We start from the raw sequence: 60948 nt of genomic DNA, 5'->3' as shown, positions 1-60948 counted from the left end.
GAGCACCTCACACACCAGGATCCCTTGGCTAACTAACAGGGAGTCCCCCTTAGGCGCTTTCACACCGCAGTACTTTTCCCACAAAGGTTCATGAGAACTTAGTTCATCAGAACTCTTTAGTTCTCATGTACAGATCGCGTTCACACCGGAATAAGTCTCTGAGGGAGGATTAGGCAAATGAAGCCGCTGAAGTCACTTCTTCTTCTGCTTTGGGTTTACTGGCAGGCCGCAAACAACTTCACGGCATATACTGCCGCCCAAAGTCCCCGGCCGGAAGTCCCCGGAGTTAGGGACTGGCTTCAGTAGAAGCTGCTGGGACTCCCAGCAGCTTCTACTGAAGCCTTCCGAGTAAATCGCCAGAACGCCGACACCTCCTCATCTCTACCGCTGCCATGTTTTCTTTTGTGTTGCCATAAGTTAGTCTCTCTGCGTTTCTGCGCTGGGCTATTGCAAATGCTAATAATGCTAATGCGAGGATAATAAAATGGCGGCTTCACAAAACTTTTTGGGAGTTTTACGCCCAGCCAATCAGACATAAGAACCTTTTTCTCCCACGAAAGTCTGTGCTCTCTAGCAGGGACGGAAAACTGACGGAAAAGGGGGTAAAAAGGTTCTCATGAACTAATTTTAAGTGTGAACGCAGCTCTTTTTGGTGTGAACGCGACATTTCGGAACTATATCGGAACTAAAGTGGGAAAAATACTGCGGCGTGAACGCGCCTATTTGGCGCCTTCACACCGGAGTACTTTTCCCACAATAGTTCATCAGAACTCAGATATATTTGCGTTCACACCAAAAAGCCCCCTGAACTAGTTCATCAGAACCATTTGTACCCCCTTTTCAGTCCCTGCTAGAGAGCAGGGACTTTCGTGGGAGAAAAAGGTTCCTATGTCTGATTGGCTGGGCGGAATGCAAACCACGCCCCGTAAAACTCCCAAAAAGGTTTGTGAAGCCGCCATTTTATTATCCTCGCATTAGCATTATTAGCATTAGCATTAGCCCAGCGCACAAACGCAGAGAGACTAACTTATGGCAACACAAAAGAAAACATGGGAGCGGCGGAGATGAGGAGGTGTCGGCGTTCTGGCGATTTACTCGGAAGGCTTCAGTAGAAGCTGCTGGGAGTCCCCAACTCCGGGGACTTCCGGCCGGGGACTCCGGGTGGCAGTATACACCGTGAAGTGGTTTGCGGCCTGCGGCCTGCCAGTAAACCCAAAGCAGAAGAAGTGACGTCAACGGCTTCATTTGCCTAATCCACCCCCAGGAACTCATTGCGGTGTGAACTAGAGATGGCAAATCCGGATCATTTTACGGACTCAGGGTCTTCTGAGTCAGTCATTGAAGAGATCCGGATCATACGAGTCATTTGAGTCATATGAGTCAGCATGACCAAGACCGTAGAAATCCTATTGGTGAAACCGAAAAGTTGTTGCATTTCACGAGCATATTATTATTCCATATATTTTGAATATATATATATATATTTGTATATATATATATATATATAATATCTGCATGTATATTTTCTATTTCGACATGTATATTTTATATTTTATATTTTATTTTATTTTTATTTCTATTCTTGTATATTTTGTAGTTTTGTTTTATTGTAAAATGCCTTATGCTGCTGTAACGACAACAATTTCCCAATTTGGGATCAATAAAGTACTATCTATCTATCTATCTATTAAACTGACGTTATATTAACCTCCGCTACACAGTGTATTTTGCTTTAATAAAAAATGTTGATCACAAAAAAAAGGGTTATTTTGCGATTTGGCAAATCTGAGTCTGCTGTGGACTCGTGCATGAGGACGAGTCTGCTGGATCTCTGGATCTGCTGCTATATGGTTACGGCTCCGAGTCCGCACGAGTCTGCTCTGCTGTGTGTTGCACACACAGTGAGTCAGGATTTGCGAATCCGAGTCTGCTGTGGACTCGTGCATGACGGACGAGTCTGCTGGATCTCTGGATCTGCTGCTATATGGTTACGGCTCCGAGTCCGCACGAGTCTGATCCGCTGTGTGTTGCAGCGAGTCAGGATTTGCGAATCTGCGAATCTGCGAATCCGAGTCTGCTGTGTGGACTCGTGCATGACGACGAGTCTGCTGGATCTCTGGATCTGCTGCTATACGGTTACGGCTCCGAGTCCGCATGAGTCTGATCCGTTGTGTGTTGCAGCGAGTCAGGATTTGCGAATCTGCGAATCTGCGAGTCTGCTGTTGGAGCCGTCGGCTCCTCTGAGTCCCCACGAGTCTGCAGGAAGTTTCACTGATCCGCGTCCCCTCCCCTGAGCCAAACGATCACTTCTGGCAGCTATCCTGTGACTGTATACTTGCTAAAGGGTAGGTAGATGGACTTGGGGTACGTTGTAATGTGATTTTACATGTTATAAAGAGAGTAGCGAGTGACGCAATTTATAGTTTTAATTTGTACGTCACACCAAGTGTGGGACTCAAGGACTCGGGTTAATGGAGAGGGGAGACTCGTCATGACCAGCTCATTTCTAGGATCCGGGTTAATGATCCGGATGAATCAGGACTCGCCCATCTCTAGTGTGAACGCGATCTGCTTTAGTTCATCAGAACTAAAAGAGTTCTCATGAACTATTGTGGGAAAATAACTTGGTGTGAACGCCCCTATGGACTTGCATAGAGCTCCCTGAACGCTGGTAATAGACGAGTTGGGATCGCGTAGAAATGCTCTCCGCAGACCCATTCTCACGCGTTATAAACCTTTTTCTTACTCAATATCAAGCCACACTTATTGTTTTTACTTCGGCTGTGAGTGTTTGTGTGCGCTCAGGATGAGTTTCGCTGTGTCTCGCTGTATCGCCGACCCGGAAACCTGTCCGCTCCTCGCAGCAACGAGCCTCGCAACGTCCCGACCAATCAGAGCACACTGGGCTCACAGGGAGGGGGGGGGCAGGAGCTCCAACAAGCCGTTTAGGACAGAGAGTGAATACCTGGTGAATACACATACTATAGATGCTGTATGAGACACCAAAGTGATTTTGGAAAATTGCACAATTTAAATCTATTTAGTATACCTCAACAATGGAAATATGATCAGTATTAATGGCCATGTCATGGGACCTTTAACATCAACATGACCGATGTACTGTAAACTAACCTCAGAAGAAAACCAGAGTTATTACCCAGTCAGTGGCAGGCTTTAATTTGTTGTAACCTTTCTGATGACTGAGTTTGAAGTCAGCTGTTACTTTTTAAATATTGCATTAAGGTGCCTTAGAGATATATTTGTATTTATTTTAGCATACCAGGCTTATCCCTGTAAAATGGGTAATTATTAGACTTTCATCAGGGTAATCTACCAAATAGGTGAAACATTAAAGGGGCCCTATTATGCTCATTTTCAGGTTCATATTTGTATTTTGTGCCTTTTCTGTGACGTTGACCTGTCAAAAAGGTCTTTATTTTTCTCATACTGCCTGTATTGCAGCACCTTTTCAACCTCTGTCTGAAACCAGAGCCCAGTCTGCACTGATTGGTTAGCTGGCCGGCTCTGTTGTGATTTGTTAACCGCATAGAGTTGTCCCGCTCCTTTGCCTATATCAAACAATGTGTTGGAGCACTAGCCAAGTGAGTGTTACATACTACATAGTGATGTCAATATACAATCTCACATTTGATCAACTATACTCTCTTTGCCACGGATAAGCCAAAATACTTGAGTACAATGAGGTCAATAACATCTAAAAGGAAGCACGGTTTGTGATAAAGGCTTCCATAAAGAGGTTGATATGACTTGTATTTCAACAAGACATACCAAAACAGTTAAACTCCAGGATTGATTGTGAATCCCTCCACTCTTTTAGTCAATAGATAAATCAGATTCCCTCTCACCTAAGGTATTTCAAAACATAACTGGTGTTTTGTTGGGGCTTGTATCTTTGCATAAAACTTGTACACAGTACACGCTGATGTGCACATATTTACATTCCGCTGCATTTGATTTGTGGTAAATATGAAATTTGATATTTTGTTTCAAACAAAGGTTTATAAAAAGGAAAATTATAAATCTTTCAAAAAAAATAACCATGCTTTTCAATTGAAAATGTTTTTATTCTATTTTCCAAATCAGCTGTACTGATTTCATGCGATTTAACTATAAATCAACTGATATGCAGCACAGAAACATACTTGAACTAACAGTCTTAAAGTAACATATGACATCTTTGAAAACAGGTACATTTTTTGAAGAAAAAAGCAGATACAGAAAATATGTACACAAATACATACATGTATAAAAACAGATTTGGATGGAGCAGGAGTGCGTGTACAATTACACAATGCATGTTCCCGGTTTGATTCCTGGACAATACTCTCTTCCCCACCATTTCCTGTCATCTATCTCTATTTAAAAAAAAAAAGGCACAAAATGCCCAGAAATAATTAAAGAAAAATTACACTATGTGCTGCAATATATATTCTAAAAAAGTGCAAAGTATTCATAATACATTTGGCCTCTAACCCCAGATTGCATAACATCAGGAAGTTACATTTCTTTCATTCCTTTCGTGTGCAGTAAAAAATGTGGACAACATTTATGACATTTCAATAACTGGCTAAATTTAGTGAGCGAAGTAATGTTAGTTAACTTATAATACAAACTTTTTTTTCCCTCTTACAGTGATAGACTGCTGAAGACCACACGCTCAGCCACTGACACTCAGTCCTTGTTTATCACCGACTTTGCACTTAATATATTATTACCTTCATTTAAATATAGAAGCAGATAGCAGTGAGAGGCAGTGATCTGTTTAGGAGGAGATTAAAACTTTGTTGAAAGGACTGCGATATGATAGCAGTCGCCCTCAGAGTGGAGAGGTCAAAGGTTGGTGCTGGTGGAGTTCAGGATGTTGTGCTGGACCTTGGCGTCAGAGGCCTTTGACAGGTCTCGCTGTGGAGACAGAAAACAGCCGTTCAGTTTGAATCTTCCTCTGTAATGTGACGATACGAGGAAATTACAACACTTAAAAGCAGATATGCCATCAAACAAACAGCCGCTTGACATTTTAATTAATAATAAATGGCACACTGTGCATCCTGTTAGTGAAAAAGATGCATAACACAGACAGACTCAGATGGTTTTAAATTCTGACACAAAATGAGCTCTCCACTGCAGAAATCCACGCTACAAAAGGAGCCTATCATCAGGTTCTTCGCCTCAATCTATTGTTATTCCATTTAGGTGTCCATTTGTGTTGAATACCTAATGTTGGCTTTTACTTAAAGGGGACCTATCATGCAAAATGCACTTTTGTACGTCTTTTATACATGAATATGTGTCCCCGGTGTTCCAGGGAACTCACCAAGTGTCAGAAAACACAACCCTCTCTATTTTCCTCCATACCCAAATCTCTAAAAAAGGGGCTGCAACGGATCTGATAAAAACTGATCCAGATTTGAACACTTCAATGACGTCACAGAAGTGGTGCTACGGCTATTGGGCCAACTCTCCACCTATCAGGGGAATGTGGGGTTGGGCCACGGCCGGCCATTGCCGCTCGAAAGCGCTGGAGACGCTGTAGTACATATGCCAGGCCTGTAAGTGGCGCTGTAGTCTGCCACAAAAGCAGCGAAGAAGACTTCCCGCCCATAGTTACCATGGTTACCCTTCTGTTTATTCTCCGCTGTGGCTTTTGTTCTCCCTCCCCGAGGCAAGCGTTTGCTCCCGCTGCTTTAATTCAATGCAATCCCTCCCCGTCGAGGCAAGCACTGTAATTCTCTCCGGTTAGTCCACCAGCAGATGACAAACACCCACCTCTCCGCCTCTTCCAAGGAACGAGGGGACCGTGCGGCAGAGTTTCAGTTTCTTTCGCCGGTCAAGATGTCCGTTAAAGTTTAAATCTTCCGGACAAAATTAGAAAAGTGCCGGTCAAAGGTCTTCTTTGTTATTTATTGAGCTTTAAAACAAATGAATAACGACTCGATAGGCCTATAACAATATAATAAAACACGGAGGACGGAGATCTTTTTTTCTCCCCCTCTTGACTTGATCAGAGCACGGCTCCCCTCTCCTGCAGGGGGGCGTGGTCAGCTGCAGCTCACAAAATCAGCCCGTAGACAGCAAACAGCAAATAGAGCGAAATGAGGCATGGCTAAAATGCATGATCTGTTTGGTATTTTGAAAACAGAAACGTATAAATATACCTTATATAGGTATGGCCCTACAATATATCATTTAAATATAGCATGATAGGTCCACTTTAAGTTTAAATTGCTGCTTTAGTTAATGCAGTCGAAGAGCAAAAGTAAAAGTAACAAAATGCATTGCTATGGTATATGGAACAGGCCATGCTTCATTTTGTTGTTCAAAAGATCTTCTATAAGGCCAATACAGTACCTGATACTCTACATATGCCGGGGAGAGGGACAAGGGACTAACACTGTGCACAGGAGTGGGAGAGGGTCTGTGGAAACTAAGTTAATGTCAAGGGATTTTAGATAGATATTAGGCATATCCAATTGGTTCTCAATTGAGTGACTGGGAAACTCAACTCCACAGACTAGTGCGGTGTCCCAATTGGCATACTTCTGCACTTACATTTGCTATTTTGAGTGCACAAGTGCATCCCAATGCAACAATCAACAATGCATGGCATTATTACCGATTGAGTGTTACCGAACACTAAATCAGTTTACTCTTCATAACAATCAACTGATCCTAGTCCAGTGTTTGGGGCAAATGTATCCTACTCAACACTCACACACATTCACCATCCTGTCTCTCTGTTGCTTTTTCTGCATGACGTTAGCTAGCGCTTAAAACAAGAATGGCTCTGGATCAGTCAGTAAAAGTTGAGGCTCTGGAGAGGCTTTATTTCAGTCTGAAGTCACTGTCACTATCCAACAGAGGAACATGAGACAGATGGTTAATATAGGCAGCAGATATAGAAAGTGGTTTAGAAACACAGAAAGATATAGCAGCAGGGATCTGTCAGAGCTGTGAAGGCTGTGGGAGTGAAAGTGTTTGTGGGTAAAGGCTGACAGACCAACATTAGCCCTGTGTGAAAACGTTTTTAAGTGGGCAATTTACAATGAAACCACATCTGTTTCTACAATTTAACTCAGAATGACTAGTGAAAAAGGCCAGTGAAATAGGTCCAACCATGATAAGTTTCCAGCTTATCTGTGTTAAACCATCAGAGAAGCCCCTTAAATTGATCAATCTGTTACTTAAACTGGATTTCTTGGTTCGATATTCAGCGCTCACGATACCTGAAGAAATAAATCGTCCTTTCCAAAGCAGCATGTTTTTTTTTTACACAGGGCCTATTTTGGTCTAAATGCCTAAATCAGAACTGTGCATGCCGAAAGCCAAAGCAGCAAGTACATTAAAAAAGGTAGGGTAGGTAAGAATGGAGAAACCAGATTGAGTGCGCTAGAATTTGAAAGTACGCAGCCGAAAAAAAATCTGCCCGTCCTTCAGACTTCCTTACAGAGCCCCTCCTCCAACACACACGAACGCGCACATGACCAATGAGGGCACGAGATAAGTTTGTGCACAGATGGAAGGCTGACAGGCAGGTAGGCCATCCAGTTATTTTAGCCGGCTAAAATGATTGGTCGTGCTTTTTACAGTACTACGGCTTCTACAGATGATATTTTTTTTTATGTATTTATTGTCAAAGCATTTAATATATTCATTGCTATCGGGATGTTAAGAGCATTCCATGGAATATAACAAAAAGTGTTTCTGAAGTGAATTACCTACCCCACCTTTAAGGTAATTTCTCTTTAATTAAAGCCATGCAATCACGCCATAAGGAACGAGTCAGTCAGGATTACACACGGTTTTAGGATTCCAAACACACCTTAACTGAACAGGTTCAGAGTTGAAGTCCTTCTATAATTAAATGTACATCATTAACATTTTCCCCATCTTCTTAAAGAGGTGTTGTTGCAGAGAAATTAGGGAAAAAAGAGGCAGAGGAAATAGATTAGAGACAAAAGGGTAAATTACCACAAACTCTGAATATGTGCTGGCAACAGAGGCTATGCTGAAGTTAGGCTGTGGACTAGCAGGGGTCAGCAACACACCACTTAGAGGACTCCCCTTCAGCTGCGCCTCGTTCTCCTTGTTACAGCCCTGCAGGCGGGGGTTGGGGCGTTTACCAACGCCTGGCGTCCGCGCTAATGGAGTCTGGGGGACGCGCGGCAGGAGAGAATCACATCAGACAAGCAACTAACATCTTTAGAAAGGGAAACTTTACCAACAAAATGATTATTTGTAAATGGATCACTAACACTATGTTACCCTGAATCATTAAATAATATTTTGTTTTCCCAATAGGCAACAAAGATATAAAAAAACAGCCCCCCATTTCCTCGAATTCACCAAGACAATCGATTTCAGGATTTTTGTGGAGGCATACGGGAGCAACAACATTTTTGTACTTAAATTCTACGTGACAAAGAAGGAGTAAATGATATGCATTGATCCTTTTGTGGGTGAAGAATTGAAGGAAGTTGTATGAAGACGGACAACCCCAAGTTATCAGAATGATCTGTGAAATTAGAGTGAACTCAGCACAGGAAATAACATGCAGACATTTTAGGAAAGGTTTACATACAAATGCGAAGTAAAAGCAGAAAAGACAGCATAAGTCCTGTAAACCACAGAGCCCCTATGGGTATAAAAAGTAGATATAATAGTAAGTTAATGTAATGCTCTGACTCCATCGGACTTAATGGGCTCTCAATTCATTAACATAGTTCTTCTGTCACATGATGTGTGCAGTCGCTGTCTCAAAAGTGTTCTCTCTATTCTTGAAGTTTTATGTGCTTTATTTCTACTTCCTCTATCTTGAAAGGAAACCAACCTTGTTTGCTGAGAGAGGTGGGCGGGGCCCAGGTGAGCGACACACAGCACCATACACAGAGCGGCTGCTGCTGTTTGAGGTGATGCTAGAGATGCTGGACGTCGCGTTGAACTAAAAGAGGCAGAGGAAATGGGTTAGTGCTAAGAGAGTCTGACAACTCCAGACACTGACTTTGTAATAAAGCAAGTGTTTATAGACTAAATGTAATACTATCGCACCTTTCGTGTTTTAATGGGGGTAGTAGTGCCTAGGAGTCTGCGCTTGGTGGGGGTTCGTACGGCTGTTCCATACAGCATATCCTCCTCGGTCTGTTTGCTCTTCTTTAGGTGCTACAAACAGATTGTAAAGTTTCAACACATTTCCCAGTTAAATTACAATGATAATACAGAAAGGCAGATTGTTTACCCTCTCTTGTTTTTCCTTCTCCTTCTCTATTCGGTGCAGCTCCCACTGTTCCTCCACATACTGCAGGAACTTCTGTCCGTGTACTAAAAACTCACGGTCCTGTTCACTTTCCCATGTATCGATCTGGGCTTTTAATTTATTTTCCAGCTAGAAAAAATTAAAAAACAAATCAATGTTCAGTTATCGTCAAATTGTAAGAAAGTTACAAAATATGTTACGGTTTAGAAATGAACAGGCAGTCTTGATGTCTTACCTTGGGCAGGCTTTTATGCAGCTCAGACCTCTGTTTCTCCTCTTTCAGAAGATTCCCTCCTCGGTTAGTGAATCTGGTCGGATCTGTGGCTTTTTTCTGTGATTGAGAAAGACAATAATAACTCTATAACATGAAGCAATGTAACCAAAAAACACTAATAAATGCAGGGGTTTAATGATTGTGGGTGCGTTTGTCTGTTCAAACAATCTAAAATGGTTCTATTCTTAATGTTTTTTTTAATACATTTAAAACCATAGGCTTAAGCTATATATGAGTTAGACAAAATGTAAGTTAGTTATCGAGCTTAGAAGTTTGTTACAATTTTATAATAAATTGAGAAGCAGAACATTAATAAAGTCAAGTTTTCCCCTGGATCAACCAGTGTTTATGTATTTTCCTTTATTTGTGTGTGTTGCTTTTATGTTTATTTCTGTCTTTTTTTGGTACATAGTCTGTCACAGAATATATTAGGGCTGTGCGATTATGGCAAAAATCATAATCACGATTATTTTGGTCAATAATTGACATCACGATTATTAAATACGATTATTCATTGACTTTGAAAACGTCAATTTATTGAACTTTAAAACAAATTAAAATAATAATTTCAACAGTATCTGTTTAACTGTTGATTACCCTGAACATAATTAAACTGAAAAACCAATAAATAAAATGATACATTTATATTTACATAAATATCAAAATAATAAATACCAATAAAAAAGATCAACAAATATTTGGGAGCGCACTTCCACAAGCTACTAAACATATATAAATATGATAAATAAATTAGACTATAAAATAAATTAGATCAAATATGTTGCAGTGCACTGTCACAACCTAGCAAAGCAAAATAATCGTTTTTTTCGATTATGTTGTTTTTGTAATTGTGGCAGGCCAAAATCGTAATTGCGATTAAAAAACGATTAATTGCACAGCCCTAGAATATATCATACAGTAGTTAACTATTACAAAGTTATGAAGGTTGAATAGAAGAGATACTGCTGATTCTGGACCAATCTGATGGGACTAGGGGATTCAAAGAAATTCTTACTACTTCTGCATGTAAAAACTCATCATGTCTTTGCTCATTGATTCCAAATTGAATTTTTTTGGAGGAATAATAGCTGACAGTTATCTGTACAGCCAACCGGCCTCAGATGCTTTGAGAGTTGTGTTGTCACCCTGTCGCAGCGTACTCACCTCCAGATCGAGGAAGAGTCTCCAGCTGTCTTCCCACTGGTGGACCCCACCGAACAGCTCTTGGTGCTCCTCATAATGCTGCTTCAAGTGCTGGATCTCAGCATCATGCAGACTCAAAAGCTCTTCAGTAAAAGTCTCTAAAGAAATAATAGCAAATTAGAGTCTTAGATTATTTATTTTCTAAAACAAAAATACTGTATGGACAGATAAAATGTCTAACAAAAGAGCATACCGCTAAAATATGGAGCGAAATCCTGCCGCTGGTCAGTGCTGAAGAAACATTTTTCCCAAAACACAGCGATCTCGGAGCGGATGGCTTCGGTGACGTTGCAGATGTTTAGCAGTTTGAGCTCCTCCAGACGCTGCACCTCTGCTCGTAACTGAGAAAGGAAAATAAAGTGTTAAAAAGAAGCCAGACCGACCGAGCCTATCCCGGAATGAAGATAACAAAAAATAAACGAACTAGGCAGTCAAGCTTCTCACCGCTTCCAGGTTCCTCTTCCTGGACGAGACCATGTGATCATTGAAGGCCTCCCTCTCCTCCTGGGGAACCTGCAGTCTGTCCCACAGCCGCTGGATCCTCTCTCGGTTAGCCTCACACCTCGCCTCGTTCTCCACCTTACTTTCCTCCAGCTGCAGGGTCGACATGACACACCAAAATGACTGCTTGAACTGTCGCTATGCATCAGTTGATATAAGGTGGGCAACAAATCAAATCAATTCATACAGCCCGATATCATAAATTACACGTGGCCTCAGGGGGATTTACAGTTAGTACAATTCAGATCTCTGATTAAAACACAATCACATGACAACATAGACAATCCAGATGACAAAAGAGGATAATGTGAATGCATGTCAAATAAAGAAACCAGGAGGATGTTCATGACAAGCCTGAGCCAACCTTAACTGTAAGCTTTATTTAAAAAAGAAAGTCAGTTCTTGGAGAGGGTGTCTGCCTCCCGAAAACAAATTGGAACCTGGTTCCAGAGAACAAGAGCTGTATAGCTGAAGGCTCTGGCTCCCATTGTACTTACTGAGACATAAGGAACCACTAATAACCCTGCCTTCTGGAAACGCAATGCTCTGGTGGAGTTACAGAGTAGGAATCTGTTTTTTTTTGTACATTGCAATGCATTATAAAAGACATCTAGCATCAGCCAACAACACATCCGTCTAATAACAGGACAGATTATATAATTTGTTGAGGAAAGGACTCTCCTTTATCTTAAATGGGGCTTAAAACGTTATCAAATGCAATGCTAGGAAAAACATCTTACCTGACAGACAAGCAGTTTGAGTGAAGAGATGTTGTCTCTTGAAAGGCAAAAGGTGTCCTCGTCCTCGCAGACGACGTCCTTCTCGAAGCTGGTCTCGGGGGTGTGTTCCAACTCTGCCATGTGCAGGATGATCTGGCTTCTCAGGTCCGCAAACTCAGCATACCGCTTCGCCTGAAGAGCACAGTCTATTAGTATAGACACGTTTCTGTGGTGTTGCTGACCTTTAATTTGTTGTGTAAGCCTGATATGTAGTTTTATATTAAAAAAGCACCATCTTATATGTTAAATATAATCATTCAGAAGCATTGAGCATTAGGAGTGTATATACAATTGTCAATTGAGGACAGACTTTGGGGAAATCCAGCCTATGCTTTTTGTTTTGTTACTTGTAGGTTTCTGCAGTTTAATAGCTCTCAGTAGGGAATATTATGAAAGATCAGGTTGCAAAAGGAATTCTCCATATTTCCTAGTGACGTGACTAGAGAGAAAATGGAGTAGCTGGTATACAACTCCAGGAAGTGTGACACAGAATTTTCTTCTAATATAATAACAATAACGTTGTTTCATGTGAAAACAACAACCAACCCACATGACAACCTAACAGACATTTGAATAAAATAAAAAAAATCCACCTCAACTGTAGTAACTTTCTTGGACGTGAGATAATCAGCACTATTTTCCACCATGTATTTTGATTTTATACTACTACTTTTGAAATGGTTGCATAGAGGGAAGGAGGGTTTACATTTGAGTAAACTACTGAGAGCGTGCATTAAATAAATTGCCAAAATTAGGCTTTCATCTAAAATAACTAGACAGGGTGGGTGTAACAAAGCGAGCTCCCACCTTCTCTGTGTTCTGGCTGGCCACGTGCTGCCTGAAGCTCTCCAGTTGTTCCAGTGTGGGGACAGAGTCTGCAGAGAGGCCGTAGGACCCGGAGCACAGGATGTCACACAGGTCCTGCTCCTGCTCCAGCAGAGCATTCAGCTGCTGCATGCGCTGAGCCTTCTCCTTCAACAGAACGTCCACCTGTGTGCGGATGTTACTCTCCTGCTGCAGCATGCTGATGCCACTCTCCTTCTATCACACAGAAGATAACAACAAGAACACTTTATAGGGGATACTTAAGACATTCAAATCCGTTTTCGCATCAACCAACTCATAACTACTCTACTTATTATTAACAAAAACACAGCTAGTTAGCAGGTCAATCAATCTGAATTTACAGGAAAACCAATTATAGAAATATTTGCTCTGAATGCAGATGTGTTTTTAATCACAGTAGATGGTTCTTACCTCGAACACATTCAGCTGAAGCTCCAGGCAGAGTTTCTCCATGTCTGTCCTGCATGTTTGAATGCTGCTTACAAGTCTTTGTCTCAGAGATTCCTCTTCCTTGACCATATCATCTAGTAAGCCCTGCAGGACAAAGAACAGACAATAAATCATCATTATGAATACAGAGGTGTGAAGATATTGCAATAGTTGCAGTCCAGTAACCAATCATTTGATGTTGTTTTTTTTTGTCAATATGGGAAGATATACATATTTTAATTTATTTCCAATTCCATACATCTAGTTGAGTAAAACTGGTCCTTGGTGCAGACACATTTGTATAAAAATGCTTCTTTAATGGTCATAGTTTTAGTTCACACTAAAGTTACCTGCAAATATTCAACATTAAAAAAAAGATCACATAACTGTCTGTGGCATAACATATTTTCACAACAAGATTTTCTTTCACCAGTTTGTTTACTTGAAGCTTCATTGTGTTGCCTCAAGTAAAACATATTTCTGGAAATATTAACAAATCTGCTGTCTATAATTCACAAAAATGTAGATATTACAATTATATATTTATATATATAAAAAAAAATGTAAAAATGTCCCAATCCCCCAAGTACAAGTCTTGATCCCATTTTCTTTTCTTTTTTAATAATCATCAGGGTTTCCCCACACAGACTATACTTGGACGGGCCGCCCAGGTATATTAACGGCCGCCCTGGCCCAAGTATATTTCGCGACCCATTTAGTTTTTTGTTTTTTTTTCAATCATTTTTTTTTTTCCGTCCGCGATCACGACGCCATCTGCGATTGGTTTACTTGTGGACATGATCCCTCGCTCTACGCCTCCTGTACCCAGTCCCGGACTGGCCATCGGGAGGACCGGGGGGTTTCCCAATGGCCAGGCCTGTTAAGTGGCCTGCCTCACACAGGGTGACTGGCTGTCTACATGATGTGGCCTGCCGACATGGCCACTGTCATACAGATCATAAATCAAAGCCCTTGATTGTCATTCAAGCTCGGGATAACCTCAGCTCAGGTGAGGTTAAGGACTCTCTGAGTGTTTAGATAGTTAACTTAGTCTAAGTTCTCAGTGGGTCTCAAACGGTTTGGTCACCATTTATGTAAACACATATTTCCATTTGAGGGGGTAGTGATTAGTCAAATATGCATGAATAAAAAAATTAAAAAGTTAAGTAGGTGAAAAAAGGTAAGATAAACTTTTACAACTTGTTGAGAGCTAAAACTAGTCTTTGCTGCTGCCTCAAAGAGGAGCAGGGGGAGAGGAGGGAGAGGCTGGTTCAGGAGCCCAGACACACTCACAACTATAAATGAACCAAAAATAAATAAATAAACAAGTTTCAGTGTTTTTTCATATTGGAAATGGCATGTTATTGGTTATGGCCATGATTTTATGATTATTGAAATGTATACAGTTCTGTTTCATATAGGTGTTCCCATAGATCTAGTCTCTTTATTTGCCCCTCAAAGTGCACCAGATTGATGCATTTAACTCCAAAATTTAAAAAAGAATCTTACCGGGGGAGCATGCCCCCAGACCCTCCTAGAGGATTTGAGGTCCACCCCGACTTAAAATCACACGGATAGGTTCCTAAATACATTTACCATTTTGTTTAAAATAGTAACCCATGTCCATATGTTTATTTGTGGGTAGTAGATTTAAACTATAGGGCTATCACTATGGGCCCTGCCTGTACCTGTTCGCTCTGCCATGGCGTGAAGGGTCTGCTAACAAGCGACCAAACTGAAAAGTTAATGATAATGTTGTTGCACGTCACAAAGGCACGTCACCTCAACCCCCAAAACTGTTCTTTGGTACAGTTATTTCCTCTTGGAAAGATATATTCTGCATATTGTTTATATTTTTTCTGTTCTATATTATCTTTCCTTACTTTGCATTACTTGCTTTTTATTTTTCTCATAGCAAAACACCATGGCAAAGTGCATGGGAACACCTTGCAAGCCCCAAATGTAATCTCTTCTTTGCATACTAACGATAGGATTCCTCGAGTGTAGGATGGCTGGCTCTCTGCAGAAGCCCCCCACCCACTTATGTCGAAACCTGTTCATTATCTCTGATCTCGTTACATTCACATTAGCTGACATAATAAAGCAGGACGTTCACAGACATGCTGATGATGGCTCACCTTAATGTGGTTTTTGACAACATTAGTCCTCTGTAGTCTCTGGTGCTCTGGGATACCGATCTCCTCCCAAATCTCCTTCAGGTGGCACAGTGCTTTATTCAGACAGGACACAGACTCTGCTGCGAGCACCTCGCTACAGGGATGGCAGACAGACAGTGGAAAACATTGTCAACTCAGTTTTGAATACATAGTTAAATGGAACCCGTAGGGAAATTCAAACCGAAGAAAACAGAATTCAGGTTTCTGATCGAGCTAACAGACGTTGGAAATAGTTAAGCTAATGGTTAGCCACCTGCTGTAAATACGTTTAGGCAACTTTACGTTTAACACACTGACTCCATGGCGAAAAAAAGTGTTAAACCATACCTCTTCCTCATTGTTAAAATCCAATATGTTGTGTTCCAATATCGGTGAAGAGTTAAAAACAACTAATGTTAGCCGTAAATGTGTCCCAGAGACGAGCGTCGCCTCTCTGCCTGCTCTCAGCCCGGTCAGTTTGTACACAGTTCAAAATACGCGTTAAGCGGCGCCCTGCTCTCTGATTGGCTCCTTCTGTGGGAGCGCTTGTTGTGTTAAACTCATGCCGGCCCGCTGGCGATTCAGCCGTTACACTTGAGGCTGACCCGCCCATCGTAGAACAACTTGTGAATAAAACAAACACACCAGTATCATGGAGGGTGTGGTGTTTAGCAGAAGTTCGATTGACACTTCATACAATGGTAACGCTGTTCATTTTAGACTGAAAAATTCTCAGCACAGTGGCTCAAGATGTATTCACAACATAGAAGTCCAGCGTTCAGAACATTAAAGTAATAGTACTCAACCTGTAGTGAAATGTCCGTTTATTTTTGTATTTTATGTGATGTTTTTGGATTACCACTGCTGCATTAATGTATGTTGCATTTTACTCCTGTCGTTGGTTGTGCTCATTTTGAGTATTTTATATACTGTAGGGTAGTGTTATTTATAGCAATGCATCATACTCTTTAAGATAATAAGGTAAGATAAAAGTACATTTCCCTCTGAGATGTAGTGGAGTTGAAGTAAAAAGTTGCATAAAAGGGAAATACTCAAATAAAGAAGTACAAGTACCTCAAATGTGTACCTAAGTACTTGAGTAAATGTCCACCTCTGCCAAAGTGCACAAAAAATGAACAACCAACTAACATGTTAAAAACATTTATTCACTTTATACAATCTTTACAGTTCTTTCGCTGTCAGACACAGGCCAGAAGCAAACATTTTTCATCTGTAACGCCATTGTGCTGGAGGGAATGCATGACAGATGTCTGCAGGAATGTCTCTCAGTTTGTGTCCATCATGAAACGCTGACAGGCTTCATACATGGTTGTCCAACAAAGACTCAAGGATTCTTGAACTGTTCGTAATCGCAGTTGTTACTACAATAAATCTAAAACCTGGAAAAGAAAAACAACAGCAAGTTTATTAGTATAATGAAGACCTTCTTTCCGATCAAACAGAGAATTATTTACAATAAGAAATCCAGGTAGTTTCATGAAGATAATTCACTGCATGTGTTCACTTTCACGTCAATAATTCCTACTATTTGTTTGTGCCTGTTAACTGAATAAATACCTTTTATTCAGTTAACAGGCAAACATGTAAATAGAGCTTTTCTTTGCTTTATCAGAAAAATAGTTTCCTATAATGAAGTGTTTTTGCTCACTTCTGACATGATAAGTTAATGTGATTTATACAGCTGAATATCAGTTATCTTTACAATCCCCAGAACACAACACACAACAAAATGTCGCTCCAAAAAGCCCTCAGCCGACTAAATATATAAAAAGTCATAGCCCAATCATGCTCTACACGGTCTTCAAAGAATAGTAACTGAATGTCATTATCAATCATCCAAATTGTTTATTTATCCCGAGGGATATTGGGTTTTATAGTTGATTGATTTAAGAAAAAATAAAAATAAAACATACATTTAAGAAAAATATAGAAGAAAAAAAATATATACAAACAAATTAATTTAAAGAAATTATGTGCAATGATAAGACAAAAGTATTCGTAAGATTTGAATGCATAGTTGCAGTTTAATGTAAGTTTAATATTTCTTTATCGTAATGTTATTAAGAGAAACACAAGGGGTGTAAGGTTTCTGCTGGTAAAGCACCATCATGTTGATTTTGATCGCATTTTAAATATCTTAATTTTATTGTATCCTTGTATTACATATTCTTACTGTAACTTCTTACATTTGTATAATTATTTTCTCAATATGTCTTTCATTTTAAAATGGTTTTATTTCAAACCGTGACAAAACCCAATTTCCCCTGGGGTAAACAAAGTATTCTGATATGAATATCTTAAAAGTGCAAGAAAATCACAAATCACACCATCCAAGCAAATATCTTAAACATATTTAAAAATTCCCCAAATATAAAAAATGTGCAGCCTGATAAATCATCAGGAGCAGTTGAGAATACAATGAGGCTGGTACAACAGAAGAAGTGAAACTCCAAGCAACAGCTGCACAAACAGGAAGAATGAAGTCGAAAGGGAGGAAACCATCAGAAGATGACTGGCAGACAAATGTTTACCCCTCTCTCTGCCGAGGAACCGTAGGGCTGAGATCTCAGAGAAGGTGCAGCCTCCGAGGAACATGACCAGGACGATGCGCTGAGCGTCGCTCTTTGCTTTTGAATCGGCTCCGTTGTTGCCTGAGGAGACGAAACATTTAGCATTCATCAGTTTATTAAGACGTGGCTTTACTTGAAACAAGGTTACTCTGAGTAATCATTTCACAGAAAACAGTAGTTCAGTAATTAGATTTCTTTCTCACATTAACCTTACTTTAGGACCACAGCTTACTTGTTTTAACTGTATTGTAATAATGCAAGCTATGACCTCCTACTTCCTGATGTTTTGTCTTCAGTTTTCAAGTGCACATTTTTAATTGTGTAAGCCTTTAGTGAGAATTCTTATTTAATTATGAGGATTAATCGCTAATGATTTCTCTCTTATCATCCCACCACTTAGCCATTAGCTAGTCCCTGTCTAAAGTCCTTGTCATTCCATCGGTACAAGTAAAAAGCACATTTGTGTGCATATAAATGGGGGGAAAATTGCACAAAATCAAGTCTGGGAAATCAGGTTTCTCTAACCCTAGTTCCAAATAATGTGTTTGCAGTTCACAAAGTGTTTAAATAATCAGAGTATTGCAGAATATTGCCAGTATTCAACTTCAACATTACATTCATATCTCCTTGTGATCTAACCTGTAACAGCAAATTCATGCCCGTTCAGCAGCTTGGTGACTTCTTCAAGACCAGTCCAGCCGTCTCGATCCAACACCTATAACACGACCACACCAGGAATAATATTAAAAATAAGTTTCAACATGGCACTGATGATCTCTCATTGGTTTCCTCAAACAGTCAACAAGCCATGTGACATCATGCCTCCAGCCGTTTACTCGCCTGCTCCACCAGCTTGCAGCTCAGAGGGACGTAGGCCCCGCTGAAGATGTAGGCCATGTCTCTGGGGACACGCAGGTCATATTCTTCATCTGACTTTGGCACCTTTACACCAAATTGGAACATTTACTTAGTGACATAATAAAACCTGATGAAAATGCCGTTTGGAGCACGGTAAAGATGATCTTTTACCAGGTTGAGCTTTCGGCTCAGGGCTCTGAAATGGCTCTTCCTCGCAAGAGAAGAGAAGGCATCAGTCAACTTTCCTGAAAAAACAAAACAAACAATGAATAATACAAATGCAGATGAGGAGGATCAGGATAGATTATAGGAAGTTAAAAATAAGACGATAGAAATGTTGATGACTGGAATATTATATATAAAGTATTTGTATAGGAAATAATCAATTTCTCCATAAAGCTTCAGGAGAAGACTTTGAGGAAGCTTGAACAAAGTGGAAGCATTCTATTTTCCAGAGATGGCCTTCTTCAGCTTAAATATGAGAGATTTCATATATAAGATATTTTTATACAAATAGAAAACACTCCTTGTCTTTATTGTTTCATGTTGTGTTTTTTTCCCTATTTTTGTATATTTTGTTTGTGCTCCTGCCATGTGTAATAAGACTGGAAAAAACAAAAGATGGATTACTGTATTGATTGAACTGCTGATGATGTGCAAACTGTAATATAAAAGTACCACAAAACAAAAACAAGATGAAGCCTGTCTCACCTCCAGTTTTGTCGTTGACCAGTTTGCCCACTTTGCTCTCCATGACGGTCATCGTCTCCCCGGGCTGCTGCTCCACCAGCAGCCCCAACTGCCTCAGGTTGGCAAATGTGAGCAGGTGGTCCACTCCATAGCTCTGCAGGGGCCAATCAGAGAACAGCTTTCATATTAACAACAATGGCTCCATAAATTAGGACAGGTTTTAAGAGGAATGCTTTATCCATTGTCAACCAACACCATAAAAAGACTCAAACCAATTTGATACTGAGGATGTAAATCTTTGTTTCCTAAAATGTACAGTGTAGTTTGAAGCAAAGATATTAACACAGGAGAAAACAGCTTATTTATTGGGGACTTCTGTCGATTGTTGCTCTAATGACAATTTCTACAATACTAACCCCTATTTATTCATACCCAATGTGCTCAGTAGCAGGGAATTACACACAGACATAGCAGAAAGTAGTATGCGTAAGTATATAAGTATAGTATTAGATTAGATTGATTGACCCCAGGGGGAAATTCATTTTCACAGCACTGTACACAGTATACATGAAATATATAAACAACAAACAATAACACAGACAACAACAGATGGTGAAACACATGGCAGTTACACTTAGCGAGGCCTGTTATTTAAGGCAGAAATGGCTGCCGGAACCAATCTTTTTCCAAAGCGAGCCCTTTTATGTCTCAGTGCGCATGCCCCCGGATGGCAGTGGGGCGAGGTACTGATTGAGTGGATGTGTGATGTCCGGTTCTATTGTGGATGCGATGCGTGAGATGGCCCTGTTGTTAAGTATTGTGAGGTTTGGTGTAAGAAGTCCGATTATCCTGGCAGCAGTGTTGGTGACGTCTGTCAGTTTTGTCCGGTTGGTGACAGTGAGCATATTGAAAAAGCAGGCGGAGGAGTACATGAGGATGGGTTGGATAATGCTTTGGTACAGTATTAGGAGAAGAGGGGGGGATAATGGATAACCTTTTGAAGATGTCAGTGGTGTGCTGGTTGAAATTAAGTTTATTGTCCAGTGTTACTCCAAGGTATTTAAAGCTGTCGACTGGTAGTATGTCTAATGCCAGTTCATTTGTGGCTTTCAAAAACATCAAATGTTTGATTGTAGGACACAGACAGCATTTTCTTAATAAGAAGACAATGTTGAATCTCACCTGTAGATACTGTGTTTTTAGTGAGCGGAAGTCTTTTGGCAGAAGTCCTGTGATAAAACACGGTTTTAATACAACATTAGAATAATATGAATCAGTTTTTGAATTAATATTTACATAAAGACCACTCACCATTTTCCGTGATGGACAGAAGACAAAGCAGCCTCAGACTTTCTATCATAGAAACCTTTGAAAAATATAAAGAGGTAAGATTCCAGCATTTCATTTTTTATATTTCACCTGTTCATATCAGACTGTGTTTAAGCAGGCGCACCTGTCTGTTGATGTGCTCCTCTATGAAAGAAATGCTTTCCCGGATTTCAAATCCTTCAAGTAAAGCTGGAACAGAAAGCGAGTCAGAAGTGAACCCTTTGAAATCATTAATATAAGATTTGGACACTTTAGTATTCTTACAGTGTTCTGTCTTCAGCAGCTCCTGAAAGTCCTGCTTAGTTTTCTTCTTCATTATGGACTCACTGGCACCGATGTCTGAAAGAGAATGTCAGTAATTATTATTGGATGTATACAGCACATGCCAGTTGATTTGATTTACTGCTGTAACACTCACGTAGGCTAAGCAGCCGATGTTCCTGTTTTAACCCTTTAAGCTCATCTGACACAAACGTCTTCATCTGCTTTATGTCCATCCCCCGTCGCTTCTGTAGAATCATCACAGTGTTAGCTCTGTCACTCACCGGCCAAGTTATAATGAGGGTTATCAACAATAACTCACATCATATGCCGTCTGGAGATTCCTGGCTTTCTGACTGAGAAAGCCAAAAACGTTTGAGAAATGCTCGTTTCTGATTTCGTTGAAAACCTATGAACCAAGCAAGAGTTACAACAGATGATTAACTTAAAGTCATGACAATGGAAGATCTCTAATGTCAGCAGCTTCCTACCTTATCCTGAGAGTTCAGCATGACTTTCATACTTTTGTCAGAGGAGGTAACCTCAGGTCCAAACTCCACACATCCTGCAGAACAGACACTGTGATGAGACATGTCCAAATAAATCTGCAACCAGAGCAGAATCATACAAATACCTACCACATTTGATTCTAAAAATATCGTCCACGAGTCCTTCATACACAACTTGTGAGCACAGAGGAGTGACAAAGTCCACGTCTGCAAAAATAAAGACAGAGTTATGGAGGACAGAAAGCACATCTCTGCATGTCATCCACTGAGAGGACACATGCATCCTCACCTCTGTCGATGAGAAACACTTTTCCTATTTCAGCCTTTTGAGCTCTCTGTTCTCCCTCTGCCACCTGCTCCCTCCACGACTCGTACGCCATCTGTTAATAATGGACAGAATTAGGGGCAGTTCACAGCAGAAACTTTATTTGGGAAAACTAACTATATTTTTGGGGTTTTCCCTTTCCTGTAGGGAGTTATGTAGTTTTTTTTTCCATTAGACTCCTTTGTTAACTTCCGTAAAACAGTGACATTTATTACATTATTATTACATGTGACATGTTTGACGCTTTTATCCAAAGCGACTCACATACATTCAATACTATGGGCAATCCACTCAGGATACATTTGATTTGGTCAAGGACACAGCTGAATGCTGACTGCAGCGGGATTTGAACCAGTTCCCTCATATTCCGAAGATCAGCGCACCAACACACTGAGCCACAACCTCCAACATCACAACGTAACACTTGTGCTTCTATTGGCTAGCGCTCCAACACATTGTACGTGATGAATAAGGGGCAGGACATCTCTACCTATCACAACGGAGCCGGCAAGCTAACCAATCAGAGCAGACTGGACTCTGGTTTCAGACAGAGGGTGAAAAGAGGTGCTGCAGCACAGGCAGTATGAGAACAATAAAGACCTTTTTGAACATTGAAACATGTAAACATGCTGCAGTAGAGACACAAAATACAAATATAAACCTGAAAATGAGCATAATAGAGCCCCTTTAAATATTATCTGATAGTTTTTGGTCGTTGATAATACCGCACCTTGGAACATCGTCCAATCCCATAGATCTTTGAGAAGGGCCCGTAGAGCGAGTGAAGGAGGTGCAGAGCGCTGCCGGCGGTCCTCACCCAGCGCTGGTCCCCCGCCTGTGGGAGGAAATACAACGTGATGCTCATGTTCTGCTACTCGGGTGCTACTGTATGTGCTACAATGACATTTTACTTTCTTATACAAAAGGTATGGTTAATTGGTTAATAGATTACAAAATGGCGCCTCTTTCCTCACAATTTCCTAATATTTATAAAGTGATTAATAATGAAAATAATTCTTAGTTGCATCAGATCAGAATTCACATTTACAGCCATTCCAGCAAAGACAATGGATTTTTGATGATTTGTTTGTATGGCCTGATATTTTCTTTACTGCTATCTGACAAACTGTACATATACATATTTTCTTGCTGATTTAATCAGACAATTTGTTTCATCTGCCATATTTTTCTATATCATAATGTCAGACAGTACAATAAATGATTTGGTAATTTACTAAATAGTCAATCAACTAATATCCCCATGCATATTATTTACCAGGAAGTTGTCTCGGAAGAATTCCGGCAGCTCCAGACTGATGATGTCATCGTCAAGAGGAAGAAGATAGAAAGACCACTCATCAGTGGTCACATATTCTGTGGGAAGACAACAACAAGTGTAACATTTCCTCTCACCCACACTGATCACTGCTACTGAAACACAATGTGAAAGAAGAAGAATGCTCACCGCCGATGATCCCCTGCTCCTCTAGCACCGCATCGCATGAATAGAACTGCACAGAAGAGGCAGAAGGTTAATATCAAGGACTTCATCCAAAGAGCAGAGTTTGTGCACAACAGCAGAGGGGAAACAGATATACCTTCTGTGGGGTAAAGATTATCTTGTATCTTCTAAATTTTCCTGCTGCTTTGTCTGCATTGGCCACATCTGCAACAGGAAGGAATAAACATTACATTATTTAATAGGCTTATTGTACATTATTCAAGGGGGCAATGTTATAACTAAGTAACTACATGTATAAAGGACTGGGTATAGTGGGAACTGTTTGATGCAAGTGCCAATACCACACCTTAGTTTTGGCACCAACACACCTTTTTATAGCGCTTATTTTGAGAAATATAAGAATGCTTTTTCAAAATATATATATTTATATATGTATATATATTTTGATATGCAAATACATCAGCATATTAAGTAACATATCATCACTGTTGGTAGCACCTGGGCACCCTTTTTTAGGTTTTCACTTCAGCTAAAGAACAGAACGTTTCAATGTGTGTTGAGCTAACTTTACAAAAACTTGCAATTAATAATAATCTCAATCATTAAAAAAATTATAATAATAAATTCCAACCATAGCCAAGTTCCTTACAAATTTGAAGATTTATATTTTTTTAAGCGATAAATCAAATTACCTTTTCAGTTAATAAGTATTCTGCTTTAGTTTAATGGTGTTATGTATTCATCTCTCTAAATCATAAGCTTCATACTAACCTACAAAACAAATCCAACTCTACTTACCACATATCCATTTCACAGTTTGTATTCTTGGCCGGATCAGGAAACAGAGCCTGCAAGAGAGTAATGCCACATTGTGAGGCAGTCGTATCAGGCGTGCGTGGGTGTAATATAAAGGTCTTAGATGATCTAAGAAGTATGAAGGGTGCAGGGCTCACTGATCTGAGGTGCTGATAACAGGTTTATATTCCACTTTGTAGAGTTTGTCAACTTCATGTTGCTGTAAAAAAAGAAAGAAAAAAGAAACATTTTGAAAAAGATATTAGAACTGTAGATTTTCAATAAAAAAAGAGACAATCTGACAGAGGTTTACCTTTAGTGTTGACACATTGGCGATACGATCCAGCGGGCTCATCAAGTCTGGCTCAATGAAGAGGTCCTTCTTCCCCGGCAGCTGTGAGATAGAGAGAGGGGGGTGAAGAGATGCTCGCTAAAGTGTTATTTGGCAACATTGGGTAATAAAACATTTAAGTTTTAAGTGTCAGGCTCAGCATGTTGGTTTTCAAACTAAAATAGCAAAAAACTAAATATGTGTATGCAATGTTCAGCGCTGGTAACCCTGCTGTTTTGCGAGCGTTATATTTTTTAAATGTTCTTTTGCATGTAATCAAATTAAACGTATTTAAAAATGACGCCCCATAATGTCAAACATTATTGTCCGACCCTATTTACCCATTGCTTCCTATTGTGGAAGTATATCTTTAAATATTAGGCAAAAAAAGAGAAGTTGAATTTCCTTTGGTTTTGTCGTGAGTATTTTTGTCAGCAAGACGATCCAGTGGAATTGATTCAAAATAAACTAAGGCGTGTTCATGGCAATGAAGGAGCATATTTCAAAGTGCAACAGTGGGTTTCTAATAGTATTTGGACACCAGTGGAGCTCTTTTTTGGGCACAGAGTCACAGGCTTTGGATATTTAGAAATACTTATTGCTCGTGATTTTTATTTTTTCATAAGATTTGTTGACAATAATGGAACTCACTTTTGTGAGTAGACTGTACAAAAGTGAATCTGACGTAACACTTCTGACCATCACATGAGGACAGATGGGGCGTGGTCGGCAGTGCAACGTCTCCTTCGTAATCGCTCATAGTCCCCTCATTGTAAAGTTTATTTTGGTAATTAACAGTTGTGTATTCAATAGAGGTCCTATTAAAAACATTAACATCTGCATTATTTACATGCCAGTCATATCAGTAGGATGTTAGCAGCCAGATGTCAGCCTATAATACATTATTTTAGGACATATTGTGACTTGGTCCTACCTGTTCCAGCAGGTAGATGAGCTGATCTCTGGCCAGCCTCTTAAGCAGAGAGAAGTCAGGGAGCTCCGGGCAATCTCTCCTGGCACTGTGAGCCATTCTGGACCAACACTGGAACAAGGCAAAACTCACACATTCATTGCACAGAACAAATAAGTGTTACATAGCGTAAATACTCCAAAAACATGTGGCTCATATAATTACAGAGAGGCTACACGCAATAGTAACACATACAAATGACTAGCATTATATGCTGTGGTTCATCTAATAGCTAGGCTAGCTTGTAGGCTAAAAACACATCCTTCACATCACAGGAATATTCAAAACAACGATTAACGTTAAAAAGCTGACAGTTATGTAGAAATAATGTTACCTGAATATTCAATCCATGACATATATAAGGGGGTGAATATATGTAGATAAAATAAGCAGAAGGTAGGTTAAGCTGATATTAAAAGCTACCTGCTTCCGTAGCTAAATAAGCGGAATCAATCGCTCCGTCATCTGTTTCCCCCCGGACACCAGAGGGAGCGGACTGATACACTGACAGCGACGCTGCGACGTCGAAAGTTTAAATCACCTGACGCTGTTTCTCTCTCGCTACATGTTATTCTACAACCATGAATTCCGACGCAGTTTTGTTGTTAGAGACCGTGAATTTTGCCGCAGAGAAACACCGTAACCAGCGACGCAAAGACCCAGAGGCAACGCCGTACATTAATCACCCCATCGGTAGGTAGCGGTGCTTTAACCACAGACTGGTTTTAGGTTTTAACTCTGCGGTGATGCCTTCAGGTGCTGCTGCGCAATCTTAAAGTCCAACAATGCAGAAATCAAAATAAGACAACTCTGTGCTTAAGTGCAATTTTGACGTACTTTATACTTCTACTCTACTACAATTCTCAAGTAAATATTGTAATTTCACTACACCAAATGTTTAATAATAAAAGAATATACTGGTCTGAGATAATATAAGGCTTTGTGTTTCACCGTTGACAAGCTACCTTGCAGCATACACTGTAGCCTTTTTAATAATAAAATGTAGCTCCACTTTGACAGCTGCAACATGAAGTGATATATTCTGTAGGAGCTATTTGTTTTTATTTTTTGCATGTCATTTAGCTATATCATTTTGTGGAAGATCTACAAATGGATTTTTAAATAGTTTCTGATGTTTTTACGAAGTGGCTAGGATACCTGATACTTGGTAAGTATCCATATTGGAAATGTTATCAATGTAACATTAGTTAGACTAATAATTTCAATAGTAACAGTAGGTTTCAAAATAATGTACATTACTGAGGCAATATTGTTTAGCATTTAAGATCTACCCATACATTCTGAAATAAAAGTTGCTGTTTAGCTATTAAAGGTTGTAGGGAGAAAAAACATACGGGCTCGCATTACGAAATACATTATAATAAAGTGTATGGTTATTACTATTAAATGCAATTACTGTGATATAGGTTTGTGTGCAAGTTAAATGGTCTGCAAAGGTTAAAATCCCTAAAGTCCTTCCTCCCGGTGCCTCAGCAGAGCACATAAAATAATAACGGACAACTCTCACCCAGGTCACAGACTGTTCTTTATTTTAAAATAATAAAGGACAGCTCTCACCCAAGTCACAGACTGTTCTCTCTCCTGCCTTCTGGGAGGAGATACAGGAGCTTCAAGTCACGGACAAACAGACTAAAAAACAGGTTCTACCCCTGGGCCGTCAGGCTGCTCAACCACCACACTTAATGCAATAACCGTAACCATCTCCACACATAATACACACTTTGAATGCACTTTAAAAATTATAAACTATTTTGATATCAACTATTTATTCCCCACGTATGATTGCTTATGTTGTCTGTCCTACTGCCGTGTTTTTAATGTTATGTATGTCTAGTTTTTGCACACTGGGACAGAGTTGCACTCTGAATCTCGTTGTACTTTTTGTATAATGACAATAAAAGGCTTTCACTTTTAACTAGAAGGATTCTCTCTTCCACACCCCCAACCAAAATTGAGCATAACAGGGCCCCTTTAAGATATCATGTGGACTTTCCTCTTATTGCTCACTGTGTGTACTTTTAAGGAGTTGCAAGAATCATCAGCCATGAAGGAGGGGTCGCAGACATCGAGGTTTTGCAGGTACGTTATCAGTTGTTATCAGTGAGTTGCTGTTACTCAAAGTGTTTCATGTGTAGCTGAGCCTGTGTGTTGTCTCTCCTGCAGGCGGCACTGCTCCATGACACAGTGGAGGACACGGACACTTCTTTTGCAGAGCTAGAAGCGAAGTTTGGACCGATCGTGGCTCGTATCGTTCAGGAGGTGACGGACGACAAAAGCCTGTCCAAACAGGACAGGAAGCGTCAGCAGGTGGAACACGCAGCTCACTGCAGCCGCCAAGCCAAAGTGGTGAAACTGGCTGATAAACTTTACAACCTGAGGGACCTGAACCGCTGCACCCCCTCCGGTCAGCACCTCTCTTTAACTGTCAAAGGACTTCATGTTTCATGGGATTTATTTCATGTTTCTTAACAAATCCGATATAGAGAACAAAATCCACAATGTGTTATTTAATCTCTTTTTGACTTCCCTGCACTATTTTTTGATCTCAGAACCAAGAAAAATTATCCCCAAGTGAGGATGAAAATCTTTAAAACGGTTTAAAAATATCTAGTTTCATTTGATTTCTTTTTATGTTTTAAATACATCATTAATAAACAATTAGCTGAAAGAGATAAGATACTTGCTTGGGAAGTGTTTCAGCTAAACGAGGCTTTAGCTACACAGGCAATTCTTGTTAGTGAGAAAATGCATTGTTGGTTTTGTTATAGGATGGATTTGATAAACTCATGACTATACAAAAAAGGGTACACATGATAAAGTGTATTGAAGTCACCAAAACAAATGTACTCATACGGGAAATAAACCTGTCCAACAACTTAATGGACTGTATTAAAAATAAAATAAAACTCTGAAAGGAGAGTTTATGTTGCAGTTGTGAGATACATGTAGTAAAATTGTAACAACTCCTGGTGAAGTACTGTGTACCGATGCATGACAATGTATTTACTCACCATATTCCTCCCTCTCTGTGTGTTTTGCAGGCTGGACAGCCGAGCGTGTGCAGGAGTATTTTGTGTGGGCCAGTGAGGTGGTGAAGGGCCTGAGAGGAACCAACTACGCTCTGGAGGAGAGGCTGGAGGAGCTCTTCAGACAGAGAGGGGTCCAGCTCTGACAACACATGGGAGAGCACACCATTTGAATTACAATAGGATACATTTATTAGTTGTAAATTATAGAAATAAATCATATTTCATATGCAGATGTGTGGTTTTGTAATGTATGTTCTCATATTTTGGTTGTATAACTAAATTAAGGGTATGTTAAAAGTGAGTAATATCAGTTATTCAATTCAAATTCAAAGGTTTTTATATGCACATAAGCTACATTGTAGAAATGGCAATGACAATCGTATGTCCCGAACTCCTCCAACAATGCAACATAGTTAAATAGAACATAACACAAATTCAAAAATAATTAAAGCTGCAAAAAGCATTAAGCGGGTTTTCGACGCTCCGCAGGCTGTTGTTCGCACGTCGACGTGTCACATAGGTGTCTCAAGGACTCGGCCGTTGGCAAACGTGGGAAGTTTCAGGCCGATCGGATAACGTACATAGGAGTTACAGCAGTATCATAAACATTGTGTTTGATGGCGAGGGATCTGTTGCCATGGCAACGGCATTTGATGACACCCCATAATAATAATTAAAACAAAAAGTTATGAGAAAACCTTCATATGTGAAGTTTGAGCACTTTTTGACCATTTACACAGGCAGGGCCGCAACTGGCCAACTTGTGGCCCCACGCAAAGTTATATGATGAGACCCTCTGAGTCGCGAGCGTCAGCGGGGGTTGGGGGGGTGCTAGTGGAGCCTCGCAGCGGCGAATCTGTGGCGCGCTTACACTGTAGGTGCGCCGCAGATGAGGCTCCCTCATGGATGTCTAATAAGAACTGGATACAGCGTGGGAGGTGGGGTCTCGTTCTTTCCTATGAGAGCTGCTCATTGGCGCATGAGGACAAAATGGCCCAACTTTTGAGAGAGCGAAACGTCACAGATTACCCGTCATGCCTGGCTGTCAGAGCAGAAGTACCCGTATGTGCGCTGTGCAGTTGAGTTGCCCCTTAAGCCCCGCCCCCCGAGCTCCCACTCAATGCACGTTTTTAATGCAGAGGAAAATAACTCTCAGAATAACGTTATTAGCACATTTTACAACTTGAGGACCTACTGTTTTTAATAAGGGCTATACAAATGTTCATACTGGGTACTTTATTTGGTTAAAAAAAAAGTATCCAACGATTTACAGGGCCCAGGGACATCACGGACTGATACGGAAGTTGCAGTACCGCCGTTTGGACACAGGTGAGGCCCCACGCAGTCTGCGTGATCAGCCTGTAGGGAGGGGCGGCCCTGTACACAGGAGTTATAACAATATCGTGCTTAACAGCGAGGGATGTGTTGCCATGGCAACAGCTTTTGAGGAAAACTCACCCATTACCCATTATCTGAAGTCTGGTGCCGTTTCGACGATTTTCCATTGAGTTATGACGACATCGTGTTTTATGGTGAGGGATCTGTCGCCATGGCAACGGCATATTATGACACCCCATAATGGACATAAAGCTGTTCAGGGCTGGACCATTAGCCATCATCTGAAGTCTGGTACCGTTTGGACGATTTTCCATTGAGTTACGACAACATCGTGTTTTTTGGCAAGGGATACATGGAAAGGGCATATGGTGAGATCTCAGATTTCACGTAGAGCTGTTGAGGCATGGACCGGTGACATACAAGTGAAAATTGGGGGACGATCGGACCGTGTCCATTGGAGTTACAGCGACATCGTGTTTTATGGCGAAGGATGTGTTGCCATGGTAACGCCACATTATGTAACATCAGATGTTACGTAGAGCTGTTCAGAGCCGCAGTGTTAACCATCATGTGAAGTTTGGTGGCGTTCTGCGCATGTCAGTTGGAGTTATGACATCATCGTGTTCCATGTGTTAAATCGCGTTTTTCCGACGCCAAATTCAAAATGGCCGAATTCCTGTACGTTTTTTTTATACCCCTCCAAGAGGCTTTTTTGTTCATCTCCGCACCCTAGATATGCGTAGCGATTACAATAGGGTATTCGCCGACCTCTGGTCTCAGACCCTAAAAATAAATAAATAGTGCAAGAAAAAGTCTATATACACGTACATAGAATATGATATAAGGGCAGAATATGAAATTAAATATTGTACAGTAAGATGAAATGATGGCCTGTGGAATGAAACTGTCTGCTGGTTTTTGTCCTTTGTCCTTTTTGTACCACCTACCAGACGGCCAAAGATTTTATATTTTTATACCAGTATAAATTAGTATTAATAATTGTCGGCTAAAGGATGTAATATTTGTGGTTTTGCTAGAGAAACACACACAGGTTCAGTCACTTTTACAATAAAATTAACATATAAAAGTAAGAAAAAAAACATCCAACCAAATTCTTCAATAACTAGCCAAGGTATCAGCCCCTAGAGGGCGGTATTATACGCTATATAGACTGGCTATTATTGATTTGCAGAATATCTAAATTTAGCATAAACCATATGTTATCAACTTTTTCACTAGTTCAATTTGGGTATATTTGTAACTGCTGATCAGTAATAAACGGTATTGGCGTTATTATTGTTGTCTTTATACACCCGTGGATATTGGGTGTTTGTTTCTCATCGGTAGGAAATATATGTCAGAACAGATTCACTTCCTGTCCGCTTGCTCCTCAGAGAGTTAACTTCCGTTTGACTGAAGCGACGGCGTCGGCTAGCTCGTTTGGTCTTTCAAGTTAAATACTTATTTGTACCCTTATTCAATTGAAACCCTCGACCAGGCAGTCATGTCTAGTCGCGAAACCCACGACATGAAGCTCCCTCCGATCCAGTCCACGGCCGGAGCGGTGCCGGTCCGGAATGAGAAAGGTGAGATGTTGGCCGTTAGCTAGCAGGTGGCTAGCGGCATGCTAAGTTAGCCATCTAGCTTAGCGTAACGCAACTGTTTACACAAATAACACTACAAGTCTGTGTGAAACGATTAAAAGAGAATCATAAATACGTTAGGTGGACTTAATAGTAAACTACGGTTCATGTTACGAAGAAGTAGGAGATAATTCAGCAGCCTTTCATAACTTGTTGTTTCATAATAAGAGGCCAAAACAGTCACATATTAGCGTGATGTGTGTTAGTGGGTCCACATAGGCTACTCTTGGCAACGTAGTGAAACTGGAAATGCCACAGCAGAACAACACTTACTACTGCTGTCATACATTATGCACAACAAATCAGTGATGGAAGAAACATTCAGATCCTTGAGATGCCTGTGAGAATGGGCTATAGAAATGACATTGCCTTGATTCTGACAGTAAAAAAACAGGCAGCAGAGATAACACATACTTACTGATTGATGATACTTATGATCAATTTAAGTAGTTTTCTTTAGTAGTTTTTAGTTTAAGATGTGCAATTTACACATGGAGACAGGGATCATAACATTGTCATAATGTAAAAGTATGATCGTATGATGTGCTCAATCTCAATGACAGATACATTATATAAAGCTTTAGCAACTTATTCTTTATTACCCAAACGTCTTGGTATTTTCTTCCTTCTAAGTTTACTACGTTGTTTTTGGGGTCCAGATGTGTCCTCCAGAGCCTCAAATCTAGCAATATGAGCCTTGGAATAAAATGTCCATATTGCCTGTAGCCTTTTACTTACAAACAAATAGATATTTTTCCTTGAAGCATCTGGCTGATTGGATTGCTCCTTGCAATAAACACATTTTAACTGTCCGGGATTCATGGGGAAAATAATAGAGAAGATCAAAGTAGTTTCTGGTTACAAGAAACCAGTGATATCTGTTGGGATGAGACGTAAGCTGCTGTCAAAGTAGAACAGTTAAGTTATACATCCGTGGCGGAAGAAGTATTCAATATTTCCTATTGGATTGTAGTGGCAGCTTCCAAAACCTGATGAGTGCATCCCAAAAAAGAATGAATGAAATGACATGAATCATCCCTCTTGTGACTCAACAAAAATTAAACGCTCTAAACCTGACAAAGAAAGTGTGCTTGCAGAGATGTTACATTTCTACCCCTAATTAAAGGATTTCAATCCAAAAAGTACATTCAATCAAAAAAAGCTACTCTCTTGTGGGATATTTTTTGTGTGTGTATGGGACAGATTAAATAACCCTAGCCATTGAAAGCATACATGCTCAGAAACATATACGCTAACTGCTTATCTGTGAAATGTCCTGCTAATTTGATCCTTTAGTTCAAAGACTGAGAAAATAATGGTGGAATGCTAAGGGATGGAGATTATGAGAGTTTTTTGAAAGTTAAAGGTGGGGTAGGTAATTTTGGAGAAACCAGCTCGAGATCGCTAGAATTTGAAAATACACAGCCGGAAAAGCTCTGCCATTTCCTTACAGAGCCCCTCCTCCAACACACACGAACGCGCACATGACCAATGAGGGCACGAGATAAGTTTGTGCACAGATGGAAGGCTGACAGGCAGGTAGGCCATCCAGTTATTTTAGCCGGGCCGGCTAAAATGATTGGTCGTACTTTTTACAGTATTACGGCTTCCACAGATGACGTTTTCTTAATGAATTTTTTGTCAAAGCACTTAAGATATTCATTGCTATCGGGATGTTAAGAGCATTCCATGGAATATAACAAAAAGTGTATCTCGAGCCGGTTTCTCAAACTTACCTACCCCACCTTTAAATAAGTGTTAACATAGTGTTGTGAAGATCTCAAAGACATTCGGCCCAACTTCAGAGGTTTCTTCCGAAACACCCTCTGCATCAGGGGTGAGAAACCTTGTCTAAGCTCACCGTTGTCTCTGCTTATCCCAGGTGAGCTGTCCATGGAGAAGGTGAAGGTGAAGAGGTACGTGTCGGGTAAACGTCCTGACTATGCGCCAATGGAGTCTTCGGATGAGGAAGAAGAGGACTTTCAGTTTGTTAAGAAGGGAAAGGAAGCAGAGGCCGAGGCGGAGCTGGAGGAAGAGGATGTCTCCGACCCACGTCTCAAACGCTTGCTCAACCGTGTGTCTGAGGACGTGGAGGAGAGGTAACCCGTCGTTTGTTTTGACTGTTAAGATTTTTTAAATGTTGCTTCGATTTTAAACTAATTTGCACACGCTGCTTCCCTTCTCTTTGTCCTCAGACTCGCTAGACACAGACAGATCGCAGAGCCTGAAGTTGTGGCCGAGAGCAGCGAGGACTCTGATGAAGGCACATGGCACCCTGAGCGGGAGGAGAGTAGTGAGGAAGAAGAGGAGGAAGAGGAAGAAGTGGATGATGAAGTAGGTCTCTTTTGTGCCGTTTAATTTGAACAAAACATAATGAGTGGCTTGTCACAGTCACTTAACAATTTCCTAATTCAAGAAAAGTTTTTAAAGCAGACTTTCTCATTGTGATCAGGAAATTGAGAGGAGGCGACAGATGATGCGACAGCGCGCCACTGAACGGAAGAGTGACGACGTAGAGGTGCTGGAGGTGGAGGAGGAAGGGAAGTCGGGGGCTGAGTCAGAGTCCGAGTCTGAATACGAAGAGTACACAGACAGCGAGGATGAAGCTGAGCCACGGCTCAAACCTGTCTTCATTCGCAAGTATGCAGTGAAACCACCGTGCCTTTAACTCCTGACTGTAGCTCAGTGATCTCATTTACGGCTTTAGCGCCATGACCACAAACATCTCACTTTCATAGTTTAATTTGAAGGGTAAGGTCAATAAATACAGAATATTCATAAAAGAGATGCATTCATTTAAGTGATATACCGTAGTTGTAGTCAGATACTGTAGTGTATTTCCCTTTTTGGTAGTCAGAAATGTTAATGATACTGGCTTGTATCAGATGAAAAACTGAAAATTGGGTCCAGGTCCAAACTTAAAGGTCCCATGACATGGCCATTTCTACTGATCATAATTCCATTGTTGAGGTATACTAGAATAGATGTATATTGTTCAATTTTCCAAACTCACATTGGTTTCTCATACAGCATCTCTGTATAGTACGTGTATTCACTCTCTGTCCTAAACGGCTTGTTGGAGCTCCTGCCCCCCCTCCCTCCCACTGTGCTCTGATTGGTCAGCTCGCCCACTCTGTTCTGATGAGTCCACCACCGTTACAGCGGAACATCAGTGTTTGTGTCACAATGGCGTTAGCAACCAGAAAATGACACCAGTAATGACAAACGGATGAGAATGCTGCGTGGGGTCTGGGTGCCGTGTTGGCGGGACGTTGCGAGGCTCGCTGCTGCGAGGAGCGGACAGCGAGACACAGCGAAACCCAGCCCGAGCACACACACACACACACCCGCAGCCTGGCTGTGAGTCTGTGTGTGCTCACACACAGCCTCGCCGCGTCCCGCCGTCTCAGGCTGAGAAATCCGCGGAGCTGCAGCTGAGAAAAGATTGTGTGTGTGTGTGAGGAAGTCCGCGGATTGGTCCAAACGTAACGGCTCAATTTGCAAACGATCCGACACTGAAATGGAGTTTTGACCATCATTAATCTGTGTGCTTTATGTTTGTTTGCTCCGCAGGAAGGACAGAGTGACGGTGGCGGAGCGGGAGGCCGAGGAGCTGAGGCAGAAAGAGCTGGAGGTCGAGGCCAAGAAGCAGGTGGAGGAGCGGCGGCGCTACACCCTCAAGATCGTGGAGGAGGAGGCGAAGAAGGAATTCGAGGAGAACCGACGCACGCTGGCTGCTTTGGAAGGTCTGGACACTGACGGAGAAAACGAGGAGGAGGAGTACGAAGGCTGGAAAGTCCGAGAGCTGAAACGCATCAAGAGGGACAGAGAGGCCCGAGAAGTGTGAGTAAACAACGCTATGACTACTTTATGATCACATGGTGTATTTAGGACTTTCCTAATGAGCGGTGTTCTGTCCTCAGCATGGAGAAGGAGAAGGCAGAAATCGAGAGATTCCACAACCTGACGGAGGAGGAGCGGCGGGCCGAGCTGCGCAACAGCGGCAAGCAAGTCACCAACAAAGCCAGCAAAGGAAAATACAAGTTCCTGCAGAAGTACTACCACAGAGGAGCCTTCTTCATGGTGAGTCACACAGAGCAGAACCATTTCAGTAGTGGATGTACTTTACAATACTCTTCACTTTTCAAGCCCAGTGGAGACATTAAAGAGAATGATAGGGGTGACTTTCTGATGTCCGAACATTACATTTCTCTAGTTTTTTGGCAAATAGCATGGTACATTGACTGCTATTTATCCATTTATGATTTTTTTTTCTTTTTTCCTTTATTGCCTTTCCATTTCATTTAAAGAAGGTGCTACAAACTTTTATATTCTAGCAACTATATTGGTACGGAATAACCTTGAAAAGTTTTCAGATTCTAGTGATTTAATTACTTTTGTTAATAAGTTGTTGAATAGTTCTATTATCATTTTTACAGATGAACCTATATGGTTTAACATTTAGATTATTGGACCAATTTGACCTCCAATTAGTTTTAGAAAAAGCTTTTTTTAAGGGACAATTGGAGCCTGACTGATACAATGGCATGATGACCCATACTGCAAATGACAGTACAGAAATGCTTTAGATAAGTTAGAAATGTATCCATTATAAATATGTGACGACTATAACATTTCCTGTCCAGTACATATCGTTGAAGTTATTTTAGTTTACAATCGTATAGTTTGATTTGTGAATATTGAGCTGTGCTTGTTGCTGTGCGTTGTGGAACTGTTAACATGACTTCTGTTATAGGATGAGGAGGAGCACGTGTACAAGAGAGATTTCAGCGCGCCTACTCTGGAGGATCACTTCAACAAAACCATCCTCCCCAAAGTCATGCAGGTCAGCTGCTTTCACTCGTATTTCCCCTGCTACACTGCACAATGTTGTTGTAACACAAAATAATGCCAATCATTTAGTTTGTGTATGATGGTGCAAAAACATGGAATTCGCAAGATTCCAACTTGACAGTTTCAATGTTGTTGCTGCTCCACAGTATAACTAATCTTACATCAATAAGAAATGATGAACGTAGGGAATTTGGCTACTTCCTGCCTTTTTAAAATATTTATTTTGTTAGTCAATCGCAACAGTCTTAATCCTAATTTTACCTGCCATATACCATGTAAACTCTTGATTTTTCCCCATTAATTTGAACTAGTCTTAATTCTTGAGGAAGAAACATTTTAAACAAAATGCACAAATATATAATTATTTGTACCTGCTTGTTTCACACAAAAAAAAAGTGTGCCTCTGTAAATGGATGCTCCTATTCTTGTCAATGTTGTTTAGGAAAGATTTAGGTGAGTTTCTTTATTCTAACTCGATCCGTTCTGGTTTCTTTCTCTAAGGTCAAGAACTTTGGTCGCTCTGGACGCACCAAGTACACCCACCTGGTGGACCAGGACACGACGTCCTTCGACTCGGCCTGGGCCCAGGAGAGCGCTCAGAACAGCAAGTTCTTCAAGCAGAAGGCGGCCGGCGTGAGGGACGTGTTTGATCGGCCCACAGTGAAGAAGAGGAAGACCTAAGATGTGACGAAGACTTCAGCTTCAGAGACTGTTCAGAGGCACAGCCTGCGGAGTTTATTTCCTGGATTTTTGCTGTGGAAGGAAAGCAGCAAATAGACTGATTCCACTGCTATGATCATATTGATGAAGAGTTCTTCACCCAGGAAATAACGCCATGATTTCAAATTGTTTCCAAAAAACAGGATTAAGATGAAGCAGGTTTTCTATTTGCAATTATACAGAATCTTCTCTGTAAAATGGAATACACGATTGACGAAGATATTGGTAAATTCTCTATTGTCCTTTTACAACAGTGAGTTTTTGTAAAAAATCAGCTAGTGACGACAGTATGCATATCCTTGTACCGACTTCCTGCGTTACCTTTTTGTTTCAAAGTACAGGCATTGTAACTTGGTTTGCTTGTGTTTAAATAAAACTAGTTTTTTTCATTTTTAATAATTTCCCACATTAATCACAATAAGTATTAACTACGGTCACACAAGTACTCAGGTTAACTTTTATTTTAAAAAACAAAAAAAAATAATTGTGTAAAGTTTTTCCACCACAACCGTTTAACCACTGAGCTCAATCCAGTCTCGTGGTCAAGATGAGCTCTGGTGAAAGAAGAAAAAGCAACCAAAGTGAAGCAGTCCAGTGTGTGAAAGCTGTTCAGTTGGTCAGAGTCACCAGCGCCTCCACCACGTTCCCCATGTGTTCCCTCAGACCGCGCTCTGCCACGGACCGAGAAATCTCCATCTCGGACATCTGCAACATAAACCAAATGTATATGTGAGTGCTTCATCAGACATTGTTAATAATACATTTTACCCAAGGAAACTGTACAATTTGGTAAATATTCAAATACGTTTAAAGTCACATAACAAACAGGCAATCATAGAGGAGAACATCTAAGTTGACACAAACGATAGGGACAGGTTATTCAGGGGAAACAGATGATGGTGAGCACTACAGTGAAAAGGCTCATTAGAATAGGTGGGATTTGAATGTGGTGATTGTCAGATGTGTGGGGGCAGTTCCAGAGTGTGGGACCTGTGCAGCTAAAAGCCAGAGCCCCCATGGTGACGAGGGGTCAGGATGGTTAGCAGACCAGAAGAGGGGGTATACTCCTGAAGGAGGTCAGACAGGTGGGGGCCAGGTTGTGGTGAGCAGGAGGTTTTTGTAGTTGATCATAAAAATGCTTTTAATGGAGCACAACTCACGTCTGGAATTCAAATAAATGACACCTACACACTGGCAACCAATTGAGATGCAAAAGTACATTTTCACACCCTTGTGTATCATGAAAGAGCAATGTATGCAGCTGCAATATATACAATCTTGTATTAAACCTTTCCTAGAGAGTAAAGGCTGTTAAAGCAGCAGATTAATGCTCACGGTTAATGAACATGTTTAGTTAAGTGGACCAAACACAGACATGTGGCTTCAAAGTGATCTGAACAGATTAATGAAACAAAATATATATATATTGAGAGAAAATCTTACAATTAGTTCCACATCCTCTCTCTTGATGGTCACTTTGGCCAACTCTTTTTCTCTGAAAAAGAAACAACACATAGTGAGCTGCAGATTTGAGATGAATACTAGAGCGGAACTGCTCAAAATGAAGAAATATGAATCTGATGCCGTCACAGCTGGACAGACTGCGGGGTTAACATTGATCTTGTTAAAAAAAAATACAACAATAATCTTACCTCTCTTGTTTGGCTTTCTGTTCTCGTGACCTTCTGTCTCCAATCACCGACATGGCCTGAAAGAAAAACATTTGTTATTCATGAATGTATGTTTTAACATTGTTTAAAATATCAGAGTCAACTTTACCACAAACAGAAACACATACAACATTCAACACAAACATATTTCACCAGTAAATAAAAGTGATACATTTAGCACATTTTACTACAAGTAAAATAAAAATATTGGGCCATTACCATTTCATTAAAAAAGAATTAAAACGTGTTTATTGCTAGATATGATGTCACTGTTATACATACAAGATACCTCTGATTTTTTTACTTTCTGAATAATGTAACAAAATAAGATAAACACCTGGGCTGAGAAATGCAAGTACTTTGGCTTAATTTAAAAAACATTAAGTAATTATTAAAGGATTGCCAATAATGGGATAAAGAAAATAACTAATCTGAAAAGTAACTAAAGCTGTCACACAAATGCAGTGGAGTAAAAGTACAATATTATATTTACCCCTGATATGTAGGGTTATACAATTGCATAAAGAGGACATATTCAAGTTAAGTACAAGTACCTTCAATGTGTTATACCATCAGTGCTTAAATGTTCTTGTTATATTCCACTACTGTCCCTTTAACAAGTAGGCTGGCAAAGAGGAAAGTAACGTTAGCTTTAGCTAGCTAGCTCGGAGGCAGTTCACTACACTTCTGCACCAGAATTGTATTGTTTCGACTCGAGCAAACCACGTATAAAACACCAAGGACATATCTTTGACACAAATCCTTGGTATAATATCACTAAACAGCTGTATTACATGTGCTGGGGAGGATGTAGCGACAGTGCAGCCGGCAGCGGCCGCATGTTTCCCGGCTAGCGTTAGCCCGGAGCTCTCACCGTTTCTAAATCGGAGCTGGAGATCTCCTTCTCCTCCGCGTAGTCCGTGACTCTCTCCAGGTCAGCGGCTCCGCTGTCATGTTTGCGAGGCTTTTCTGCTGGTTTCCCCGTGCAGTTATCCTCGACTTCCAGGTCCAAATCGACGTCTCCCTCTGCTGCCATGTTTGCTAATGTCAGGCCGGAACCAAGAGGAAGGTTCCTTCGAGCGTCGGACGCAAAACGGGGTAGTACCGGAAAGATCATGTAAAGGACGAGATTTAAAACAAATATTTGGATATATCTTTTATCAAGTATGAGTGTGGGATCTCAATTTAAGATATATTATAATATATATAATTGTATAATTGATACACCAACTTTATATGATTAATACTTACCCATACTTACTCATAACCTATGTTTTTTGTCAAACATACATTTTTTTTTTTTTTTTGTGACCAACTTGTTATTGTTTTTTTGTTTGCCCTCACAGAGGGACTTATATACACAGATACAAATAATATAGACAATAATACAAAAAGAAAAGACAAATACAAAATATAGGGAATCCCTTTCCCATGATTTATATCATTTTACTCTCAAGGTTCAAGGTTCAAGGTTCTTTATTGTCAATCTGACATAGCTACAGAGTAATTATGCAGTTGAAAATCTTATGTCACAGGCTTCTCCAACAATGCAACATAATAACATAACATAATAACAATAAGAGCAAGAGCAATACAAAAATAATAATAGTTATAAAAATGAAATAAAGTTATGATGTGGAATAGTGCAGTATGAGTCTATATACAAGTTATTGGAATGATATATATATATTAGGTATTAGATACATACTACTGAGTAGCAGTTGAATGTTTGAAGTTGTTTCAACAGTTCAATTTTTTTAACAGTCTCACTGCCCGCGGAAAGAAACTGTCTCCGAATCTTCTTGTCCTTGCCAGGATGCTGCGGTAACGTCTGCCAGACGGCAACAGAAAGAACAGTTTGTGGCTGGGGTGATGGGGGTCTCCACAGCTGCAGCAACAAACGCACATACTACAGCACTTGTTGAGGTTCCTGTATGTACAGTGAGACACATTCATAAGTGTGTTGTATAACTCACCACTCCAAACTTCAGTCTGTGAGTCGTGCACATATTCCTCCTTAATCAGCTCCAGGTTCAACTTCTTTGCTTGATCATTCTCAAAGCATAATAAAAACAGTCCATTAAAAGCAGGAAGTCATCACACACACACACTGATGGGAGAGGCTCTTTTAGCATAGAAACAAATAGAATCCAGGAGCATTTCAGCATTTAGCACATTACCTGCACCTGTTGGTCAAGGAGCATCGAGGTGGGTGTGTTTGATTTGTGTCACTTAGCATGCTCGCTGGGTTGGCTATTACATTAGTGATCAATTAAGGTATATGCAACCTTTTATTAACTTTTTCAAGGTACATTAATGCCATCCCTAACTCACAATCACATGATCCTTAAATTGAAAGTGTTCTTGTGCATTGTTCGGAAACATTCACAGCTAACCTGTATCATTTTCTTTTCATTATTTGTCCTGCTGCTGTTGCAGAAATTCCAGCAGATTAAGAGGTGATTTGAAGGGCACCTGGGCTAGACAGTTATTACACAAGATAACCGCATGATGAGGTCATAACGCAGGACCTGCCTTAGCTGTAGTGGCAAATGCCCCTTCACAAATTGACATGTAATCAATATTCATAAAGCCATCACAGTGAACTATGGGGTTCTGGGTCACTGTTCTGCTTTGGTGATCCAGTGTATCTTTAAACAATGTAAAAAAACATATACATTTCCATATCCTGCAAAGTTCTGCATTGATTTTTATGCCATACTGAAATAAACACTTAACATGATTTGCTTAAAAATACAATACAGCAAAGGTGTTTGCAGGTGAATGTACTGAATATTCAAAGGTACATCCAAATCGTTTATATATCTACGAACAATAGTATTCTTTTCAGGAGAAGCGTTTAAAGAACTTCATAATAATCTTTGCTCCACATGAAAAAACATGTTGTTCATTCAGGTGAATTACTTTGTGGGTGTTTTCCTTTAAGTGAATACCTTCATTTATTTTTTAATAACATTTTGATTAGCAGGATTAAGACCGTATATTATAATATCTGATCGGTCTACTCTCTTGTTATTATCTGAGAGATAAGAAGAAGATAACTGGATAATGCATACATTTAAAATATCTGGATTACCAAATCACCCCTGTGCTCACGGTGGTTCTATTCCTGTCTGTTATAAGAGGTTTACATGTGCTTTAATACAAATAGCCCTTCAACCACTGCAACAGGTTTTCCGTCTCTGGAGACTTCTTCAGCTCTTTGAGCTTTTCTCAGTCCACCTACCAATTATCAGATTAAAGGAAAGGCAAACCTGCTCATGAGAAGCACCAAAACACTGCATTAGTTTAAGGAGATGCACGAAGTGATAGAACAAGAGTCAAAGGAATGGCACCGGGGTGGGAGAGACATCGCTGTTGCCATGCCAACTCCTTCATCCTGCTGTATGACTGATGGCTGTCTGACTGTTTTCCGATATTGATTATTGCTCAGGCCTGGGGGACGTGATGTCGAGACACTGGCTGCGCTCTCAGGTGAGACTCTGCAGCATGGTCCTAAAATGACAGGTGTTTCTCTGTTAAGACAACATAAGGAACCGTTAACAAGGACAATCACACAACAAATGTGTGCAGTGAAATGGTTTATCTCAAGTGGGCTTTTATTTTGAAAAAGAAAAGGAGTATTGCCTTTAACCCCAATATGTATATATATGTTTAACATGTAGTGCAGTTTTCACACTATAATGTAGTTGTAAGCAGCAATTCTATGGAGATATTCTTTATATGATTGAAGCTACATTTTAATGTATTTATTGTGTTGTTCCTATAATTATACACCAGCCAACCTCTAATGGGTGGTCAAAGCTGGCATAATGGACTAATGCATTGAAAAATACACAGTGTTTACAAATATATTAAAGTGTTATAAAGTATTCGTTCCTTTTTATATACTACTCATTCAAATACGTCTTTAGCTACTTGATCTATATCAGAGAGGAACACCTTTATTGACAAGGTATTCTGATTTAAAAGAATTGTCATCAAAATGTAACCAGAAAACTAACAACAAGGATGCATTTATTTAAGGATGCATGTATTCAATGGTAATAGGAAGACAAAATACCTGAATTAAAAGGAAAAAAATCCCTTGTTATTATTCAAATAAGAAAATAAACTATGTAAACACCCAAATATTCCACACATGGGAATGTTGAACATGTCCTTGCTGCATCAATGTCCCCGATAACAGCTTCCTCATTTCCTCGAAGGCCCTCCACCACTTTTTGGAATGCTTTTCATCCTTTGTCCTTTGAGGTCTATTTAAAAGATCATAATTAGTCACAATTCACGGGTCATACTCACTCATGTGATATCATGTTGGTCATCATAAGCTGTAAAGTAGTATCATGTATAGTATACGCTGTAGCATTTAGATGTCTGTACATTTTGATCTAAGGTGTTTCACCTCAACAGCCTAAAACACAAACTGTGAAGGAGTGGTTGTATAGTTTTGGCCATGTAATATAAATCCATGATAACCACCACAAAAAAGAAAAAGAAAATCAAACATGAGCTTCTTTTTACTTTTCACCAAAGTCGAGCCATTTACATGTGAGTTAAAGAATGTGGTACAGATACTGACTCTTCTAATCATTTCTCCTCAGTCTAATTCCTTGTGCATCCATTCATGCCACATTATGAATGGGTGCATTGTGTTACTATGGGATGGACAACTCTTTTTGCAGCTACTTCATTTACAACACCCAGATTTGTACTCACCTACATCTAAAACAGGTTCAAAAGACAATGCTGGCCACAAACCGTTACCCCATTGTTATGCTCGGAAAGAAATGAATAATGAATGAGTCATTTTTTGTAAACAAGCTTGGATTTCAGCCAGCAGTTATTGCGCAAGCCTATTGAAACCATAGATTGAGCACTTTCACTCAAGCGGATATTTGCATCCGCTTATTTGCTTGTGTTTGTCCTCTTTGGCACGACCTCCTCTCCCACTAGGCAGCAGCAATTATCTGAGAGTGAAAGGGGCCCCCAGGAATGCCTCTCGGAGCAACACGTGTTTATCACAGGGAATCACTGCTTTACACCCGCTCGTGTTGGAGGGAGTAGTCCAAAGTGACATCAAGGATAGTATTTATTTTTAAACTTGTGGATGTTTTTGGTTCTAAGATTTGTCACATAATGTTCATTTCTGGTGGGGTTATCAATATCTGTTCTGGAGGAAGATATGATATCTGAATTCCTAATCAGGAACATGTTTTGTTTTGCTCTTATTTTACTTTTTAAAGCCAATGTTCTTATTTAGTCCAATATCACACATCATATATTAGCCTAACAATCTTTACAACATCTTCTGTCCTCATAGACCCTGAATTTGGTTAAGAAAAAAGGAACCAAAATAAACTTTAACATTTGAATAAATGGAAGAAACTTATGGAAGAATCACTGAAAGGGATCCCTCTCCCTGGACGGACAGATATGAAATATACAGTATGTTTTGTGTACAAAATAAACCATCATTATAAAAGTAATGACCTACACATATCCGCTTCCATATGAAGGCCTGCAAAGAGAACAAGATGGCAAACAGAAGCACATTCGTTTTTAGAAGGGACAGAGGGAGGAGTAGAGGTGAGCTCAGAGGAACACTAACAAACTCAGGGCTAGAGATATTCAGTGTTTTCCCTGAAAGCTAGGATGAGTAGATGGGTTCTGGCTTTAAAGGCCTTAACCCTTAGATGCCCGAGTGACTGGACCCTACACTCTTCCACAAGTGGGTCAAAAAGGACCCGTATTAGAATCATATGTGTTTTTATGCCATTTTTGTCATTTTGGTTAAGAAAAATCACTTGTATAATATTTAGTATTATATTTTGGTTCACACTAGAGATATTTTATATTTAATTTTTCACTATTTTTTTTTTACATTTAGAAAAAAACCGTTTTGAACTCAAAGATCTGAGACCCTCACAGTATTCCAGTCCCTTTTCAAAACTCATCTCTTCTCCTCTTGTCTACTCATAGCCCACCCCCCATCAATCCATGCTGGTTGATTAAGTTTGATAGTCCTATACCCCCCACCCTAACCTTCCCTTATATTGTAAAGCGATTTTGAGTGCTTGAAAAGCCCTATACAAATATAATGTATTTTTATTATTATTATTATTATTATTATTATTATTATACTGACAGGTATCAGATCTTGCTGTGTAAAATAATCTCCCTGAGAGGTGTCACTTGTGATGTAGTCTGTGTGGTCCACAGTGAATGTATTCCTGACAGCAACAGGTGATAAGAATCAAAGGTTCCCATAGGATTCCATAGAAAATGCATGCAGGTCATTTTTGACCCACTTATGGAAGCTTGGGGTAGTAATACAAAAACTACAATTTCTTAAAATGTATACAATTTATATTAAAAATTTGAATGGCATGATATCCGAAACATGTTTTTTGAGGAATAGCTGGAATAGGAAATGATAAAAAAATGTAATTACAAAGATACTTCAAGAAAACCACCTCACCGGGTCAAAAAAGAACCACTTGTGCATCTAAGGGGCAAAGTAGCCTACGACTGATATCACTAAGCATCTTTTTCAAGTGTTGAAATGTAGTTTTGAAGATATGTGACAGTTGCTCCAGACTTATCAAAATAGATGACAGATTCTCATTAAATGCAAGCTTAGAGGTAAAAGCTTTTCAAAGTGATGCTTTGAGCGCTAGCTAGAGGTGTTATGAGTTGTGGCCTTCAAGCTACTACTACCACTGTAGTCCATCGCTCACTGGGTTTGTAAGGCCAAGCTACTTAGAGTCTGATCCTGAACAGACTTTTCCTCTTATTCAACCTCACGTTTGTTACACTGTGTTCCTAGAAAGTGACTGTGTCTCTCTTTTAGACACTTAGCAGGTTTTTGGCACAGGCTGCTTCTTCCGACATTCATGTAAACAACTCAATCCACATTATTTTTAGCGATCAGTATTCATTAGGGGATTTTACTGATCTCAACAAATGTTCCCTTTGATACACATTTTTTTCATAATATTATCTAAATATCAATAAAATAATATAGATAAATGCTCGTAAACTTGTATCCACTTTTGGAAAAACACATATAATCATATACTTTACAATTTTCACGTTCCATTTCCACTTCATCTTTTCATTACTTTGCAGATTCATATTAATAACACAAAATATAAACACCAAATGAATTTAGTTTTACTAATAATATGTTAGAATAAAACTTGAATGATCCCCGAGATGTAAGTCCCAATTTAAAGTAGTAATCATGAGCTGCAACATTAAAGCGATGAACACATGACTGCATCAATATTCTTAATACAGTAATATCAGATACATAATACTGCTATATCAACGATTATTGTTACTTTTGGTACTTTAAATACATTTCCATGCTTATATTTTGTAAATCTTGCAGAACTTTTACTTTGGGTATAGTTCTACTGTTGATATCTTTCTAAATGTGTATTACCTCGACTGTTCATGACAACAACTATATTTTGAGAGGTCAGTTTAGTGATCTAATATTCAAAGAATGAACAGCTATTGTTACCATTGTTTGTAGATCTGTTCACCTGTGTTTCATCTGGCACAAACAGCATCTACTACAGGTCAGGTAGGAGCAAGTGTGTAAGAGTTGAGATGCAGTTTGATTGGTCAATCAGTCTCTTGGTCAGTGACGTGTTAGAGAGGGATACTGACGGACGTCTGTGCCGCTGAAGGTCATCCATGGACAATGACGGGATTATCCCGACGCTCCGCCCTGCACACACTAACCCAAATCTAATCTGACTCTCTCCCCGAGCACTCAGAGCTTTTCAACAGCTACCAACACATCATGTCATTTCCCTGCTGCTGTGCCATTCAGACCACAACTTCAGTTTTATGAATAACAATAAACAGTCTCAAAACTGCTTTTACATCACCAATTATTATATATTTTTTCAGAAGAATAAGGAAGTCATTCAGTGTTTTCAGACAAATGTCAAAGACATTCTCCAATACTGCATTTCATGTTTATTGTTTCCGTTAATTACAAAACAGTGAACCTCTAAATCTAAATGAAACACACTTTGAATGATAGCAGTGCATTAAAAGAGCAAATCATTTGAAACTAAAATAGTTGGTCGAACTTAATCTTTATTGTCTGCCTTAATGGACCCTACCATCAAGCTGTGAGAACATCCACTAACGCACCCTGCTTTAGTGGATTCCATCACAGACCTCCAGTCTGACCCACCTCACTGAGTGTGTGTGTTGGGTGGGAGTCTTTAGGTAGGGGGCTTTGAGGTGTCAGATCTAGAAATCACACAGGGTTAATTGTTTAATATTGTAAATCTGGATTAAACAAGAGTATCGCCCAATCCCGGTGTACAGTGGGGTTTGTATGGCGCTGGGGGAAGGGAAGGGAGGGACAGATGGGTTGACACATGGTCCCTGTCCACCTCCTCCTCCTCCTCCTCCTCACACACTCTTTGCCTAATCTGACCGGGTAGGATGGGGGAGGGCAGCGGGCATTCGCCACCACCTCTCCCTCTTTCCTGGCAGCACCCAGCACAGCCGCAGAGCCAAAGCACGCAGGATATGGGCAAAAAAACAACTTCTTCCCCTGTGAGGCTGGACTGAGAGCAGCCGGACTTGGTGCTCATGCTGAGGCTTTCGGCCGCAGGGAGCCCGGCCGGAATAGATTTACTGCTAATCCAGAATAAAGAGCATGTGAGGCAACCTGCTGGGCTCTTTTTACTTTTTACTTCCATCGTCAGGCCTGTGAGAAGTTGTGATCCGGCCTCTTTGAGGATGCCATCTTTGTAGTCACTCTTGAGAAAAAAAAAACCTGTTGGTGCTGGAAGTTGATGGCCAAATGTAGAGTGGCCGATGAAAAGCAGTTTAGTGGCACAATGTCGGCGTCTCAGGGGATGAATCGCAGCGGCGTCTACAACTACTTCCTCAACATGGTGGCCTATCAGGTGAGAGCTGATGAGCAGCCGCGCAGGATGATAGAAGTTTCTGTAAACAGTCAGTTTATTATTTAAGATAATAGCGTATTTTCATAGTAGATGATAATTGATTACCTCTTGACTTTATGTCATTAACTGGAATACTGGATAAGGGATTTGTTATTTATTGTTCAATAGAAATATTGTGAGATATTTTTAAATGAAGATATCATTCAGTGTTGGACAAAGTATTGAGATATTTATTTAAGTAAAATTTGCAATATGAATATACTCCTTTACAGGTTCATGTCATGCTTTCAAAATAAAAGTTTAGAATTATTATCACAAAATGTAACTACCTATATTGTTGGATTATAATCACTCATGTATTCAATTACAGCATTTTAATGTTGTACTGTGTTTTGAAGTAAAATCTATAACAATGTAACCTATTTTTGATTGAAAAAATATTTTTAAAGGTAAAAGTGGTTCCACCAGCACCACTGTGTTATCACTGACAAACGTTGACTTGTGTTCAACTGATGGAAACACTTGCGGGAAAAACAAAACAGTTTTGAAAAAGTTAGTCTACATTTTCTAGCTTTCCTACAATGTCTGTGGCACTTAGCTGTAAGCCCATAGGTTCATACAGACTCCATAAATATTGGGTTACAATAACATGTAGTCTTTTTAAAGTTTAGTGAAGCAAAGAACTAAGGTACTTAGAAGTGAAAAACGTAAGAAGAAAGAGATAGTGCACTTGTCAGCGGATGAATCTACATTTGGTGCTAGTGAGTTTTGTGGCAGTGCAAAAGTGAGGCTCATTAATGCATTTAAAAAGGTTTTCACCCTTCAAATATCTGTGTACAGAAGAAGAAATTACAATGCTAATGTTGTGGCTCTATGGATGGAAGAGTCAGTCTGGCCCCACTGAAATATTTATTCGTATGAATTGCCATGACTTTTTATGCAGGCATACTGTTCCGCTCAGCATCAATCAAGAAAAGAAATCTGCTGAAAATCGATCCAATACGTTGGTTTATCACCAATAACTTCATTCATTCACAGCAGCTGTAATTTGTCCTTAGTGCTACATTTTAAATGTTAGCATGCTAACACGGTAAACTAAGATGATGAACATAGTAAACATCATAATTGCTGCTTACATTGTCATTGTGTGTTAGCATGTTAGCATGTTAGCATTGAGTTTACGCACTTGTGTGCCAACAGTGTTACAGAGCTGCTAACATGAGTTAATACATTCTTTACAGAATAGATTACATTTAGGTTACTTAGTTAGCAAGTTTTACATGAAAAAAATACAAATATTAGCGACAATATAAAGTCTATTAAAGTTTTTGAATAACCTTATATGTAGTCAAGTTGAAGCTCCATTCACATGAATTGGCAAGTTTCTCTTTGCTCACCGCAGGTTGGGCGCAGAGCCTCACAGGGAAAACAATCGGTTAAATTCTCCTCTGCTGGATTGCGCCAATACATACAGCTGTCATCTGATTGGTTGTCGTTTTACTACCTATGATGTGAATGCAGCTTAAGGAAAGAAAACATTTAAATCTAAATAATAAACATAGGTTAAATGAATTAAAAGAACAACATATTCTTTAAGAGCTTAAGGAAGTTAATGTGTCAATGAGTTCCTGACATAACACCCCTTATTTTTTGTTTTAACTCATTGACATGAAGTAAATGTTGATTGCACAATGTAATGTCTGCACAATAAGGACAATCCGTGTTTACATTAGCTTGCACATCGCAATACAGTCAGTCCCTGGGTACAAGATCCTGGGGAATTAAACCTCCATTCATGGCACGAAGTAAGTGCGTCAACCATTGCTCAACCAATACAGGAAGAGTTGGTTTTCCCCAGTTACCAAAGATTATCAAAGTGAGTTCTTTGCAGTAAGTAGAAAAAATGGCGGACGGTGGAACAACTAAAGTAACTGTTGAAAACTACATGTAGAATGTCACCAACAATAATGAATGGGACCATTTATACTTATTAAAAAATGACCTCTGCTACGTTCACACAGTCCGTCCTCTTTATTACACAGCTTTATATCATGGAAGGTAAATTGGATCACTGGGGCATTAATTGGTGATTCATGCAGGCTAAACTCTCAGATTAACTTCTTAAACACTTCAAGATCTTTTAAGATCTTGTAATCATACAAACAACCAGCAGGGTCTGGGAAATACCATTCTGCATGTGGCTCTTATGTCAGTCTGCTTCTCTTTGACCTATATATACTGAATGACCCGCTGTATTATACCGAGTGTTAATCTGCAGATCTAAGCCCTCGCAATTACTGCAACAACTTCACTAATATTAATAGTATTAATCCTGCATTATAAACCTTAAAGTAGGTTGGACATATGCAGTGGTTAGAGACATAATAAAAACACCTGTTTTTTAAGATGACTCAGTGCAGCTTGGAAGTCCTCAAAGCACCAGAGTTTTATATTTCACTATGTAATTACAATTTCAAATTGCACAGCGCCAATATTCAGCAAAGAGACTGTTTTGTTCAGTCTGTAGAACATCAAATATTATTCAATAAAATACCCATATCTCTGAGTGTGTATTCAGCCACAGGGCCTATGTATGAGAGACAAACACATCAAATATTAATTTAGGATTATGGAATAAATTGAGAGGTTGAATAATCAGTGATTTTGTTTCAGGTTGGAAACATACAAATGAAGCACCAATTGGTCCACGTATCATATCTGACTAAATCTCATGTTCTCATGAGAACTATTTTTACAAATTGTCCCTTTTATCATGTTTCATGTTTGAGGTACTGTACATGAATAAAGCTCTATTTTTATTCAGTATGCTCTTCCACATAAATATGTTGTATAATCTTCTCTGCATCATTCGTCAGATTATGTGCTGCGCGTAGAGACATATTTGTCCTAGAATGACTTTTACTTCATGTGCAATACCGCATTCACATCGCTGAAACAGTTTTTCTATCTGCTGATTCAGCCTGTAATCTGCAGAGTTGCTGCAGCTTCAGACAGTGCATGCAGGTTTTTGGCTGCTTAGATTTAGTTCAGGATCAGCAGTGATGGGCTTATCCAGTCGTTCCCAGCCAGCGGTGGAAGAAGTACTCAGAGTTTTTACTTAAGTAAAAGTAGAAATACTTAATTTCAAAAATACTTAATAAAAATAGTTTTTTTAATTTAATAATTGCTTTATATTTTGTATTAGCTAATAATCTAAATCTAAAAAGTAACTAGCAACTAAAAGCTGTCAAATAAATTGTAGTTTATTAAAGTCTTAATGTAGCATAAACTGAGAATACTCAGTACCTCAAAATTGTACTTAAAGTGGACCTATCATGCTATGTTTGAATAATATAGTGTAGGACCATACCTATATAAGGCATATTTATACTTTTTTTTTTTCAAAATACCAAACAGATCATGCATTTTAGCCATGCCTCATTTTGCTCAATTTGACAATTTATAGCTCTGCTCTGCAAGGGCAGATTCAGTGAGAACAGCACCATCTACTGGCCTGGCATATGTACTACAGCGTCTCCAGCGCTTTCGAACGGCAATGGCCGTGGCTGTCTCCTCCTGATTGGTGGAGTTGGCCCAATAGCCGTAGCGCCACTGTCCTGACGTCAGGACAGTGTTCAAATCTGGATCAGTTTTTATCAGATCCGTTGCAGCCCCTTTTTTAGAGATTTGGGTATGGAGGAAAATAGAGAGGGTTGTGTTTTCTCACACTTGGGGAGTTCCCTGGAACACCGGGGACACATATTCATGTATAAAAGATGTACAAAAGTGCATTTTGCATGATAGGTCCCCTTTAACTAGCGTACTTGTGTAAATGTACTTTGTTACTACTCTGAGCAAATTGAAACGTTGACTTTAATTAAATGTATTAGGTTGAACCCATATTGTTTATTTAAACTTAATATTATTGCTTTCAACTGACCTACTACAGTTATGTGAAATCTGTTGACATAATACATGTAATTAAAATCAACGTTTCAGCTTTTTCAGTGTTTCCACCACTGTTCCCAGCCCAGGTTAATCAGAATCAGAACCGGCATGATGCCGTTGGACTCATTAGTTAATCTAGAAATCCAAACACTGTCAGTGAAAGCTGTCTAAGATAGTGACCTCCACAATCTTTAGACAACATGAGTTTAAATTCCTGGAGCCATGCATGCGTCCACAAAGGAAATCAAATAGTACTGTTCATTTGCTGTTTGAGTGCTGTGAAGGGTAGTCTGAAACCTACAGGATGTCCTTTATCAGAATGATACACAGCATCATACCTTTAGTACGTGTTGAATTTAACACTGCTTGTGTCTTTCACTGATTTGGGTGTCATATTGTATGTGATGCAACAAATTGTAATGTGAGTTATGTCGAAATATTTCAGGGGGGGCTGGCTGAGGGAATATCTCGTGAAATATCTCGCTTGATGTTGATTTTATGTTGATTCTTCATTTGTCACCATTTTAATGTAAGAATGTACAATGAAGAGTTGAAAGATCCTCTAACACAGGGGTGTCAAACTCAAATACACAGTGGGCCAACATTTTAAAATCGGTACTAGTCGAGGGCCGGACTGGTTCAATGTTTATTGCAAAACTTATTGAAATGAACTTATTGCACATATTAAACCTTGAACTAACAAAGCTTAAATGATTGTCTATAAGAAGAAGAAGAAGAAGATGGACCTTTATTAATCCCCCGAGGGGGAAATTCAGTTTCCACTCTGTCGTACACACACATGCATTTTTATACAGGTCATGCAGTACACACAGTATACACTTTTTAGAACATGCACATGCACATACATATACAAATACACACACATGCACATGCAGTTGAGAGGTAAGAGCGGCGGCAGCCAGTCTAGCCGGCGCCAGTGAGCAGTTGGGGGTTAGGTGCCTTGCTCAAGGGCACTTCGGCAGTGGCCCAGGAGGTGAACTGGGCCCTCTCCAGTACCAGTCCACACTCCGTATTTTTTGGTCCGATCGGGGACGGGAACCGGCAACCCTTCGGTCCAAAGTCCAATCCCCTACAGACTGAACCACTCCCGCCCATAAAAACAACATTAAACATTAAATCAATCAAAAATCCGTTGCATTAATTTCTTATGGCTCTATTTTTCCAGAGTCCTTTCTTATGATTATATTTTTCCAGAGGCCAACAACAGCTTAAAAAAACAATTTCCCTCAAAGAAAAAATCAAACATGCCCTATTGTTGCAAGAAAAAAAGTGCTCAGTGTGCTGCTCTGTGATGCTAGTTCAAGCCAGATACTTGGCATCTCATCTAGGATGCAAGTTCATCAATGTTTGGGCTCAGGCTCTGAGCTGAGGAAATCCTCAGGATTGAGTGAAGGTGTGCGTGCCATATACCGGTGGGCCATATCTAATAGTATTTAGAAATTATCCTGCGGGCCGAAATTAAATCCACCACGGGCCGGATTTGGCCCGCGGGCCTTGAGTTTGACATGTATGCTCTAACACTACATCCAACCCCATACATCACATGGGATGGATAACGCAGTTGTCTTTTTGCTTAAAAAAATATATAGTACATTTATTTTACTTATTGTCACCCTCTTACGTTTGAAGGTGTGTTTTTCAGAGGCCTGTACTCAACTCAAGTACACGCCTCGACTCAAGTCACACATTTGATGACTTTTAGACTCAACTCTTTTTTTTTTAAAGACTTGCAACTTGAGCTGCCTGTGAACACCGATGACTTCCACTTGGAATTGGGCTTTGGACCTGACTTAAAAACACTTGATACCTTCCCCCAAAAGCAAAGATTTAAATGTATGCTTTTTTTTTTAAAATGCCACAAAAAAGTATTACATGTTCACGCTGTTCATTCTGTGCAAGTTGCAGGAGAAACTGTCAGTTGGAAAATTGTCACAATGATCAATTTCTTTCATGTACACCTGAGTGCAAAGGCTATAGCCTAACAACGACCTCTGGTGTTTCCTGGTTGTCAGACTGGTTGTTGTGTTTGTGTGAGATGCTGATCTGCCTCTCTCCTCTCCTCCTCTTCAGATTTGCTGTTGCTGTGGACCGGCTCCCTGCTCGCTCTGCTGTGCCTTCTGTCCTCCGGTGCAATCGTCCACCACCACGCGGATCATGTACACCCTGTTCCACATCATGAGCTGCGCCGTCTCCTGCCTCATGCTGTCCCGCACCGTCTCTGAGCTCGTCAGGGAAAATGTGAGCCCTACATCTCATCCTCTATAAAGCAAATCAAATCAATGTACTGAACTATAACCAAAACAATCAATAATCTCATTAACAGAACTCTATAACTATTCTGTACAACATTTCTGACAGAAAATAACATACAGTAAAGTAATTATTCAATTAGAATTGGCAGGGGCCAAATATGATGATTATACACTGATTTGCTGCAGGTCAACAGGCCACAAGACATGAGAACCAAACAAAACAGAGTTACTATAATGTGACTCAAGGAGGTCGTACCCCTCACTCTACCTTATTTCCTGACTGAACCTGTTTATTATCAGCACAAAGGCCATAAAGTTGGTAGTCGGTTGATTTATTTATAACTTTTGCTGACAGCTTTGAGTATGAAAATAGATAAAAACATATGTGTGTGTGTGTGTGTGTGTGTGTGTGTGTGTGTGTGTGTGTGTGTGTGTGTGTGTGTGTGTGTCTGTGTCTGTGTGTGTGTGTGTGTGTGTGTGTGTGTGTGTGTGTGTGTGTGTGTGTGTGTGTGTGTGTGTGTGTGTGTGTGTCAGGTGCCTTTCTTCAACATGGTGTGTGACCAGGCGCACGGCGGGGGTCACTGTGAGATGCTGGTGGGTTACTCGGCGGTCTACAGAGTGTGCTTCGGCACTTCCTGTTTCTACCTGATGATGGCCATCTTCCTCATAGACGTGAAGTCCAGTCAGGACTACAGAGCGCTCATACACAACGGGTCAGTGCCGCACAGTACGCCTCACAACATGTTCCTACTGAGAAAACAAAACAAAAATTGAGACTGATTTTTCAGAGTATTTAAATCCATGACTTTTGTACTTGCACATGAACGCAGCATAACAGTCCTGACTGCTGGTATTGGTGGATTTGTGTGTTTTTTATTAAACCTGCTGACAAAATGGGATCATTCACTAAGACATAAAGGGGTGAAGATGTCCGCTCCTTTTAGCTTCTTTGAAAACTTCGAATTTGAAAATGAACCACCAAAGGCACTGGAATTTTCTCTGAAATATCTTACAGGATGTTTTTTTTCCTGAATCAGAATACAGTAGGTTGCCCATCCAGAATAGTCCAAGCCCCTCTTGAAATAAACACATCTTAAAATAGGACAGTGTGTAAAGACTAGTTGTTGTTGTCCTTCTCTGGTCACCTCCTGACCCCGCCTGCTGGTCTATTTAAAGCCTTTTGTTGTCACACTTTCCATTACAGCCGATTAGAGCGCTGGTAACACTCAGATTAGGATTTGACAGAGTGGATTGTTCATCCTCACTGCTATAAATCTACCAGAGTCTTTGGCAAAGGTTACGGCTCTTTGTGCTTGTTATGGCAGAGTAACCCAGTGGCCCTCTGAAACCTTGGGTGAACTCTATAGGGACAGACAGAGACACATGGACCTGCAGGGGTATCAGTACAGACTCAAAACCTCTTTGATCATAGAAATGTATTCACAAATATCACTGAAACGTTATAGATCTAAATGTAGAATAAGAATGTAGGTCAGCAAATACTCTTGGTATACAAATATGCAATATATGCTAATTCTTATAGTCATGAAACAATCTCTTAACTGTTTCAAAATTATTTTAATATTGATCAAAAATCTGTTGTCCTGCTGTAAACACAGAATATTTCTTTCTGAATGATTAGTCTTCCAAATTACTTGTTTGTTTGATGTATAACATTTCTTTTTTACTGACAAACCAGACTTCAATATTTTAAAATTGAATCTATATTTGAAAAGTACCATCTTGGACCCTCTTTGCCTCCTATAAGGACGCATGTTTATAACTTCATAAGTACATTGGTTGAATACTTTATTTGGATTTTAAACAGTAGTCAAACTATATTTTATATGTTTTTACAAGCACTACTCAACTCAAGCAAGTTACACAATTATGATGTACATTTTTATTTCACACTGGTCAGTCGTCATATAAAAAAGACCCCATTTGTGGTCTAAATGGTATAATCATGTAGTAATAATACACTTTCTATGGCTTTTACCATTATTTGTGTAACCCACAGAGTTATGTGTATAAGAAGAAGACAAATAACAAACAAATAAAGAAAAATGTGACATAAACAGAGACAATATTAATAACCCTTATTTCTGTTGTGTCTCCTGCAGTTTCTGGTTCCTGAAGTTGATCACTCTGCTCGGGATGTGCATGGCCGCCTTCTTCATCCCCACAGAGTCCTTCCTGCATGGTGAGAAACTGCAGGGAAAATAAATCCATACTGAGAACAAACGTGATGGTGATGATGGTGTTAGTGCACCTCCTCCTGGGTGCTGCTAGAGGACAGCAGAGAGCCACTCCTGAACACCTAATAACACTTTATATGACTCACTGCTGTGAATGATTGGACCATACATCTCTACAGCTTCATTTCACTTTGTTTGGGAACAATAAACCTGAATGTGAAACAAGCCTGATATCAGAGCTGATTTATTATTCACAGCTGCTTCTCTTTGTCTTTATCTCTCTCTTTGATTAGTTCTCCCTCTTTCACTTCCCTGAGATAAATCAACCTTTATGGTTTTCTCTCCCTCTCTTCCCTCAGCTTGGCATTATGTGGGTGTGGTGGGGGGATTTGCCTTCATCCTCATCCAGCTCATCCTCATCACAGCTTTTGCGCACACCTGGAACAACAACTGGTGAGTGAGAGCGTCCTAAAATATGTCATGATTAAATATGTGGTTGCATACGGTTATAAATCCTTATTTAGCACATTTATTAAATGTGCAAGACAAACTGGTGATACATGAAAAAAACTGCCCTCAATACAAAGATATATATGTATTTAAATATATTGAAGTTTTCTCATGTAGGGCTTTTTAAAGGGGCCCTATAATGCTTTTTGGGGATGTTCCTGTAGTGTGTTAAATAGTTTTTTGTGCATGTGAATGGTCTGCAAAGATTACAATCCCAAAGATCCCTCCAGAGGGAGTTTCTCTCCCACACACTCCCCCTGCCTGAAATGCCTCAATTTGACACCTTTGTTTACTTCCATAAGATAATGACATCACTACGTATCACTCACCCTTCTATTGGCTAGCGCTCCAACACATTGTAAGTGATAGGCTAAGGGGCGGGACATCTCTAGACGGTTGACCAATCACAACAGAGCAGGACAACTAACCAATCAGAGCAGACTGGGCTCTGGTTTCAGACATAGGGTGAAAAGAGGTGCTGCAGCACAGGCAGTATGAGGAAAATAGAGAGCTTTTTGAACATTAAAGCATGGAGACATGTCACAGTAGAGACACAACATACAAACATGAACTTGAAAATGAGCATTATTATGTCCTCTTTATATCATCTACACCGAAACAATCCTACATAAACAAATGATACTTTTTACAATAAGAATCATTTCACTCAGAGTACTATTCTTTCAGCTGCATGGCTTGAGTTTAAAGGGGACCTATTATGCAAAATGCATGTTTTGATGTCTTTTATACATAAATATGTGTCCCCGGTGTGTCAGGGAACTCACGCAGCGTCAGAAAATAAAACCCTCTCTCTTTTCCTCCGTACACAAATCTTTAAAAACGGGGGTACAACGGAGCTGATCCAGATTTGCTGCCGATATGACATAATATCGGAAATGCGGACCCATGGCACTATCAGAAAGTTGCTATCAGAAACAATGCCCGTAATATGGTCTTTGTTTACATTAGCGAACACTCAGAGCTAAGCTGTACTGGAGAGAGTATGTGTAAAAAAGCAGGAAATAAAAAAAAAAACTCACCTTGTGGTAGACCGGCAAGAGAAAAAGCATTTGAGCTCCATACTGTTTCAGAAATAATCCTTGATGTATTTGGAACATGATATGGCATTTAATCACTGCAGCATTTAGGTGCATCTGCCAGTAGAATTCTGAGCAGGCATTCAAGCTAAGGACCCCGAACCTGCAGTTCTCTAATGCCCCTTTCACACCAACGCAACTCCGGTTCAAGCTCCGTGCTAGAGCTTTTCTGGTTCAGAACCGGTTCTTCGGTTTAGCGCCGGCTCTTTTCACACCGCTCAGAGCCCGACTGGTGCTGCCGCTGCTGCGTCATGACGTCACAGTTTACGTCGCTGAGTTTCTCCCCAACGCCGGAGCTCACCTCACAACAACGGGCCGGGGACTGCGTTGCTTTTAATCATACGAAGCCAGATTAAATTAAATAACGACTTCTCCAACCTTATACTTTTCTCCAGAGTGCCGTGGTTCATTGTTTATTAATGTGTTTCAGCGGCATTTACCGACCGCTGCAGTGCTGGCCGGCTGCTCTTCAACGGGAGTGTATTCTCCCGTTAGCTCCGGGTTAGCTCACACGGCTCTAAAGTATTCACTGTCTGACTGTCACACAAGCAGCTGATACATATCCCCAGTTCCCCTTAAGTGAATGTGTGTCAGTCTGAATTGACGCTGTTTGGTGTCAGTCTGAATTGACGCTGTTTGGCATCACAACGCTGTTATGAAAGTTTTCTCTGGTATAACATGGGTGATGTTAGCATAGCAACCGAAGCTAAACTGACTACTTGCTAAGCAGTTTTCTACAGGCACTTTTTACCGACGTATTTTTCATTATGATTCTACTTGTGATAGTCGGACATGACAACCTGTGCAGCCCATGTATTGATTCCATCCGATAGCTGCTATAATAACAAACAAAACGTCTGCCTGCTCTCCACAATGATCAATAACAGCGAACGGATGGTCAAAGTAAGGTACAAATAAACAGAATCACACGAAGCCTGGTTAGTGTTGCCTGACTTTATAAAGTGTGTTTTTTTTAACAAGTGTGTGGTTGCGTTCTAGTCACTTTGCTCAGCACTACTGCTTGTTACAACTTTTATTTGCCGTACTCGCCTTAAGTGTTAGCTCAGGTTAATCTCGCCCCCCTCCGACGTAAGCGTGACGTATGCGGTTCTTGCTTCTAGACGGACAACTTTTTGGTGCTCGAAACGAACCGGATTCCGGAGCTATGACGCTGCTCCGCTGCGGTGTGAACAGGAAAACCCGGTGCTTTTCAAGCACCAGCACCGAACCGGCCCTGAAACACCGTTGGTGTGAAAGGGGTATTACAGGGCTGAAACAGAGGGATATGAGGGATGTCTGAAATGCATGATCTGTTTGGTATTCTTAGCTAAACACATCATATACATGTTTTTTATATATTTTTTATATATCTGAGACCCATAATATATGCCTAAAAATAGCATGATAGGAGACCTTTAAGTTTGTCTCTCACCCTTTTCATCATGATTATGTCCTTGTGTGCAAAGCCAGCTCCATGCAAAAAATGCTTTCCAATTTGATTTTGAATAACTTTACTGGTCTGCAGAGAGCTCCGACCTCAACCCCATCCAACACCTTCAGGGTGAACTGGAACGAGCCAGACTTTATCACAAACATCAGAGTTGGACCCTCCCTATGTCGTTGTAGCTGAATGAGAATCAATCCAGGCTGGGAATCCAACATCTGGTGGACGGCTGAAACCAGAAGATCTCAGTAGTGTAATGCTCATAGTTTTGGAGGGAGATTTTGTCTATCCACATATGTGTGTTATGTTTCGGGTTTCCATTTTTTACCTTATATATCACTGACTTTATCAAAAAAATCGAATTGATTCTCTCATTACTCAGAATGGTGGTTAAAAGAGTGGAAAATAATATAATTTCCTCCACATTTTTATTTTCAGACTATACTAATCCCCTGCTTATTTCCTATGTGTGTTCCGGAATACTTTCAGAGGTCACAGGCCAATAGACTGGTCCAATATGAATGAATGTCCCCATGTGTCCCACATTTTAGACTACATTATAGTCCAATGTTGGGGAAGGGGTTGGTGTTCCAAACATAAACCCTTAAGTCCCGGTTTGTGTCCAGATCATAGGTTGTATATAAGAAGTGGATGCACCCATTGTTTGTGGACTGCCGTTTTGAAGCTTCTAGTTAGGCATTTTGGCTGTCGCCATTTTGGTTTTGGTCGTTGCTACCTTGTTTTATTGATCCAGCCATGATTCAAGAGGTTGAATTCTAATTCTGTGGATGTAAGAGTATGTTGAAGGGTTGTGAAGAATGGAAAAGCGCTATATAGATGCAGTCCATTTATCTATATCACCATATAATGCATAAAGATTGAGGGTCCCTTTAGGATGCAATGAAATGCTCATGATAAAAACGTCACTTCTGACCTACATTTTAACAATATTCATCTTAAATGTGTGAACAGGTGTTTGTGAAGCAGTACTAAAAACACACCTGAAGCTGCAACCCTCTCTCTGTCCCCCCACCTCAGGTTGACCGGAGCAGCAGAGAACAAGCGTTGGTATATCGCGGTGATGTGTGCCACCCTCTTCTTCTACACTATCGCCACCATGGCCTTCACTTTCATGTACAAGTACTACACACACCCCGTGGCCTGCCAGTTCAACAAGGCCCTGCTGTGGATCAACCTGGGGCTCTGCGGCCTCATGTCCTTCATTGCCGTCACACCGTGCGTGAAGCAGAGTGAGTTGATGAAACACAACTCGCGTGTCTGTCATCGATGTGCAGCGGTGAAATAACACTTAGTTCATCTCCAGCTATGCAAACATCCCCCTGTGGAAACCAGTGCTGCTGCAGATAATAATAATAATTAGATGTGAGCTAATATTCACTGTTCAGTAAAGCCATGCTCTGTCTGCACATGTCTGGGACTTACATACAGCTGCTTACTGAGATGAGAGTAACAATAAACATTTATAAGTATATGATGCTTTACTTTACTAGACTATATGTTGAATTTCAGAGGGAAATATTGTTATTGTAATATTGTAACTATTGTTGCATGTAACTATGCAGATGATTTTACCAATACATGATCATTTGGGGATTACACATTTTCAAAGATTAAACTAGTAGCAGCTGTTATGTGA

General features: G+C 40.1%; 6 protein-coding genes across 17 annotated transcripts in view; 3 read left to right on the top strand and 3 right to left on the bottom strand.

Annotated features, from left to right (window-relative positions):
• Positions 1 to 4064: 4064 nt before the first annotated feature.
• prc1b (protein regulator of cytokinesis 1b) lies at positions 4065 to 15945 on the bottom strand. 11 transcript variants are annotated; one of them, XR_004554815.1, is made up of 16 exons: positions 15808 to 15945; positions 15442 to 15574; positions 13286 to 13408; positions 12836 to 13069; positions 11990 to 12160; positions 11193 to 11342; positions 10942 to 11089; positions 10710 to 10846; positions 9507 to 9602; positions 9254 to 9400; positions 9067 to 9177; positions 8849 to 8959; positions 7990 to 8169; positions 7841 to 7872; positions 6734 to 6868; positions 4853 to 4923 (listed from the first exon to the last, which is right to left on the bottom strand). XR_004554815.1 is itself a non-coding variant. In XM_034117123.1 (15 exons), the coding sequence occupies exons 1-15, from the start codon at positions 15816 to 15818 to the stop codon at positions 4875 to 4877; spliced, it is 1833 nt and encodes a 610-aa protein (XP_033973014.1). In that variant the 5' UTR covers positions 15819 to 15945; the 3' UTR covers positions 4065 to 4874. The 11 variants fall into 11 exon arrangements, 7 of the variants coding, with proteins under 7 accessions (XP_033973014.1, XP_033973015.1, XP_033973017.1 ...); XR_004554816.1 differs by having other exon boundaries at positions 6734 to 6862; XR_004554818.1 differs by having other exon boundaries at positions 6734 to 6862; positions 7841 to 7908; positions 8067 to 8169.
• Positions 15946 to 16604: 659 nt separating this feature from the next.
• vps33b (VPS33B late endosome and lysosome associated) lies at positions 16605 to 26075 on the bottom strand. Of its 2 annotated transcripts, none has more exons than XM_034116854.1 (24): positions 26004 to 26075; positions 25545 to 25652; positions 24593 to 24673; positions 24438 to 24499; positions 24283 to 24332; positions 23621 to 23688; positions 23488 to 23533; positions 23299 to 23396; positions 22753 to 22857; positions 21987 to 22077; positions 21827 to 21904; positions 21680 to 21753; positions 21511 to 21597; positions 21346 to 21436; positions 21192 to 21266; positions 21052 to 21116; positions 20910 to 20964; positions 20781 to 20827; positions 19620 to 19752; positions 19080 to 19153; positions 18891 to 18992; positions 18690 to 18765; positions 18012 to 18131; positions 16605 to 16859 (listed from the first exon to the last, which is right to left on the bottom strand). In XM_034116854.1, exons 2-24 carry the CDS (start codon positions 25638 to 25640, stop codon positions 16780 to 16782), a joined length of 1854 nt encoding a protein of 617 aa, XP_033972745.1. In that variant the 5' UTR covers positions 25641 to 25652; positions 26004 to 26075; the 3' UTR covers positions 16605 to 16779. The 2 variants fall into 2 exon arrangements, with proteins under 2 accessions (XP_033972745.1, XP_033972744.1); XM_034116853.1 differs by having other exon boundaries at positions 25915 to 26026.
• hddc3 (HD domain containing 3) lies at positions 26059 to 28860 on the top strand. Its single transcript, XM_034116855.1, has 4 exons — positions 26059 to 26273; positions 27625 to 27680; positions 27765 to 28005; positions 28643 to 28860. The coding sequence occupies exons 1-4, from the start codon at positions 26162 to 26164 to the stop codon at positions 28771 to 28773; spliced, it is 540 nt and encodes a 179-aa protein (XP_033972746.1). The 5' UTR covers positions 26059 to 26161; the 3' UTR covers positions 28774 to 28860.
• A 2497-nt stretch (positions 28861 to 31357) lies between these two features.
• mfap1 (microfibril associated protein 1) lies at positions 31358 to 37580 on the top strand. The gene is made up of 8 exons (XM_034116649.1): positions 31358 to 31554; positions 33494 to 33710; positions 33807 to 33945; positions 34064 to 34251; positions 35185 to 35454; positions 35535 to 35694; positions 36368 to 36457; positions 36967 to 37580. The coding sequence occupies exons 1-8, from the start codon at positions 31473 to 31475 to the stop codon at positions 37144 to 37146; spliced, it is 1326 nt and encodes a 441-aa protein (XP_033972540.1). The 5' UTR covers positions 31358 to 31472; the 3' UTR covers positions 37147 to 37580.
• Positions 37581 to 37630: 50 nt separating this feature from the next.
• Positions 37631 to 39948, bottom strand: hypk (huntingtin interacting protein K). Its single transcript, XM_034116650.1, has 4 exons — positions 39730 to 39948; positions 38838 to 38893; positions 38629 to 38680; positions 37631 to 37890 (listed from the first exon to the last, which is right to left on the bottom strand). The coding sequence occupies exons 1-4, from the start codon at positions 39889 to 39891 to the stop codon at positions 37795 to 37797; spliced, it is 366 nt and encodes a 121-aa protein (XP_033972541.1). The 5' UTR covers positions 39892 to 39948; the 3' UTR covers positions 37631 to 37794.
• Positions 39949 to 47707: 7759 nt separating this feature from the next.
• serinc4 (serine incorporator 4) overlaps positions 47708 to 60948 on the top strand; it is a 21980-nt gene continuing 8739 nt past the window's right edge. The window contains exons 1-6 of the mRNA XM_034116646.1: positions 47708 to 47821; positions 53861 to 54028; positions 54577 to 54755; positions 56166 to 56245; positions 56600 to 56693; positions 60330 to 60541. Coding sequence (XP_033972537.1) covers positions 47708 to 47821; positions 53861 to 54028; positions 54577 to 54755; positions 56166 to 56245; positions 56600 to 56693; positions 60330 to 60541 — 847 coding nt within the window. The remainder of the gene's footprint in view (positions 47822 to 53860; positions 54029 to 54576; positions 54756 to 56165; positions 56246 to 56599; positions 56694 to 60329; positions 60542 to 60948) is intronic.

The sequence above is a fragment of the Trematomus bernacchii genome, unplaced genomic scaffold, assembly GCF_902827165.1.
Source record: "Trematomus bernacchii unplaced genomic scaffold, fTreBer1.1, whole genome shotgun sequence".
Taxonomy (NCBI): Eukaryota; Metazoa; Chordata; class Actinopteri; order Perciformes; family Nototheniidae; genus Trematomus; species Trematomus bernacchii.
Note: the sequence above shows the minus strand (reverse complement) of the source record. Positions and strands in the feature narration are given on the sequence as shown.

Coding starts and splice junctions, on each gene's coding strand:
- hddc3 (XM_034116855.1), top strand. CDS start 26,162: ATGAATTCCGACGCAGTTTTGTTGTTAGAGACCGTGAATTTTGCCGCA. Junction 26,274..27,624: donor GTACATTAATCACCCCATCG/GTAGGTAGCGGT, acceptor TGTACTTTTAAG/GAGTTGCAAGAATCATCAGC. Junction 27,681..27,764: donor CAGACATCGAGGTTTTGCAG/GTACGTTATCAG, acceptor TCTCTCCTGCAG/GCGGCACTGCTCCATGACAC.
- prc1b (XM_034117123.1), bottom strand. Junction 12,161..12,835: donor CCAGCCAGAACACAGAGAAG/GTGGGAGCTCGC, acceptor TGTGCTCTTCAG/GCGAAGCGGTATGCTGAGTT. Junction 8,960..9,066: donor CCCCCATTAAAACACGAAAG/GTGCGATAGTAT, acceptor TGCCTCTTTTAG/TTCAACGCGACGTCCAGCAT.
- mfap1 (XM_034116649.1), top strand. CDS start 31,473: ATGTCTAGTCGCGAAACCCACGACATGAAGCTCCCTCCGATCCAGTCC. Junction 35,455..35,534: donor GACAGAGAGGCCCGAGAAGT/GTGAGTAAACAA, acceptor TTCTGTCCTCAG/CATGGAGAAGGAGAAGGCAG. Junction 35,695..36,367: donor ACAGAGGAGCCTTCTTCATG/GTGAGTCACACA, acceptor CTTCTGTTATAG/GATGAGGAGGAGCACGTGTA.
- hypk (XM_034116650.1), bottom strand. CDS start 39,891: ATGGCAGCAGAGGGAGACGTCGATTTGGACCTGGAAGTCGAGGATAAC. Junction 38,894..39,729: donor CCAGCTCCGATTTAGAAACG/GTGAGAGCTCCG, acceptor TTTTTCTTTCAG/GCCATGTCGGTGATTGGAGA. Junction 37,891..38,628: donor GAGAGGATGTGGAACTAATT/GTAAGATTTTCT, acceptor TTTATGTTGCAG/ATGTCCGAGATGGAGATTTC.
- vps33b (XM_034116854.1), bottom strand. CDS start 25,640: ATGGCTCACAGTGCCAGGAGAGATTGCCCGGAGCTCCCTGACTTCTCT. Junction 20,828..20,909: donor TCTGTCCATCACGGAAAATG/GTGAGTGGTCTT, acceptor GTTTTATCACAG/GACTTCTGCCAAAAGACTTC. Junction 18,132..18,689: donor GCATGAATTTGCTGTTACAG/GTTAGATCACAA, acceptor TCGTCTCCTCAG/GCAACAACGGAGCCGATTCA.